Source organism: Cinclus cinclus, chromosome 11 (genome assembly GCF_963662255.1).
Source record: "Cinclus cinclus chromosome 11, bCinCin1.1, whole genome shotgun sequence".
Classification (NCBI taxonomy): Eukaryota; Metazoa; Chordata; class Aves; order Passeriformes; family Cinclidae; genus Cinclus; species Cinclus cinclus.
Genome location: NC_085056.1, coordinates 13,264,016 through 13,324,963, shown reverse-complemented (window position 1 = coordinate 13,324,963; position 60,948 = coordinate 13,264,016). Strand labels below are relative to the sequence as shown.

Here is a 60,948-nt window from a genome sequence, read left to right as displayed (position 1 = left end):
TGTCCTCTTAGTATCATTTGGCTTGGAAAGGATGACTGGAGATTCCACTCAGACCTCAGGCTGAGGCTATTCTTAAGAAATACAGTTTTGTCAATAATTTTCCTGCAAATCGTTCAGCAGAGCTGAAACACCTCAAAAAAGACCTGAGCTACAATTCCTTTATAAAAAGACTAAAGCAAAAATCATACCCATGTCTGAAGAAAGCAGCTACAGTAATCCAAAAGAAAAATTTACTCACCATTCTCACACCGTAAGTGTCACATTTGACATGATGAAATCAGCCACCACTTACAAGACCCTACCCAAGAATTTCTAGGTCTCTGTAAGTAATTAAAAGTAAAAAGCAAAGCAATGTTGCAGTTTGCAATATAGAACCCAGCAAAGACCTGTGAACTAACAAGAAAAACTAAAAATAAAGGCCTTTATTGTTTTGGTTTCTAGGATTCCTTAGATTTATAACATTAAAACTGATGAAGTTCACAATCAGCACAAATCTCCCTTTCTCCTTTCAATCAGATTGCACAACAGAAATGATTGAGCAACCTATCCTAGATATCATCTTTAAGATTCCTTCAATTATCCTAATCATAGCTCAATGTGGACTTTATTATAAACAACTAGATAACCAAATGCAAAGATAAAAAATGATGACATTAATGATAAATTAAAAGCAGTAATATTACATGTGATACACAAGGCACAAGCCAACTTCAAGAACTGTCATTTCTGAGTATCTACAATGCAAACCAGCTCTGGGTAAGCACTTTTTTCCCCTTCACAATTAATTTTCCTATTAAATTAATAATCATTAGTCAGAGAATCATGATCTTGCCCTGGGCACACAGAGAATTCACTTTACTTTGCAATTTTATTAAGTTGACTACTCTCATTTTTCCCCAGTTGCTTAACACCCAGCTGTTTTGTTTTGAGACGTTAAAATTCCCCCTGAAAGACCATTTTGACCATACATGTTCCCATAGTGTTCTAAAGTCTCTTTTAACACTGGTAAAATTAAGTAATGCATGATGGAGCTTAGCAAAGTAAGGCCTTTTCAGTCATCACCTTGACCCTCACATTGTTTTCTAATTAGTGCCTGTTTGAACCTGTGCCAAACAACACACCCTTAGCTAAGCATCCGTTGAAACAGTAAATTACTCAGGTTGTGCAATCCCTTTTAACTCTGTCAAGCCAAATAAATATTGCCTGGACATTATGGAGACACTTCGGGAAACCAAACTGAAAAGTGCTCATAATATATAACCTGAGCTGTTTTCAATTAATAATAAAAACTTCTGGCAGAAGAGTAGTGCTCCAAAAGCACTTGTTTTCCTTTGACATCAATGGGAAGGAGCCAGTTAGGCACTTCTGAAAATTCCATTAGGTATATATCTGAATATTCAGTTACCAGAAATATATTTATAGCCAGAATTTTCAATGAGCTAGAGTGGTCTGGATAAATTGCACATTTACAATCCATGTGGTAGCTAATGCTGTGGATTATACTTTTAAGAAGAGACACACATCTTCTGAAGCAAAGGATACCCAGATGTATTCTCTGCATGACGTTAAAGAAGTCAGTAGAGATTGTCCTAGTGTAACACACAAATTACTCATGTTTTTGGTAAAAAGGATTGTATTCCCAGAAAACAAAAGGACATTCGGGCAGGTGTGTATACAGATACAGCACAGTCAGGCCACATCAGACGTAAGGAACCTGTGGATCTTATTTTTAATCTGCAATATGACTTTCAACCTAATTATCTCCACAAGCTCAGCTACATAGGCTGAGTTTATTTTCCATCCAGGCACTTTCAGTGAAAGGAAAGAAGTTTCAGCTGCATCTACTTACAGCCAGGATTTGTTTAATGCTGACAGTCCAGGTCAACTCCCCAAGGATTAGTTATTTATTATTAAATAGATACTAATAAATTATTGCAAATACAGTTTTTTTAAGCTTAAGTATGTTTCCAATGAACTCTGGCAGTGATTAAGAAGCAATTTGAATTAGGTAGATTAATCATAGTTATAAACTCCTAAGAGCAGATAGCAGGTAGAATTTGTGAGAGAACACTGTGTGCTTGTCACCAGCTACTACTTATTTTGTAGCAATTTTTGCTAATCTTCACACCCTGACAGTGTCAGTTTTCCATTGAGTTATAAACATTAGACCACCTACAAATAAATTTGTGTAATTCATAGGGGACAATACCAGTGGTTAAGGCAACTGTATTTTATTCTGCATCTCATTTATTACATGTACAAATATATATATATAACACATATTCCTTTTGGAATAGGGACAATATTATTAAATACTAAGAAAAGGACTAAAAGCAGGCTGACAATAGATTTTAAACATAACTCCCAACACATCCAGGTTACTAGGTGCTCCCTTCTTGGATCATGCCATTTATACTCATCTAGGCAATCTAAAGAGTTGTGCAAAATCTTTACTGTCAATAACTTCATAAGATGGCAAGTTCCAATAATGAAGTTAAACACATGATTTGATGGTCATATTGAATATTCATAACACTGACTGCATTATAAGATATTTAGGAAGGAAGAAGGAAACACACAAAAATGTGTGGTTAAGACAGAAGCCATCCTGCAAAGCAGCAAGTCACAGGAAGACCTGAGGGTCAATACAACTAACACAGTTCAGCTCTTTGTGCAGCCTTGGAATACAAAGGGTCTGCAATACCCACATTAATAATTGTATTACTTCAGCAGTTCTTTACAATGGATTCTTGCATATTTGTAAACAGGAATATCAAGTAGAAGCAACACTCAACATCTGCAAATATTTGGAAAGCCTCTCTTCAACTATAAAAATATTTTGGAAAGCTTATAGCACAACAGTGAAACAGCAGGGGAAGGTTACTAAACCTCAGTTTTGTCAAACAAAATTTTGATAGGTGACAATTTCTAAACATAGGTATTTACGTATTAGGAAAAGTGCTTTTCAGTTCTGCTGAAAAACAGAAATGGATGCAAGAAAAAGTCAGTACTTCCTACCAGTGGAGTTCCACTGTTTTTGATAAACATTTCTATCAGCATGGGTGGCAGAAGGATCCCTCACTTAGCCACTTACTCATCATTAGATGGGTCATCATCGCGTCTTCTAATTCTCTATCTGCAGCATTTAATCTCCCAGGATGCAAAAAGCTGAACCTTAGGACAACCATCTAGATTATTAGGTGAACGACAATTGCCTGTCATCTACATATCAGGCTATGCAATCTACTGGCTGCTTGGCTATAAACTATGAAAGTGCAGTATAATTCTATTTATTAACTATATGAAATCATGAGACTAATTATGAACATGGAAGAATGCTCACAGCTTCTGCAGGAGCAGGCACAGAGATTCCTTGAATAGCAAAAATTAAGTATTTAAAAATGTTTTACTGATTTACAATTAAGTACATGTAATGAAGAAGCCAGAGAAAAAAGTAAGTCAGAAATTTGCATGGGATTCAATAATAACTATTAAGTTGCTATATCAAGACATTTTTTTGCCTCAGGATATATGTGAAATGATAGTACTTCTACATACAATAGAAATATACACCCTAAAGCAACTTAAACATATGGACCCAACGAATATAAATACTGTATCCTTTCCTTCCCCATATTCATTAAGAATGTAACAGTATGTCCATGACTTTGGCAAGAAAATCTGCATTTAGTGGTAAAAATATACATTGAATAAGGGTCTAATAAATGAACACAAATATCTCTACCAGATTCAAACAGAATTCACCAAGAAGCTGTGAAATTAATTATTTGCAGTTTTTCTTTCACTTGCAGTTTCAAAGCTGCAAAATTCAAGCCCGTTCATGCTTTCAGTGGGTTTATTTAAATTTCTTAACATGATCTACATAGAAAGGCTTGTGTAATCAAGATTATGCTGTAAAATTTAATGTTTTGCATAATGAAATGCATGGCATACCATTTCCCATAAATCTCAAACATGGAGAACTATAGATAAAATATGTTAAGAGATGTTGATGTCATCTGCACAATAAGGATATTTCCATGATATATTCGCCTTAAATTCTCTTTGTTTTGACCAACAGTAGCACATTCAAGCACAATTTTTTAATAAAGCAACTCATTATATTATTAAACTGCCAGACCAGACTTTAAGCAGATGGAGTTAATTAACAAATGTGGTGCACTTCAACAGGCAAAGAACATCTAAAAAGTCGGAGTTAAAAGCAAAATGGTAATACATGGAACATTGATCAATTCCATACCATTTGCTAATTGTGTTAGTGTTAAGAGATCTTGTCTTGCCCAGATTTACCTTGATGACTAAACAAGTGTGTAATCTGTGAAATTTATACGCACTGTGCTAAGAAGCCCCAGTGGCTTTCTGCTGGAAACCTTTTCATGGCCTATTTCCTGTTGACATGTTCTGCTTAGGTATTGAGCTAGTTTTCCTTGGCAGGATTTTCTGCTGCCAAAAGACTGGAATGTTGAGGCTCTTACACTGACACGCAGGCTTTCTACGTGTGTGATCTCCCCATTTTACACGTCCTGGCTGTTGTGAAAATGCCAATGAAATTGAAATGCTGCAGAGGAAGATTATTTCCTTCACAGAAAATATATGAGAGATGTTTCATGTCTGCAACTCTGTGTACCAACTAACATACACAAAGAAAAGCAACATGCAAAGATGATCCTACCAAAACCCACTGTGGTTTAATTGTTCCTCCACAGAAACATGTCATACTTCTCAACCCAAATTTTGCTCCACTAACTTTAACTTCCTTAAAGAGTTTCAGAAAGCATTTCTGCAATCATATCCAAACATGCACTTCCATAAACTAAAATCATAATGAGAAAGCTCTTCAGTATTTTCAAATTTATTATAAGCTTGGCTTTAAAAATTTCAGCTTGGTCCCTCCCGACAAATTTGGAGTTTGGTTGGTGTGACTAAACTGGGTGAAGCCACTAAGAGACTTGAATGCATCCAGAGGGATTTAAGACAGGCTGGTGGCTTGAGTCAGCACAAAACTTCTGAAATTCAACAAGGACAAGGGCAGGGTCCTACATTTGGGATGGAACAACCCTGTGGAGAACACAAAGTGAGGAGTGTCTGGCTGTGAGCAGCTGTGCAGGGAAGGAGCTGGATCCTGGTTCCCAGCAAGGCAAACACAAACCCACAGTGTGCTCCAGCAGCTGGGATGGCCCCAGTATACTGAGCTGTGCTGGTAGGAACCGATCCAGGGAGGGGATTGTCCTCCAGCACCCCAGAAACAGGCTGCAGATCCAGGGAGGGGATTGTCCTCCAGCACCCCAGAAACAGGCTGCAGATCCAGGGAGGGGATTGTCCTCCAGCACCCCAGAAACAGGCTGCAGATCCAGGGAGGGGATTGTCCTCCAGCACCCCAGAAACAGGCTGCAGATCCAGGGAGGGGATTGTCCTCCAGCACCCCAGAAACAGGCTGCAGATCCAGGGAGGGGATTGTCCTCCAGCACCCCAGAAACAGGCTGCAGATCCAGGGAGGGGATTGTCCTCCAGCACCCCAGAAACAGGCTGCAGATCCAGGGAGGGGATTGTCCTCCAGCACCCCAGAAACAGGCTGCAGATCCAGGGAGGGGATTGTCCTCCAGCACCCCAGAAACAGGCTGCAGATCCAGGGAGGGGATTGTCCTCCAGCACCCCAGAAACAGGCTGCAGATCCAGGGAGGGGATTGTCCTCCAGCACCCCAGAAACAGGCTGCAGATCCAGGGAGGGGATTGTCCTCCAGCACCCCAGAAACAGGCTGCAGATCCAGGGAGGGGATTGTCCTCCAGCACCCCAGAAACAGGCTGCAGATCCAGGGAGGGGATTGTCCTCCAGCACCCCAGAAACAGGCTGCAGATCCAGGGAGGGGATTGTCCTCCAGCACCCCAGAAACAGGCTGCAGATCCAGGGAGGGGATTGTCCTCCAGCACCCCAGAAACAGGCTGCAGATCCAGGGAGGGGATTGTCCTCCAGCACCCCAGAAACAGGCTGCAGATCCAGGGAGGGGATTGTCCTCCAGCACCCCAGAAACAGGCTGCAGATCCAGGGAGGGGATTGTCCTCCAGCACCCCAGAAACAGGCTGCAGATCCAGGGAGGGGATTATCCTCCAGCACCCCAGAAACAGGCTGCAGATCCAGGGAGGGGATTGTCCTCCAGCACCCCAGAAACAGGCTGCAGATCCAGGGAGGGGATTATCCTCCAGCACCCCAGAAACAGGCTGCAGATCCAGGGAGGGGATTGTCCTCCAGCACCCCAGAAACAGGCTGCAGATCCAGGGAGGGGTTTGTCCTCCAGCACCCCAGAAACAGGCTGCAGATCCAGGGAGGGGATTGTCCTCCCTGGACCTGGCACTTGTTAAAGACAGAGCAAAGAGCCCTGACACAGCTGGGAGCAGCAAGGCCTTTGGGGAGACTGGGAAGCAGTTCCCCAGCACCTACAGGGAGCTGATGAAGGAGAAGGAGCAGGCTCCTCACAGCAAGGTGTGGTCAAAGGATGAGACATAAAAGACAAATTGAATTGAGAGAGAGGCAGATTGATTTGAGGACAGAAATCTTTGGGACATGAGCACACCTCAGCAGTGGAACAAGGTGCCTCATCTCAGTGCTTGGAGGTTTCAAAGACAGCTCAATAAGGCTCTGAGCAAACTGATCTTGTAGCTGACCCTGCTTTCAGTAAGAGCATAGACTAGTAATGTCCTGAGGTCCTTTCTGACTCAAATTGAACTGGGATTATATTGCTTTAGTAAGCAAAATTGGGCCCTATATTGCACTAGTTTTTAACCAAATATAACAGCAGGGACAATAAAAGACATATAATATCTTTTATTAAACATGCTTAGAATTCCCAAAAAGATTCATTGCAGAGCATGTAAGGAACACAAGTACTGATAATGCCAAAGAAAAATGGAAAAAAAGCCCCACACTAATTTTCCTTTTTATTTTATTTTATTTTCTTCCCCAAACAGAAGGAATAAAGGAATAAGCATACTAAGTGTTGACTCTGCTACTTGGAAAAGGGGAGCATTTAGATACGATACTGTGGTATTCATGGAAACAAGAATTTGCATATCAAAATTATCATATCTACACACAAGGAATTCCTTTTCTTCTATACCTCTTACCAAAAGGGTGTTCTAGGAAATTATCTTGGGGTCTGCCACACAAGCTTGGAGTCTTACTTTTGCTTCAATAACAGTAGATTTTCACATTTACTGTGTTTATGGGGAATCTTGAATCCTAACTTGCATATACTCAGCTATAAAATCTACAAGTGCTGAAGGATCTCTAAGGCCACACTGCATTTTGTTTACACAGATACATCACTAATCAATCAGCATAATATAAGCAAATATAAACATTTGAAGTAAAGAGATGTAAGTTACTGTAGATGGGCTAAAAAAATATCCAAGTATTTTATTTTTATGCTTAGAACTTTATAAGCACTGAAAAACCATGGATCTTTAGATGGCTGCCTTGATTCTACAATTGAAATTCTATTCTATTTTCTAATTCAAAACCTTATGTTTGCCACTGAGTAGGCAAACAATAGGCCAAACAGAACTAATGTACAGAATCACAGCAACCATCAGCAGCCTCTTCAATAATACATTTAGTAGAAAAAGTTCAGCCATGGAGACAATTTTCTCCAAACTTTAAAAAACCAACAAGCATGTAATTCTGTTAAGGTCAGCTGAATTACATCTGTGGAACTGGAAAGATGGTGTATGATATTTAAGAATAATTTTAGAGTATTTAATAGACATAGTTAATGAAATTCATAAGGCTATAAGCTTCCTAAATAGCAATTTCACTGTCATATGGACGATTTCCAAAGATGGTCTTTGTGCCAAGATTTTTCTTTAATTCCTGAGCTATTTTTTGAGGGAAAACAGTTCCAGTAAATACAATGGGAACTGAGCATCCTGGGTCAAATAATGAAAGCTGATACTGCCTCCCCAGGTAATGTGCTGTTTTCCCCAGTGAACACTTCAGTTTACCCCATGGACAAACCAGCTGGGGAAGTTCTGGGGCACGACAATGAATTATTTCTTCCAGACCATATGCTCCTTGCAAGACCATATGCCCTTTATGACAGTCCCAGATTAACCCACTTTGTGTGAACTCAAACCCCACACATGGCACTTTTGCAGGCAATAGGAATAACTAAGAGTCCCCTTCTCTCTCAAAGAACCCACCCCCATGATAACAAATAAACCCCTGAAAAGACCCCAAACTTACCCCCTCCAAAATGCACCCGCCACCAAAAAATAAGACATGCCCACCCAAAAAGTAAGGTCACACAAAACCTTTTTTTTAATGTATAACACACTTTCATTGCAAAGAAAAAGGAAGAGATTTACTTTTTTTTTTTTTTGTCCAGGTGAAACAAAGTCAAGAATGGATTTGCTAGAAGGATTTGCTTCATTAAACTAGTAAAAACATAACCCCCCATATTAGGATATTTACAAATTAAGCCCAAGCTGTAGGCCAGTTATGATGCCTCTAGAATTCAGAGAAACATGCCTAACTGCAAGTATTTTCATCTTCTGATCCATAAGCAATTTTGTTCCATGAATGAAATAAGTGGTATGTTCAATATTCCATTTGTGAGTGCATTGGCTCTTGCAAATTAATTAAATGCCTCACTAACTTCACACATCCAAGCATTTCTGCATGGCTGCCTCATATAAAAGAATTCACAAGGAACAGAAAATATCACAAAACATTTCTGTAATCAGATATGGCATTGTACTATAAATTATTCTTGTGTTATAGAATCTGTGCTAATAAATACAGAAGCAGCTGGTAGAGAAGCCCTTATGGCTAAACGGACCATCATCTCTTTATCACTGGTTAAGCAGAGGGAATTCCTAAGGAGACAAACACTTGTAAGAAGCTTACCTCCCAACTGCCAGGCCAGGCAGATTAACAGCATTGTCAGTCACACCAAATCACCATGGCTGTTCCCTCACTTTTATGCAAGCATTCTGTTGCTTACTGGTTTTGCATTTTAAACCCACAACAGCTTATTCTAATGGAAGGAGTTCCCATCCATGGCATGGGGCTGGAAGTGGATGATCTTTGTGGCCCTTCCAACATTAACCATTCTATGATATATTAATAAACAAACAAACAAAAAACCCAACAGAAACAACAACAAAACCCCAAACAAAACAAAAAACAAGCCCCAAACCAGAAACTCCAAAAAATAATGACAAAAAATCCCACCAAAAAAACTGCTTGTGTACCAGTGCTTCAAGTAAGCAACATAAACATTTATGCTAGCTTTTGTATTGAACAGCAGGTGCACCAGTTACGGTGGAGGATGAACTATGAGCCTGGAAATCACCAGCAAAAGAAAAAAATCATGAGGGAGAGTGAGACAGAGCATCTTGACAAGCTCCCTTTCAGGCCAAGAGGATTCTGAGTTCACATTAATGTGAGATCAAAACATCAATACATTTAATATGCCAAGGACATTCGGAATGGCTCTGGCATACTTCAGATGGATGGAAATGCTCTTTCTGCTCTGGAAAAGTAACATCCTGGGCAGGTTTGAACAAAACCAGACATTCTGATGCACACTGAAGTTCCTATGAAAGTATTTCAAGGTTGGTCTCTGCAACAAGATCCTGAACTAACTGCCTTTAATGCCAGCAAGTGACAACTACTGGTCCTGATGCTCAGTATCTTAGGCCTCACAGCTTTCTCAGGTACTCATTCAAGCACCAAGCACAGGATGGACACTCTAAACACAAACTCTGCCTGCACCAACAATTGTAATGAAACCAGTGCAGCCTTTCCCTCACACTCCGAAATTCCAACTGCTCATTCCCATGCAGCTGCTTCACATTTATCCCTCTAGCTTTGAGGCTCTCTCCTGAGATGCTTTCCATCTTCATGGAAGCAATGATCAGAAGTGGAGCTGCACCCAGCTTAGCAAGTCCACAGTTTCACTGGAGTTTCCCCCCTCTCAGAGTTCCATGGATCTTCAAACAAACTGTAGCCACTTTTGGGGCAGTTTACATGGAAATGCTGCACAGCCACATGGCTGCAGTTGTGCATTTCCTGTGGCATATGACACACTGTTCCAGATGGTGCTAATTGCATGGGACCTAAAATACATTTACCCCCCTTGCAAATCTACATCTGATTTCCTTTCTGGGGGTATCACATTTTAGCGATATTCTATGAAGACAAAAGAAGAGCTTTTAAAAAATAAAAATGCTTAGGTGCTAAAGTCACACTGTACCTGAAGCACTGTGGTGCTTCAGAAGTATTTATGTACCTATACATTTCTGAAAATGCCAGAGTTCTATTCTCTATCTTTAGGCCCCTAAGTGCCATGAGCTGTGAGTACCTTCTCGAACTAAACCTGCCCTGTTAAAACAAGAAAACCCCCCAAAACATGACTCTCTTTTACTGTGGATTTGCAGATCATGTGGCATAGAAGAACCTTAATTCAGAAAGGTCTGTCAGCTGTTTCCATTATATCAGTTCCCCATCATTCCAGTATATATTCTGTTCACCTGGGAACTAATTACCTTGTCTGCAGAGCCTTACTTTGGGTGGGAGTCCAGGGGGACTGAGGTATCACAGATGTCTCCAATATGGTGTTTGCTGAGAGCTTCAGGGAGCAACCTGGTTGAAAGGGAACACAGAAGGCTGCAGCCACTACAGTGTGTGCCCTATAAACACACACAAAGACAGATACACATATATACATAGACCTTATTTCTCCCAAGATACACATAATAGAAAATGTGCACCTATTGTTCAGTAGCCTAGAGTGTCAAATCACTTAGTAGAACACAGAACTCACAGAAAGGCTCTTAACTCAGATCAAATGTTGGGAAGTGTAAAATTTTATGCCTGTTGAACTTGTACTTTACAGTAGGATATGACTCAATACCCAGCCCTTTCCACAATTACAGTCTGCACAGAGAGACAGTAACACTGCCTGTGGTACTTTAATAACTTGCTATAACTCACAGAGTATTTTCTGAAATATAAACACAGTTTTCAAATAGACTGTCAGATTTTTACTCGTGGTACAGAACTTGCTCCCTACACCCACCCAGTGTGTTTCAGAGGCTCTGAATGTTGCTGATCATATTCCCCACCCTTCTGCGCACTGATATCTGATCGGCCCTCCTGCATTCACTAACCATGAGATAGTCTGAAACAAGATTCTAATGGACAGATTTTGTGCTTGTTTCACCCAGCAAGAAACTGGAAACCAATGCTCATAGCTTCAGTTTTTCATAGCTAGGAAAAAACCCACTTTCATGGCAGGGTGTAGGACTATTGACTTTATTGTGTCACAACATCACACAGCCTCTGTTTGTTTGATACCAAACAAGGCTCCTCCTTGCCCACCAGCCTGCCTTCTTTAGTTTAGCTGAATTCATCTTGCTTGTGCTTCTGTATATTTACAGCATTAAGAGATATCATGCTAATGAAACTTTTTCAAAGTACACCTGCCCCTTATTTTATAGGAGTAAGAGAATATGTGCCTGCAGCACTAGTATTTAATCCATAACCACCACAGCTGAACAGCAGTCCTAGTAACAAGAAGGTGTCACATCTACCTTAGATTAGGGAAAAAAGAATCAGACTATTTCTGTCTCTGCCCCTGCAGCACTGACTAAACACTGGGCAAATAATTTAAGGCAGACTCTCATAAAATCCTTTTCACTATGCATCACTCACCATTGGTGCATTAAGAGACAAATAAAACACAAGCAAGAGCCCATCAGTGAGGAAAGAAAGAAAGGGCTATAATACTTTTACAGAAACATTACAAACTTATATAAGCTGCTTTATTATTAGTTTATAATTAAATATTCTATTAAAAGAAATCATAACCTCTCTTCCCAAATAGCTCCTCAAGCAGCAATTACATTCACCTCCTACCAGAAACATTTGAATAATGTCCCTGAAAGGCCCTGAGACTAAATCCACCAGATGGGATAGATGAGATATCCTGGGCTTTTGCATGAATTATTTCAATCCATCATCATTTGGAAGACTCATATCTGCTGTAATATTGGAAAGCTTAATTTGATTTCCATTTACAAAGTGGGGCTTTGATGGATGCTGTAAAACAAAGGATAACAATCTAGCTACTATATCTTCTCTGCATTTTTGTTGACAGTAGAGAACTGAGGGCTCAGACTCATGACCTACAAGAGTTTAAACCACTGTGCCAGCTGTGAGAACAGATAAACCAGCACACAGCACCCAGCAAGGGCAGCTGCAGTGAATCTCCTGCAATCACCCCCACTACCATTTTAGGCCACTACATCTACTGCTTATGAATCAGAGCCCAAAATAATTTCTAGTAAAAATTAATGCATTGAGTAGTTTTATACAAAAATAATCATGTGCACACACTGAGTTGATAGAGATTCTGCAAATTAATTCCATGATTACCCCAGCCTTGTCTTAAACGATTTCATTTCCAGTGCTATCTTTTTATTCATCTACTCAAAATTCTGTTTCTGACTCAAGTCTGGAAGGGAAACAAGTTTGGACATTGGGAAGCTGTGCGTTGATGTTATATGTTTCACAATAAGTTATATTCAGCCCAGGAAATTTCTTTTTAGATTAGGTGTGAGCAGCTGATAGGAACATAGGCCAACAGAATAAAAATTTGGTTAAAAGTTAAAATATGGCAAGTTCTGTTTTCCTAATTAGAGAAGCTACGACTGTGACAGAAAACATTAATTTATTCCCAATGAATGACAGATATTACTATTTCAAAGGCCCTTCACTTCACAATGTCAAAAATGCCCTTATCCATATTCTTGGTGTTCTGCCAGTAGATCTGGCAAAAGACTCCTATGTGCCTCTTTTAATTCAAAGCGCTCTGCTGTGAAGATCTCCCACATGAAGTACTTATAAACCACACTGTACCTCCCTCCTTGTCCTCCCAGAAAATATCCCCAGACGTTCCCGCTCTGCCTTTTCGATATCCCAGTTTCCTTCTCCGCACAAAGCCGGGCACGTTCAGACTGGGGATGCGGCTCACAGGACGCTCTGTGCACCCCGCTGCCCTCACACGCTGTCTGTCAGGCCCTCTCTGATTTTTCATGCAATACGTCTGAATCTCGGATTTTTTTTTTTTTTTTTGGAATATAATTTCTCACACGCCGGTATCTTAACCACGGGCAATCAGAATTGCTCAAACAGCAAACTTCCGGCCGGCAGTTCCCGAATTCGAGGAACTCACATCAAAGGTAAATATATTACCAGCAATTTCACGTGCTTATCAAACACACGAAACTGTCGGCCAAGCGGAGCACGGTGCCAGAGCCGCGAAGAGATGGGAGGCTTACACCCGCGATACCGGCAGGGGAGCCCCGGCAGGGGAGCCCCGGCAGGCCCTCAGGCAGGGGAGCCCCGGCAGGCCCTCAGGACCGGCAGGGGAGCACCGGCAGGGGAGCACCGGCAGGGGAGCCCCGGCAGGCCCTCAGGCAGGGGAGCACCGGCAGGGGAGCCCCGGCAGGCCCTCAGGACCGGCAGGGGAGCACCGGCAGGGGAGCCCCGGCAGGCCCTCAGGCAGGGGAGCCCCGGCAGGCCCTCAGGCAGGGGAGCCCCGGCAGGCCCTCAGGCAGGGGAGCACCGGCAGGGGAGCACCGGCAGGGGTGCACCGGCAGGGGAGCCCCGGCAGGCCCTCAGGCAGGGCCGGCCTTCCCGGGTGGGGCCGCGCGGGGCGCGGGCCGGCAGCGCCCCCTGCCGGCACCGCGGGGACAGCGCCCCCTGCCGGTACCGCGGGGACAGCGCCCCCTGCCGGCACCGAGGGGACAGCGCACCCCGGGGACCCCAACAGCCCGGCTTGCCTCCACCTTCACCGTGACATAGCGAGAAGGGAGAGGGAGTGTGTGTGTGTGTGTGTGTGTGTGTGTGTGTGTGTGTGTGTGCGTGTTTGTGTGTCTTTGTGTACTAAACACACACAACCCAGCCTTTTATTTTTGATTAATAGACTCTTAATACTTTGCTCAGAAAAGTTTTATCTTGAAATTAACACTACTAAGACTCAATACTTTGATTGTCGTATGCTCATTCAACAACCAGGGAGAAAAATTATACTTGACTTTGGATTTGAATCACAATTAGCCCTTTACTTAGTGAAAAATTATAATGAAATAACACTTAATTGATATATTTCAGCAGAATTCTCATGTCTTTGGACTGTTTAATTAAAAAGATGCAACATTTTAGTTCTCTTATGTACACTTAAAATATCACCCCTGAAGCAATTAAAAATACTCAAGTGGAGACTGAAAAGGGAACGCAATGCATTCAAACCCAGTTTCTTCTTAAAAATGCTTCTTTTGAATTAGCCATTTAAAATTATATAACACAATCTGACAGAACTTAGCGAGCCACAAGGCAAACAGCAAAAACTTGGGATTGTCATACACAGCTCAGCAGAGTTTGAACAGTACAATGGAACCACATTCTAAAGATAAATGCATACAATACACAGGTGAAAAAAGTAAAAATTTAAAATACATCTGTCTTTTAAAAGTTATTGTCTACACCTTCTACTTGAGCACTGCATCTACTTGAGTATTTCCACTGTATGCACAGTTAAATACCAACAAATACAAAACTGGTAGATTTATGTACAAAATTGAGCACAAACAGTAGCAGCCAGGAAGGCTAGGAATAGTCTGAACACCACGAGTTACACCATTGTAAGGCACTTGGGTTTCCATTCTGTGATAAAAAAGAGAAACTGAACACATCAGAGAAACATCTACTTATATAACCAGACTCCTCCAAATACCAGACAGCAGATTCCGTCTTGGAATCTGCAAAGTCATTATTATTCAAAACTGTATTTATGAAAATAACAGGTCTTATACATGAATTATAGCAGAGCTACAACCTTTCCAATAAAATAGAGCCATCCAGAACATAAACCAGGCCCAGTTCTAAAAAGAGCATTTAGTGCAGCTACACAAAATTCTAGCAAAAAAGGCATTTATATCAAACACAGCCTGCAAGCTTGCAAAACAGAAGGAATTCTGCCAGTATTAGAAAGACACTGTGTGAGTCACTGTTTGCCATGGAACTTTCACAGGCACTCTCTCTCTGGTTCTCTGGAAATGCTCTTCCAAAACACGAGCTACCCTAATATGGCACTAAAACAGGAAGGAAAACAGCAGCACTAGCACCAACTACTGGGACTCATCTAAGCTTTGCTTGTTTACAACTGCAATAAACTTGTTTACATTACATGCTCTTAAAATTTAAGAGAAAACACTCCTTTTAACAGTAAGCTGTTGTATTTGTCACAGAAATCCTGCACTTGGCCTCACACCAGGAATGAATCTCAGGACTTTACCCCTTTAAAAGGAGGGAGAGGGAAATGCTGAATCACTCACATGAAAGGGAAAGTCCCTGTTATTTTCCACTCAAAACACTGCTTCTAGTGGTGTTTTTGTAGCAACCAAAGGCTGAATAGCATGAGGCATGCTTCAGAAATAAACTTTGAAGATACAGGGAAAGAAGAGTGGCAATCTTTGCTCTTGTGACAGGACTGGAGGCTTGAAGCTGAGTTGGGGGAATCTAGGTTAGATGAGGAAAAAGCCCTTCATCCAGAGGGTGGCTGGGCACTGAACAGCCTCCCCAGGGAAGTGGGCACAGCCCCAAGCCTGACAGAACTCACAAACTGTTTGGACAATGCTCTCAGGCACACGGTGGGATTGTTGAATTATCCTGTGCAGGGCCAGGAGTTGGACTGGATGATCCCTTCCAACTCAGGTTATTCTGTGACTGTATGAAATAAATTCTGCATTACATTATATTTATATCCACACACCAGCACCTAAAAAGTGAAAACAACATATGCAACCAAGGATATACCTAATGAAAAGAAGACAAGTTCCTCAAGGAGCATGTTCACACATGCACACAGGACCCCCAGGCAGTGCAAGGGAGCTGGTGAATTAAATTATTTATTAAAATGATACCAACTGCAGTCAGTGATAATAGGCTTTAGGAACCGGCCTAAGCTTTTATGGGCTTAGAACATGGAGATTACATAACCCTTCATAGGTAAGAACTACTTCTTGGCAAACCTGTGCTGGTCAGAAAGACTCTGCCCACCTGGATAGCAGATCTCCCACTCATACAGAATAAAGAATAATCAAGATAAGGCTGTTTGGATATAGAAAGATTAAAGGTCTTTCTTCATAATCACTTTTATTTTTTAAAAGCTGTTAACTACTGTTCCTCAAACCTTTTTGTTCTTGCTGCAATTCTCTTTCAGGTTGCTTGTGTTAAGGGAAGAACAAGACTGCCTTCTGTTTCTGACTTGACAAAACGTGAAAGAGCCATGCAAAAAGCGAGTCTTTCAAAACCCCCACTTCCTCAAATATCTTTCATCTCTTTCACATATAAGCAAAGAGTGATTTCAGACTCCACAGAACTGGAGAGAAAGCCACTAATGCTCTAGGATAAGCTCAGTACATCAGAAGGTGAACATAGGTTCTGGAGCCCACATTTTCTTTACAGTCCAATTTGATTTTACTCATGTGAACACTTGGCTGGCACCAGAGACTGGTTAAAAGGAACGAGTAACAGACTTGTGTGTGTACAGATACACTGACAGTCTTAACTTTGCTCTGCTCTTGAAAGTAGCTCTACTGGTCAGCTTTCATAAATGATCTTCCTTTTTCTCCCTTACTTTTGGGATAGATCCCAGAACAGATCTAAAGGAGTGGACCTCACCGCAGCTGTAGCTCTACACAAAAAGCCATTTCCGTACAGACAGCATCAGGTTCTGTTAACACCACACCACTCACACTGAGAAAGGCAAGGCAAAGACAAACAGGTGTCAGTGCAATTGTTAGATATTAAAACTATTCTGAAAGAATATTGATGATCAACATAATTCCCAATTTAAAAACCAGTATAGAGGTTTTAGATATTTTAAAGCATTCAAAACACCTTTTGTCAAAGAGAGCAGTGAATTTATACTTTCTCTTCTAACTAGCCCACACAGCATTTGCAGCCTGAAAGAACAAATGGATTTTCTTGGCTTTTGATGCCCTTCCAGTGGATCCTCAGGGGCCCATGGCCGCCACCAGCTGGCTGCTGCTTCCACACACGGGTCTCCAACTGACAGGAATTCTCCCTTCCAGGAAAAGGGTTTTGTAAAAAGTACTAACACACTGCTCAAAAGGGAGTACTGCCACTGCTTTAATAAGCAATTCAAATGAAGCAGAAGATTTTTTTTCATAGAAAATATTACAAATCTGTAGTAGCAGCACTTTTTAATAAAACCTGGCATCTATTAGCAAAAGAACATTGACAAAAATATCTTTGTTTATACAAATAAAGTTAGGTTTTTAATATTCACAAGGTAACATAAAAGAGCAACATTTTTCTTCACATTGATAATCGTTAGTTAGAGCAGTTGTGATATAAAAACTGGGTAAGCATTCAGTCAAGCACCATGGCAGACAGTGCATTGAGATCTCTCATAAATGGATGATTAGCTAGTATTTGATCAATCTTCTGCCTTTGATCATAGCCAGGAAAAATTTTGATCAAGGCTTCTCTTAGCTGGCCTGTTTCTGAGGCAGATCTCTGTGGTGGAATTGCTGGACAAGGCTCTGTGTTTTCTTCCTGTGGAAGCCATGGGGATGAATGATCATCATGCACTCTGCCTCCAGGCTGTCGACTGCTACTGCTCACTTTGGGGAAGAAAAAAGGTGTCTCAGAAGAATATTGTCCACTGCTCTGTAAAGCCATCTGTGTTGACCAAGAATCTCTATGGAACAAAATAAAAATTTTTAAGGACATGCTAGCAGTAGCTCTTTCCACACATGAGAGAGAAAAGAGATGTGTATAACTTAAGCTTCCCTGCCACTCAGCCAGGTACTGACTGGAATCAAATGACAAGCATCCTTTCAAAGTGAAACAAAACAGGAGGTGTAACAGTTCTCAATGCAAATCTGGCACAACTAACATTAATATCACCCAGGAATAGCCTCAATATGCTGTGAGTCCTTCACTTGGCAGATTACAGCAACAGTCAAAGACTATTTTCTGAAGGTATAGATAAAAAGATACATTGAACACATGTACACTGACATGGAATACATGAAAATGCTGACAGACCAAAGAGGCTTCCAAGACTGCTTCATGAGACTATTCCTCATGTACTTGTGCTCTTGACTGAGCTGTGCTCATATTTAGATCAGGGCCTTGTTTCCCCCTGTATGGTATCCTTAACAGGGCAATGAAATTGCTTTAGCAATCTCAGGATTTGAATACTCTTCCTTAATTATTGAGATTCCATTTCAGACTTTAAAAAGTTTTGCTACTATATACACTGCTAGCAGTACAAAATATAAAGTTCAGTCTGCTTCAGATGCCAGCAGATATCGGAGAACTGTGAAGTGGAACTCGTGTTACAGTCTAGTTTCCTACCACCACGGGAAACAGTATCTAAATTATAGAGCTCTATTTTAGGAGCATTTGGGTTATGACACCTTTTGTAACTCAGCATGGAAAGGCTTTCTAATTGCTGAAGATGCTTCCAGTTTCTCATATTGTTCCTGGTGCCATTTATGCTTTCTGTATCATTTAACTCATGCAGAAAAGTCACAGGGAAGGAAAAAATTAACTCTGCACTGGCAACTTTTCTCTGTTCTTCCTGTCCCGGCCCCCAACCAAAAACCCAACCCCAAACCAAACATCAAAGCCTAATTCCAGTTCCAAGTTTACAGATAAAAAAACAAGTTTTTCTGTGGTCTTCTCAAAAGACTCTCTCCATTTCTACAATCATCACACTCACCTACCTCAGAACACTGTTTTAATTTTATTTCTCTCAGACACAGGCAGGTAAAACAGTGTTCCAAATAACATCTCATAAGTTTTGTACTAGAACTTGAATACTTAGCATTTCCTTCCAGAGTTCTAGCACTGCACTTGTTTTTTTAATGTCAATACACTTATTTTCAAATCAGCTTGCAATCTATAGTATAAAAATGTTCCACTTTCCTCGAATGTTTACTATAGATGAGATTCTTGCTTGTTCTTTGTATTAATCCTTAAGCATAGCTTGCCTTTTCTACTGCAAATTTTCAAGTTACCTCACTTGTTTTTAAAAGCCCTCTCAATACTCCTCAGAATTTCTAATTCTTAAACGAGTGAAAATACAGTACATTACTATCTTGTGCAAAAGAGCAAACTAATTCTCAAATCTTGGCAGTTCATGAAAAGCAAATTAATATTTTGAATATGTGCACATTTAAAAATTACAATCTTAAATTAACATTGTATGTTCATTACTATTTATAATTATTACTCAAAACCAGATTTAATAACAATGCCTCAAAAATTGTTTTGACAACAGTAAGGTACCCTCAACCATAAGGTGAAGTACCTCCCCTGTGACAGAAAAGCCTGAAGGCAGAGTGTTTGTAGCACCTATTGTATCACTATGAAGTGACCAATCAAGGTGTCTCAGATAACATCAGTGTAATTAATAACACATACCCCCATCTCTGGCACCTCTGGGTGCTGTTAACACACCCGTGCATGAAAGACACCACAGCCAAATCTCAGAAGAAGCTTTTGTCATACTTATCTTAGTTCCCAGAGAGATCTCGATTAGAGGCAAATGTCATCAGCAGTTTCTGAACCAACTGAAGTAACAGGAAATTTTTTTCTGTTGTTGTTGTTAAACTGCTACATGCTACAGTGTTGCTGCTTAACTTTACTGTGCTTTACAGGTGTGTGAGTGAACCAGGGGGACAATTTATTTCAAATGTGAAATAACTGTGTCAAACAAAAGTGAAAATAGTGTTTTATACCTAGAATAGCCTTCACTTCGTAGGAAGTCATCTAATCTGGGTCCATTTCTTCCCAAAGGATCATCAGGAACCATAAATATGTCACCAGCAAAAGTGTACTGGAGCAACCTGCAAGAGAGCTCTTTTAAATAACAAGGTATTACACCCTTGTTGTCCTTCACCTTTGAAGCACAGGATGAATTTCCTTAGAGTAGACACCACATCAGGAATCCCTGAAAATTAATTAGTAAACCTAACCAAGACACAACCAGCGTTCCCTGTCAAAATAATTCCATGGGAGCTGTGAACTCTCCCTATTACTCTGCAGAACAGAGAGCTTTGTTTTAACGACAGAAAATTTGCAACAAGGCCATGGTGGAATTTTCTAGGTGATTAGGGATTTTTTTGGTTGTTCTAACTCCCCTTCCTCACAAGGATCTTCAGTCATGTAGCTGAAATGCCTGTGTTAGCAGAAAGCCACATAAGTAGCAAATACATCATTAAATGTTTACAGTTAAGACACAAAGCTTTTTTTCTGGAATCACTTTGAGACAGGTAGAAATCTGCATTAAAAAAAACCAAAAAAGAATTCAACTGAAATTTGTCTGCAAGGAGATTTGCTACAGTGGAATTTCCCCAGAAGTAAAACTAACAGCAGATGTTAACACAAGCTCTTAAAAAACCCCACAGACTTGAGATATCACGCCAAATATTCTTGCTAAAGTGCTACTCAAGTCAGGTTCTGGTCTCCCACAGAATTCACTCAAAGGATTTAAACCCTAAATGACTAGCCAGCCATGGTCTTGCAGCTGTATTGTGAGAATACAGGGCAAGCTTTTAGTTACTTCTCTCATTAGAGCTATATTGACCCCAGCCTCTGTAACAGATGTACCCTTAGAAGATTTCAGGGACACTGAGGAATCAGTGGAAAATTTCACTAGCAGAAGATCACACCTTAACACTAAAATAACCCAATTTAAGTGAAACAGGAAAAAAAATCCCAAACACCCAAACCCAACAAACTAACAAAGAAACAAGCAGAAACAAAGTCTACAAAATGAAGCAGGGATATTTGATAACTAAGTGAACTCATAGAAACCCAAAGAACAATATTGCAGGGAAATGGCTACATGGGTATGCTACAAGTGTTCATTTTGTTTAGCAGTGCCAATCTGTCCCACTTGAGTAAAGAGGGATTGATTCTGAACAACTAGAAGTGACACTGTACATCCCCACCAGCTATCATGTTTCCATGAAAAAAATGAGCTTTCAGACAAGAGAGGCTGTGACAGTGGACTGCTCAAACAAGATCTAACACCAGCTTTCAGTAGTGACACACGTGTGCTGCTACACCTAGCTCCTGATTATATGAGCAATTAATAAACATACATGACAGAATAACAGGGAATAACAGGGATATTAGACTACTCAACACATGACTGTAAGGCCCTGAATCGTCATAGTGAATCACAGAGTACTTTATTTGGATCTATCAGAATTGAATGACAGATTAATTAAAGGTAGCAAAAATCCCACATATAAGTAGATTGCCTACAACTGCAAGGACAGGCATCCTTTTAAGATTTCACAGAAATTCAATAATTACCTTTTTTGAATAATTTCTCTCCAGGCAAATGATTCTGTCACAAATTCTCTGAAGTTATCATTAGTCACAATAACACCTCCAGTTTTAGCAGCAAGGTGTAATAAAAACCTGTAAAATTAATTTCAAAGATCACTAAGACAGTTTGTTTTGCTGAAAACAATCCAAAGATCTAGAAAACGAAACATTTCATCACCCAAAAGTAATCTATTTGCATGAAAACAAACACAAAATTTCCTTGATTACCAGGAAATTACTCTGGTTTTACCCACCTTAAACTTACAACAATGTTTTGGGTAGCATGCATTTATTTAGTGCAGCAGAGTCTTCATGGGAGGTTTTCTTCCCCATTAAAAAACCCAAACAAACAAACCCACACAAGCAAAAGCCCCCAAACCCCATGATCTAAATACTTGTACAGGTAAATGGGTTGCTTTATGGAACAGTACAGTATTTATTACACCATCCAACACAAACTCATTTCCATACACTTCTTTGCTTAGCATTAATGTCTGTGTTCTGCAAGTCAGTGCTCTGCATGTTAGCTGTTTGCTGTCAACACTTCTTAAAAACCCTTCTGCTAAATAAATTATGACAAAACATAACTACTGATTTATGAAGAAAAAAGCATATTTGAGTTCTTTTATAATGTCTCTGAAAACATATTTTTGCCACAAGATAATGGATGGTTTCCTTTTAAAGGAAAGTGCATGCTTATAATAACATTTTCACTTTTGTTAAAACACTTATTTCACAGCAATCTCGACTGCACTGCCAGAGCATTTCTTATGAAAGCCTGGGTGTATATAAAACATTGTGAAGTATTAGGGAACTCCCACAATGCAGACTCCTAAAGCTTACTGTATCTTCCTCACTGACTGAGGATCCCCACATTTTGAAGTTCATCTTTGGTGGTCAAATTAACTTGGAAGCTCACTGGCTTAAATGCACTGATCCAAACACACAGCAAGGTCTGTGGGCCAACAAGGCATCAAGAAGAAAATGGAGCTAAGTAGTAGCTGACTTATGCCCCAAACATAAAAGGCAATTCAGGAACAGAGTGATGATCAGGAAAGCATAAACACATTCCTGGAAGATTAATTCTTCGGACTGCCTTATTTTTCCCTTTTTAATTGCCATGAAAATTTGTAGTTCTCCATGACTTTCTGAATACATCGTAGTGATTCCTACAACAGTGAAGTAATGTAACAGATGTAGAACTCAGTCGTAAGTTGGATGCATAGCTCTGTCTAGAGAGGTTGCAGAACTACCTCATAAAACTGCTCATGAAATATTAAGCTTTTACAACCATTAGTCAGATGTTTAAAAAGACTTCAAAACTGTGTATATTCTGTACCTGTCATCATGAGCAGCAATTCTTGCTCCTAAAACCATCCTTGCAGGGGTTAAAGACAATATTCCAACATCCTCCAGCTGTGTTAAGAAATTCTGCTCTGTTAAAACATGATTTGACAATTAGTCTGAGATATAATTAGCAGGGAGAAGATGGGCTATCTTTGTACCCATTAAGCTATAGAAATGACATTGATAGCTGAAGAATTGCTCACACTGAAAAAAAACAGGGAAGAAGAGGTCAAAACTAGAAATTAAAGAGCAAACAAAAACCAACCAAACCAAAAAGGCCTCTGCTGATGGCACACCTGTTAGTCTAAACAGCATTTCAGGGTCTTTTGGAAATTTGGAAACCAAATTACTGATGCAGAGCAGCCAGACTACTCCTGCTCAACATTTGATAAAAAATTCCTTCTCCATTTATTCTTCACAGAAGTACCCGAAGATATAGTTACAGTCTGATTTAATTAAGGAAACATTAGGCAATGTCCCTCACCTGTAATGGAAGGGTCACGTCTTGTTCTCCACTGTGGAACAAACACAGTAATATTTCTGTGGCCACGTTTCCAGAAGTAGTCAACAGCTATTGCAATTCCTCGACAGGAGAAGAATTTCCTTAGACCATGACTGAAGGTGAAACAAAAACAAGGGAGATTGAATTCACTGGGGTTTTACTACTAGAAAAACAAAGCAAATAGAACAAAACCTTGCAAACTCAAGCTGAAAGTCCCACATAGAGCCTCAGATAAAGAAAAGGCAGACAGGTGTTATAGGTGAGGAATCTTCTAAATGGAAAGAGCTCTTCAGCAAAAGAAGACAACAGATAGATCACTTTGCAACTTTATAGCTCAGCCTCCTTTCAGTTTCCTGGGTACAACAACAATGGAGTAATCAGAAGCAGGTTTAGCTTTAATAAAGAGGCCCATAGTGATGGTTTATGAACTCCATCGAGTACAGATTAAAACTATAATAATCCAATATTGTAGTAGTTCCAAATACACTCCTACTACACAATAGAACACCTTTGGTTCAACTGATTACCAAAGATTACATCTGAACAGCTCTCTGATAATTATTAGGGCCTCCTCCCCCTTCCTTTCAATGGTGCAAACAATTGTCCTGAAGCAACATAATGAAATTTCTTTGAAGAAATATTTTCCAAACATTGTATTTTGGCATTAACCTTTTTTCCTCCATTTAAAAATATAAGATGTTCATTATCTGTTTTTACAACTCTCTTATGTGACTTTCCAGAAAAAACAGCAACTGCCTAAAAGGAAGGGACACCAAGATTTGAACTAATGACCTTGTGGGCCCTTCCCAATTGGAATTATCCCAGTGACCCTACCTGCATATTTAGCACATGGCACAATTAACTGTCTAACCAGCATTTTCATAGAGGCTATACTCAGACAAAACAAAGATAGGATTCCCTAGAAAAGAGACACTTTGACTGAACACTGATGGCATGAACAGCCAAAGCATTTCTTGCAAAATAGTGAATAATCTATGTTTTGAATTAGATGTCAAATCACTACAAAGTACTTCTAACAATAAGCAAGCAAGTGGTATTCCTTTTTAAAACCAGTCTCCAAATAACAGGCAAGTGCATATTATTTTCCCTAATAGTAAGCCCTGTTAGTTTTGAGAAGAATCTTTAAACCCTAGTTTAAAAGATTTCCATGGAAATACTTTACAGTGAAACTCAGCCTTTAGTAGCATTCATTTATCCTTTTCCAGTTCTGCAAATTCTGTGAAAAATAGGTTTATCAAAATTTAAATCTATTAGGGAATCCCTGAATTTGGAGAGGAATTCTTTATGCAGAAATGCACAAAAATGAATAAGCCATATCTGAAATATAAAAGGCAAAAAAAGTGATTTATTAACAGAATTTCCAGAGGGGAAAAAAATACTATGCCACACTTGCCCTTAATAAAATTAAGCATTCTTGGTGTCAAGAACCATCAAATAAAGGAAGGCAATTTTCATAGAAGAGTTACTCTTTGTAAACCTTCTGAGACAAACTTTAAATGCAATGATCATGCCACTAATTTAAGTTAAGCATCCTATTCATTAAATTGGAAAACTGTGAAATATTTTCATTGAATTAATGATTCTTAACTGGACTTCAATAAATGCAGAGGTCTCGATAGTCCTGACAAAATTTATGCCTTCTGTGCTTGTTCATCCTCCTGTTTCAGCACTCTAAGCTGGCTGAACTACAGTGTACTGTTTTTTAAAGTGTTTTGAAGCTTAGAAAAGCAGCTCCTGATTTGTCTTGACTGATCACAAATTCTTCCTCTGCTACAACTTAAAAAAAAACATGCAAAGAGAAGCAACTTTATCAAATAACATGTAGAATTAATGTAATCTATAGTATAAAAAAGTCACCACTAAAGTAAATTAAATATGAAATGCTTTTAACTGAGTTAGATGAACACCTGAAGGGCAGCAAATCACAGCAAGATGGTCTTTTCAAGATATCCATCTTAAAAACTGCATCTTTTCTCTAAATGCCATTGCAAATACCTGTCCCAGTTCTTTAAAATCCTGTGAAGATCTTACAAAGGTATTTCCTAAATTAAACAAAATATGATCATAAGCAGCAGGAAGTAGCAAAGAGCAGGTTGCCTTCTAGGACATGTAACATTTTCCCTTTGGATTGCAATTAAAGTAAATACTGTCGCAAATGAGTGGCTTGGATGCTTAAAGAAACACTGCGAAAGGTACTGCCGAAGGCAGGGTTTAATATGAATTTGTGAAAATATGGCTTCACGGAGTTTGGTGGCAACATTCACTCTTGTGAACTTGAAGAGTAAACTCATTATTTGCTACACAGATTAAAGCATACAACGACCAAAGTAGAATCAGTTTGGACTGACTTACACAGAAGCCAGGAATGCAGAAGGGGGTGAGGGTGCAAAGCATATGGATGCAAAGATAAGGGTGCAAAAGGGTTTAGCAGCACTTAATAAGCGAGTACTTTAACAATTGCAAAGCAATTCCATAGGGCTCCTACAGCTGTAACAACGACTGAATTGCAGATTTGAGGCAGTAGCATTCATACCACGATCAATTCACACGCACTGATATACAACGTTAACACCTAATTCTCTGCGCCTAAAGGTTCTCAACAAAGAATTTCACTGAGGGTCAGTGAAGTGCTCACACCAAGCCCCTCTGCATTTCCCAGCAGGCAAGGGTCACACCTCAGCGAGCATGGAGAGGCTGTGGGAGCCAGGAACGGTCCTCTGAGTATCACAAAGGTGAGGATTTGTGAGCTCTGAGCAGTGCCCCACTCGAGGGAGAAGCTGGCACAGCTGCTGAGCCCCAGAAGAACTCAAAGGGCTCCCTCAGGACCCTGGCTACAGGGCCAGAGGATGACTGACTTTGGCCAGCAGTAAGCTTCCCCCCAGCCACAACCCAGCTCCTGGGCTTTCTTCCCCAAAGGGTAGGAACAATGGTGCCCCTCCGCTTGGGCTATGATTCAGGTAAATAGTTGACCAATGCTTCGAAGGATAATACTGCTTATCCTTTGTTTCCCACCTTGTTTGGGCACCTGATGTTTCTGATTGGATGCACCACCATAAGTATGTATTATTTACAGACTATTCTAGGAAGATATAATTCCATTCATTTATTATTTCATTCTAAGTTTCTCCCATTTTAATAAAATTTAAATTACCCAACAACTGGATGTTGCAATCTCCCATCAAAATGCCTGTTTTCTGCATACAAAACCAGGTAATTTAAAATAATACTTGTTAGCAGCCAGGGGAAACTCTGGGCATTCTGTCATTCCACAAGCATCCTGAGACAATGTGATACCAGATCAACATGCTGCACATGTCAAAAGAAAAAATTCTGCATATTTTGCAATTTTCTAGACTTACGACACAAGGCAAGCAATGATTCAGAAACCCATCTAGCATTGGTCTAAGCATGTGGGGACAAATGAATACCCACAGCCCCATCAGAAAATGGGACCAAAAGAACCCTGAATCAGCATAGGCATAGAAGCAGTTCTCAAGGAGAGGTAAAGTGGACAACAATACAAAGCAATTTTGCAAACAACTCTTCACTTTATGAAATTCAAGAAACTAATGAGGCTTTATTTAGCCAGAGGGAAGCCGCAGAATACCTACATAAAACCAACTGGCCTCCAAGCACTCATTATTTAGTAGGACATTCAAATATCTTGATGGTTCTGCTATTTTGAGGCAGCTCTGTCGTTTACACTTCATAACCAGTTTTCATTTGGTTGGGTAGAAGGCAGGTGTTATATAATATTTTTGAGGACTGTATGTCAATAGCACCCAGCTACTATGCCCTACTCCAATGTGGGGTGTGCACAGCTGCTTTGCAGGGCAATTCAATGGGGTGCATGAAGGAGATATTGGAACCTCAGTAATGAACATTTATAGTTGGAAAATATATGTTTGCAAAAAACAACGGGATCCAAGTACTAATATGCAATGCTGATAGAGGAGAAATATGTCACTACTAGATCAGAACCTCCACGTTAAAACTACAAGATGTTAAGAGCACAAAAAAATCCCCCAAACACAAACCACTTGACAGCAATTTAACCTTGTTCTTATGCACTGGCAAAGCAAATTAAACTTCATGCATAATACTGATTGCAACAGAGCAAAGCTTGCCCTGAGATTACTTCTGACTGAAGTGTTACATTGGGCTGAACACTGATGATTCAAATCAAGTTACTCTGAAACGGCACAACTGTGTGTACATGCACACCAAAAACCTAGCTAACAAAATCTTAACACATGCCACTGCAATCTCTTAGCCCCCATTTCATCTGAAAGCTCACTGAACTGTTAATAAAGGGATAGCCGAAAAGAACAATACTTACGAAATTGCAACATTGCTTCCATCAATAATTATATGTTTTAAATATGGTTTTCCAGGTTCATTTATCAACTCCAGTTTGTATGGCTTCTTCAGAGAGTCCAAAAACCTTTGAACTCCAGTAACTGAATGATCTGGATGTGGTCCCACTGTGTCTCTGTCTGGATTTGAAGGGTGTTTTTGTGAAGACAGTAACCAGTCTGGGACAGGACTGTCACAATGTGAGGTTTGGGAAAGGCGCTGGTGGAGGGGCCTCGCTTGAGAAGAGCTGCAATGTCCCAGCTTATCCTCAGAACCAAGGTGGCTGTTCTGGACAGTTGAGGGCCCTGCAGAGTTTTGCTGAAATGCAGTTTTACTCTTACTTGAGATATGCTGCACATCTGGGCTGCCTCTGGCTATAAAGCCAACATCTTTTGGAGCTCCATCCTGCACAGTGCTGAAAGCTTCCCCACCATCAGTTTCTATATTGCTTGACCTTGAGTTGTGATTCTTACCAGGGCCATAAACATCTCCCTGTTTATAGCACAGAACTGAATTTTTGCTGGGAGGGGAAGAAGATTCGCATACCAATCTATGCATTTTATCTTCTGCACCAACTTGCATGTCTGAAGCACCTCTTCTTACTTTGTGATACTCATTTTTTGTCTCCTTTGCCGTATGACTGGATTTAAGTGGACTTTTATTCCCAGAAATGCCTTTGTCTTCTAGCTTTTGAGAATTATTTATATCATTTCCTAAAGGAACAATGACAGTTCTAGGATTCTGTGATGACTGTTCATGCTCTTTTTTAAATTTTAAATTCTCCTTTTCAATTTCTTCTAGCAATATTAATGGTTCCACAGATTGTCCTAGGATACCAATAACTTTTTCTACAATATTTTGGGAATATCCCATTGTTCTGAAAAAGTTCACAAGAATCTTATATTCCATTTCCTCAGTGAGAGCATCACCTTCTTTAAGGCAGCAAGTAGGACCATCTGATTCATTGCAGCTATTCAAAACCAGATCAATAACTGCATCAGGGTCTGAAGGATTCTTGTGCAAAGCAGATTTCACTTGCTGATCATTTTCCAAAGAAAAATGCTTTTTAGGGAGCCTTTCCTCCCCATCAGAAGACCTCCTTTTACATGACTGCCTCTCTTTAAAGGCCACTGCCTCTATCAGAGGGTCCTTTATGGGAACAAACCTTGCTTCAGGAGCGTCAGAAAAAACAGTGTCCATTTGCTTTGTAAGCTCAGTTACAGGTGTGCCAGCATTGCTTCTTGCTTCTTCCCCACCCGCCCTTCCATCTCTGTTTGCAACAATGACTTTGGAGGTGCTGTTCTGTCCAAGCTGCTGTGGGCTTTCAGAGCCTGTGAGATCTATGATAACAGTCTCTCCTCCAGAAACAACAGTTTGGGTGAGAGTTAGGAGTTCTCTTTTTAGAGCACTGGGCAAAATCAGTAAATCCATTGTATACTTATCTGCATGTGCTTCCACGAATTGTCTGAACTGCTTTTTAATCTCCGATTCATTGTCACTAAATAAGCTTTCATTATTCTCAAAAAGCTTTACAAACTGCTGCACATGACTTTGAGCCATAACAACAGCTTCTGCACCCCCCTTAATACTGAGCAACCCCATTTCCAGCACAGCTACATCAGCACAGGTATCCTTAATAAGGCTGTTGAGAAACAGGCTCTGCGCACCAACGAAGATGCAGTGCATATCCTTTGGGTAGTACTCCTTTTCTTCCAGCTCAGGTTCACACAGTCCCTTGATGTACTCCTAAGAAGAGAGAGAGAGAACAGAGTGAATAGTTGCAAAAACCTACTATAACTAAGTAAACACAGCCAATAAACAGGACAACAGAAGTAAAACACCAATATCTAAAATGATGTTTAAATAAATGTCATAGAAGGCTCTCTTTAATATTCTCTTGTTTATACCTGATAGTAACAGGTAACTTAATTAGTAGATCAAACGATTTAGAAGACTGTCAGAAGAGATTTATTTTACCATCCCCATTCTTTGGTCAAAGAGAACTCTTCATGAACAAATGCCTTTCACTAGCGTTCTACCTAGTCCATAAACCTGAATTTCCAAAAAGTTTCAAAGTACATTTACTAAGGTTTATCAGGCCAGCAGCCACCCTATATTTTTGTTACAGACTTAGAAAACTCCAGGGTCCAGATACTTCTGTGTTCCTGGGGGGGGGGGGGGGGGGAATCCCAACACTATTTCTGCCACCTGTAATCTACTACAAGTAAATTCACTATTCTACCTCATATTAAATGTGTCAGGAGTTCAAAGCTCTGGCAATACAGTATACTGTTTATTCTTTCAGATAGCATTATTTTTCCCAAACTGCTTCTTTGTGTGCTTAAAATTCTTTGATATAGTGCAACCAGCTTCTAAGATGCAGTCACTGTATTTGCAGAATCCCAAATATACCATGTTTTATAATCTATATTTACTTTCAAACATTAATTCTTTTAAATGGAACTGAGAACCAGCGCATGGTAATGATTAATGTAACACCATTTCCTATCAGGTCGAGTTACATCATCACAGGTATCAAGGCAAGCTGCCTCAGGAGCCTATCAGCACAAACTGCTTCAGCAGCAAAACCCACAGGGTTACTCTCCACGCCTTACTCATCACATGACTGCTTTTGCAGAGCAACAAGATAACAACTGGTGAAAAGGATACTCTAAACCTAGGAACTTTTTTTTAACTAAGCAGCAGTGGAGAACGTATACATTACATGTGACTGTTGAATTAAAATATAAATTGCTATCACCAAACCTTTCAACAGAAGACAAGCAATTGTTTGTACATACTAGCCAATAATTCCTCCAGACAGCGCCTAAAAACTGTTCTACCGATAAGAGAAATCAAATTTCTTATAGCCAATAAGGTATTAAGATTAGAAAACTTTTTTTTTTTTTATCTTGGTCAGAAAGGCAGCAATTAGAAAACTGAAATCTTGTGTTATTTATTTCTTGTGCTTTAATTTCCTGAAAAATAGGGAAGTTTCACTGCAGATGCCTGAGAAGTTACCTGTAACAGTGGATTCTCTCAGCCCAGGCAAATTGGTTTAAAGTAAATTTCAGAGTCAAATAATTCAAACCCCTATATATTCATAGTATTTTTCTTACAACTCATTGTAAGGAAGTGCATTACAAGTTGAAGAACACGTGCATGACACAGATTTAAGGAATCAAGCTTTTGAAAGCGGGCTGCCAAGTCTGGAATCAGTCACCACACGCTCCGAATCGCCACTTACATCCAAGCATAGTTAAAGGAAACAGAGCGACCAACGCCCATATATCGAGATTTTGGGTTTGAACGGGTCCTTCAGCCTAGCTACTCCTCACCAAAATTCTCATCACATGATTCAAACAGCTGTACTTGCCAGGTTCATTATGAGTAATATCAATTTCGGCATTACTGCTGAGAAACTCCCCCCAAAAGGTTATTCAAGATATTTAACAACGTGTGAAGACACTTCACAGCAACTGTTGCCCCTGAAATTCCACCTGCATAGACGGCTCTCTTAACGCGTTAGAGCTGGGTTAAAAACAGAACTATCTGCTCCAAGACTGGTGAAGCTGTTCAGCTCTGACACCTTTTACGTGGAGGAAATATTAGCTGCGTTAAGCTTTATCAAGATCTTTGCTAACGAGCTACTAAACGCCACAGAATAAACGAAGTCTGTCTGTAATGCAAAACATGGCAACGCCCAAAGAACTCCAAGGAATTCTCGACTTCGGGAGGAAGAAGGAAAGCGAAACATCTCAATCTCGCTTTAAAACAAAACTCGGCCCATCCTCAGCTGCGGGTCGGACTATTTCATAACGCACTGCCCATGAACTTCGCACTTTCCAGCTGAGTTGTTTTGCTTTATTCCCTACGTTTATGTCAACACGGCCGGAGACTCCCTGGCACCGGGCACACACCCACCTGCCAAAGCAGCTCCGTTTCTGTTTCCTCCTGGGGCACTGGGCTTTTCCCCACCCTTTCTTCCTCCAACCCGCGCCCCGCGGCCCCAGCCGTGCCGGTCCGGCGGGGCCTGTCCGCACCCAAAACCCGCCTGCCCTCGGGCCCCGCTCCCCGCCCCGCACCTTGGCGCTGCTCACGGCCTTCGTGCAGCCCTCCAGCTGCACCCAGATCCTGGCACTGGCGTTGGGCGGCTGCAGCGCGGGTCGCCAGTCCCCCTGCGACCCCAGCATGGCCAGCCGCACCTCGAACAAGCCCTCGATGCGGCCCCGGCTGCGCTCCAGGAGGCGGCTCTTCTCGGCGGGTACGGTGAACTCATCCACTCTGGGCCCCGGCGAGGAGCCGTGCGGCGTCCGATGGGCCGCCATCAGCGCGGGGCGCGCAACCCTATCGCACCGGGAACAGCGACACCGGGAAACGCCGCACCGACCGCTGGCGTCATCGGCCCGCGACGGCGCGGAGCGGCACCCGCCCGCGGCCGCGCCGCCATGCTTAGCACCGGCGGCCCCGCCCCGCCCCTCCGCAGTGTGGGCGGGGCCGCCCCGCTCCCTGAGGGCCCAGGGCGGGGACGCCTCGGGCCAGCAGCGCCGGCCCTGCCCGAGCTGGGCCGTCCGGAGCGCCCGGCACGGCATTGCGCCCGGGCAGGCCTGGGGTAACTGCACGCTGTACGCGCTTTCTGCGCACCGTTCCAGCGCGCAGTCACTGCGCAGGAAAGAAATTCTTCCTCATATTCAGATGGAACTTCCTACGCATCAGTTTCACCACCCAGCAGAGCGTGGTCCATCCTCTTGGCACCTCCTCTTTAGATATTTATACACATTAACGAGGATCCCCTCTCAGTCGTCTCTTCCCGAGGCTGAACAGTCCCAGCTCCCTCAGCTTTTCCTCGAAAGAGAGATGCTCCAGTCCCTTGATCAGCTTTGTCACCCGGTACGAGACCCATTTCAGGACCGACATTGCCCACGAGCTCCCGGCCCCTGCGCTGAGGAACCCGGAACTGCCGCGGAGCGCTCCAGGCCCGGCCTCCCGCCCCTCCTCCCGGCCGCTCTGTCCCCGCCTCCCGGTCGTTCCGGGCCCGGGGCTCCTCTCATCCCCGTCTATGCGTCCCGGGAGAACGCGAGTGCTCCCCGCAGCCCCTGTCGCCCTTATTCCCCGGCACAGCCCCACGGAGGGCTCGCTGCCGGCCCCGCGGCCACAGCCGGAGGCTCCCGCCTGCCTGGCGGGGAAACCTCGGTGTAACACGCTCTTGATACAGCCAGCTCTGGTATTGTCTACTCGGATTTCATTTAAAAAGAAGTGTAAGCTTTATCCCTTCTGATGGCAGGGGACAGAAGTGTAGCTCCCATCCACAAATCTTTACCTCTGATAGCTCAAAAAATATAGAGGGCATATATTTATTTAGCCCCCCACCCTCACCCCCGAACTGTTAAATTGACGTGAAGGAGAAGATTAGGTCTTAAAAGGTATCTCTGGGACTGCTGTTGACTTCTGAGTGCCTGGAGCTGATGATACGGACCAGATGTTGTACAAAGGAGTAAATGTCTCCTTTCATACTATCACAGACACAGGTTAGTATCTTCCAAGTTCCCCGTGGAGCTATTTGATTCCAGCTTGTTTTGGCCATCTCTTTAGCGTCACTGTGAAGTTAGGTTTTAGCAGGTGTTCATTAAATACAGTCTCCAAAAGGAGGACAAATATTTTACTGTGCATTTAAATGTACAAATTTTGTTTTAATCTACTTGTATGTTAAACCAGGAAAGGCTTAATACAGAAATACGAAACATTATTTTTATAAAGCCACTTGTATCCCTAGTAGAGCCTTTTAAGCAAATGACAGTTTGCAGTTCTTAGCCCATAGGAAAATCTTGCTAAAAGCTTACGTTCAGGTATTGCTATATACACTTTCCAATCTGAATTTGAAGTGATTCTTTGAGCCAAATAAAATATTTGTCTGTGACAGTGGTAAAGTGGAAAAAAATACATCTCTGTACCTGCTGCTATTTACACACAAACACTCATTCGGCTCAGGACAGGGTTTTGACAGGGAGTGTCATATTTAAGAAAGATGCTTCCCTGAAGTATTTTCCTGAAGACAATTTTTTTTGCTGTTTTTATTGTTTAGACATTTGCATTTTGCCTTCCCGTTGAATTATGCTACAAGGGTCACACGTAAGAGTGTAATTTAACATTTAGGAAGGAAATTTCTGAAGAGATTGGTGCCATCCACTGTTTTAACGCAGATACTGCAGCCAATGTTGCTTTTAGCTATTATTACTTAACAACGACATTGTAAGCAAGGAACTTTATAATAAAAACGAAATTACCAGCATTTTTGGACACATAATGTCATTCAAAAGTGGAAAGAAAACTGATTTCTACCACATCAGCACAACGTTTTGGAATATCTCATATAAAAGAAGGCTTACTGACTTCTAAATAATGTGGGTAATGCTTGGTGCTGTGACATGTTCTTGTTTGTTTTGCCATGCTGCATGTTATAAAACATGCTTTCATTGCTGAATTTGTTGTATGTGTACAATTCTAGATATATTCTTGATAAATCTGTATTCAAATGCATTATATTGGTTTGAGGCTACTCTCGGGGAGGTTGCTGTGAGTGTGAGCAGTTGTGTGGTTCTGTGACCCAGCCTGCTGAGATTAGGTAGTACCCGACATTGTAACGTTCAAGAGAAACTAAAGCCCTTCTGAAATGGAAAAAAGGATGCTGTTGAGAAGGTTTGCTAATGATTATATACACGGGACAATTATTAAAACAAGTTGGAAGTTTCTCCCTGCATTGTTGTGATGCAGACTAGAAATACTATTGTATTTTTACCATTTGTTGTTGTTTTGGAACTGCAGCCTCAACTTAATCTTCCTTATACTTAGGAGAAATTTCAAGCCTCTTGCCATAAACACAAATGCAGGTATACAAACCCCAAATGTGAGCTAGGTTGAGAGCACTGGAAGTTCTCTGACAACTTACAATAGGCTGCTTACAAAGTGGATTTGTCAAGGAAGAATAATTTTTTTTTCCTCCCGTGGGAGGAATTTTTTTTCAGTAAAATATCCAAAATGACAAGCTCTATTTTGTTGGAGGGGAAATTTCACTTTCCTGGATCTTTGATTGTATCTTGTAAATTTATTTTAGAGATGGAAAAGTGCAATATTTTGCTGGTAGCGGTTGAAGGAATTTGATGCACGTAATGCCTGGTCTTGCTTTTCAGCTTGGCACACCTGTGGGATATATTAGAGATTTTCCTAAATGTGAGTTGATTGCCAAGTTCACTATTTGTACTACTGTTGAGGAAACACTGTAATGGTAATGTGTAAATAGGTGTGGGGCTTTCCCCCCCCTGTTTTGCAAGAGCCTGCTTCAGCTGCCTGGTGCAATTTCTTGCTCTTTATTAGAATTTCTGCTATTGAAAATTGGTTTTGTGAACAATTTTATGAAACTGGGTCTGCCTGAGTAGTTTGAGATTGGGCTGCATACTTGAAATAAGAGCTGTACTGGTTGAAACGATGAGGAAACCAAATTTCCAAACTGTCCTTCAGACTTGTGCTGGGTAAGTGAGCTATGGAGTCTATGCATTTTACAGATGGTGCTCTGATCCTCAGTATAAGGTGGTTTATTTGCACGCATCAATTTAAATATTTGATTGTTTGCAGGATGTGGACTTAAAATACTAGAGTATAGGAAGTATCCTGCATGAATATGAATACCAAAAACTTTATTTTGCAGTCATAACACAAATAGTAGCATACTCTAAGAGTGATACCTCAAATTCTATAAATTTCACAAGGAAATATATATAAGTGACAAAAGCCCTCAAGTTTTGTGTGTAATACAGTCCTAAAACTTAAGGCAACCCCAAATTCTCATTAGGAAATGTTGGTATATTTTTTAACTAAAATTTTTTTTGTTGTTTTTGTTGTTTACAGAACTACAGAGAAAAAAAAGCCAAAAATGGTTTGAAATGAAATAATTTAAAATGCTTCATGGAGACAATTTTCTACAACATGTTCAAGTCCCTGGTTATGGTGTGACAGACATGTACACATGCTTTAAGGTCACTAAGAAGGTCATTAAGAAGGTTTCCCTTTTGGAGAATTTGTTGCAATGCTGCCATCTTAATGAACCTACAGATCATCAAGTTTAGTGTCAAGAGGCAAACTTTTTCAAAATGATCCAAGGTATACATTCTGTAGTCAGTAATTTCTGTAACTAAAACTTATTCTATCCCTTAGTTTTAGAATTAATTACTTCTCTTGATTTCAATTTCCTTTCAAAATAACCTGTTGTAAATAATTGAGTCTTTTAAAAGGAAGAAAAGACGAAAGTACTGCAATTGCACATCCATCAATTGTTGAGAGTGGGTAATATTTTTTTTTCATGTAATGGACTCTGCATTTGGATTTTTTTGAGGCTTTTTGAGTGTGTTGGCTCAAGTTTCTTAATTAGTTACAAAAAGCTGCAGGTGTATTGGCAAAGACTGTTATTTAGCCTGGGAAATTTTCCAGGAAACAGTTTTGTGGAGCTTTTTTCTAATGTAAATATTTAGCTATATTATTACCAGTAATTTTAAAGGTTTCACACTGTGTGACTACTGTGTATTTAAACATTGCAGCTTCACTTGGATATCTGAGAAAACAAATGATAACCTAAGAGTACAGTGTTTATTATGAGAGGGGATTGAACACTACTGAATTACTTGCAGAATTGACAAGTAGTATCTGAAGGGGTGTTAGCACCATGCAGCTGGCTCTGAGCAATGCAGAAATGCTGCAAAAAAATGAGCCATGCTCAAGTGCCACTCTAAGTTAGTTTAAAATAGAGTACTTTGTCAAAGTTTCTGCAGCTACGAAATTAAAGCACTATTCTTGCTACTCTTGCTAAAATCTAGGGTTTCATAAAGCTCTTTCAAATAATTTTTATAGGTTATGAAAAGTGAGACTCTTGAGTGTCAGCATTTTATTACTCTTGCAGCCAAGTGTTGTTGTTGTTTTTTTTTGTTTTTTTTTTTTTTTTTAAATTTCATAAACATTTTGCTACTACTCTGACTATTGGATTTTTTTTTTCTGTAAAGCACTAGGTATGGTTAATTGCTGAGCAATGTCCTTGGATGTGCTGTACCTGTTAGGTAGCTGACTGCTAACAGAATAATAGGACCTAACAGCTGATTTCTGGCTGTTCTTGAAGATTCAGTTCAGTTTCAGAGTGGGTGGGAAGTTGCACCAATAGTTGAAATGGGTGCAATGAGCTGTGAAGATGTGCTTACAATGGCTTTTTAAGGCTTCTAAAAGATGCAGCCTGTAGTAAACCTTACTGTGGGTGATTGGATTTTTGTTTTTCTCTTTATATTTGTACAAAGCAGGATGAGAATAGGTATAGAAACTTCTATGTCTGAATAATGTCGGTTTGCAGATAACTTGCACAAAATCTAACTATTGTAAGTTTAAGACCAAGATAAATGAATATTCATCTAAATGTGTGGTCCTGTTGACTTCAGTTTGACTGCTGAGCAGACTGAAAGCTGATTTACTTCAGTAAGGTTTTTCCAGAATGTGCTCCTAAATTTTAGTATTATTTTAGTGTCTGAAACACTATTTTCTGATACAGAACAATATTTTTTCTTCAATTACAATTGAGAATTCCCTCCAAGTACAGCAAGTTTTTTAACTTTTGTGTATGGAGAGGAAGCTGGGCCAGACTTTCTGTCCATACAGTGATTTATTTCTACATTGTCAAAGTGTGTGAAGATGTTTCTGATATATTTACACTGTAGCTGATCTTCTCATGAGGGGTATTATGTAAATACTGCAGTCAAAAATTGGTCTCACAGATCTTTTGTGAGGATAAGGCTTAATATAATAACTACTAAAAACAGTGGAATTATCAACCATCTGATGTAAATCAGAATCTTTCCAACAATTTCAATAAATTTTTAGTTACAACAACTGGGCATGCTAGGCTTGTTTATTTGTGGTGAAAAAAGCAAATTAATCTGATTTTCTTTACATAAAGCACAATGATGCATTTACATTTGATTCCAGTGTATTTTATTGCATGTCTCAGAGCAAAGGCAGTTCAGTTAAATATCAGTGGAAGGCTTTTTCTAGACAGAGACCTCTGGAAATTGCTTCAACCCTTTCACATTAAGAAAGCATATTTAGAGAAATGGGATGCCTCCACTTATGTGCTTGGTTTCACAGTGGTAGAAAAACAGTAAAATGTTTTCAGAAAGATACCATCCTGTTTCAGCTTATTCCATTACAAGTAATAGTATTTTATTGGAGATTCCTACATCAATATGTAGGAAAAATAAGTTGAAGGCAATTTACTTTATATGACTGATAAAATTTTTCAAACTTCTGTCAGTCATGTTGTCCAGTTTTTCATACTGCTGTTCTGTAAACAGGCTACTAAATCCTTAAACAACACACTTCCATTGTGCATGCAGAAATATCTATAAATCAGGACTATCCTCAACTCAGTACATTTGAGCTGTATTTTAGCACAGTTAAATGCAATTTTGCTTTGGGAATAAGATGAAATTATTAGCATTTCCTCCCTGCACAATGCCTAGTCTTGACTGGTTTAAAATCATCTCCTCTGACCCTAGAACATTATATATTTAAATCTACTCCTAAGTCCAGTCAATCCATGGAGATTTATATTAGGTGAGGATTAGGAGAGCATAGCTGTGCTGCAAACTTGCACCAGTGTTACTCAAGCAGTACTGTGGGGGCCAAACTTACTGCTAGAAACCATCAACAGGAGAAAAAAAAATCTGGGATACAATGTGATTTCTGAACTTATTTGAAGATACACTCTTGGGAAACCATGATATATATGTTTATGACATACAGTCTTACGAGTCTGAATACAATTTATGATTTGCTAAAGCTCATCATTGAGCCTGTCTTGGGTCCAGTTCATTTTGAAACACTAAACCATCATGAACATTTTTTTCCTCTTATTGATGAGTTGTAAAGTTACTATAAATGAGCAGAAATGGTTCTAACCAAATGTTTCCCAATATACAGGTGCTGCAATTTCGATTTTGTATGTTTTGAAAATGAATGAGACAATTTTTTCATTTCTCACACTTTAATGCAGAAGCATCCTCATAAGAATCAGGTAACAGTGTTCTTCTTACATCAGTGTTTCATTGTGCTTTGAGCTGAAAATGACCAGTGCATGGTCACAGTAGTATTGTCTAAATAAATCACACATGGTAAGGTTTGTGATAATATAGGACTTAGTAATAAAAAAGCATGCCTGTTCATTTCAGCTCATTAATTGTGCTTACTGATTTAATTTTGGTTGTTTTTGTAGCATAAGACCTTGTGAACTGCAGGCATTTAACCCTGCAACCCTGGAACAAAGGTAGGTGATGAAAGTTTTAAGATTTGATACCTTTAAGAATAGTCACAAGGGTGCTGAAGGTCAGATCAAAGGCAACAATGTACCAAATAATATTTATGTAGTTTGCTTTGAAATAGAGAAGTTCAGTGTGTCCAATATCTGTAAGAATCTGGAGGTTATTTTTCACTTACAGTGGTGGAAATCAAGACTTAACAGTATTGATGTCATTGGATCTACTGTGGCTTAAAAGCAGAACAAATGAGACAAAGCTCTTCAGTATTTGAGCTCCCTTTCCCTGAAAAGTACTTCAAACAATAACCTTGTTGCTTTACCTGCCCATCAGAAATCCATTATAACAGTGTCTGTGATACCAGAACCACAAAACTGGGTTAGGAGTTGTGCTGTGGTCTTCCACAGCTCCAAGGTAAGGTATGGGCTTTGTTAGCTTTTAATGAATTGTGTCAAATTGCTACCAGGCATCAAACACTGTCCTATCAACTTTGCTGTTTGAAAAATATCACTGCTACATAAAAGTTATTTGAAGTTTGATGTAATCAGAAATGCATGTTGACAAAAAAATTGAATTGATTCTTCATACTTTCTTCACCAAAACGTGTAACTCTGAGAAACTTAGATTCTATATCCTCTCTAGCTGTTTGTGTTCCTGAGAGTTTCCTCTACAAGGAAAGACCCTTCATATATTTTAATTAAAGTCCAAAGAAGAAATAAATTGTCCTTGGCATATGTCATGCTAATGAGTCCTAGTTATTTTGAGAATACATGTTCATTGGTTTTACATGATAATTCCCTTTGAACCAAAATAATGTATTTATGCAGAAACATTTTCTGGGATCAGTAGGGGGCATCATTTCCCTTTTGTAATTCTTCAGAGACATTAAACTCGTGCATTATGTGTGCAAACGGAATTCTCGTTTTGTTTATGGCATTAATCCTGGGGTTAAGGTTGGCCTATGGTGAGCAATAATAAGTTTAACCTTTGACTTTGTGCAATAAGATGTAATTTATTATTTTTAGACTCTTCGTAAGTGCCACTGCCCTCACTTCTGCTTAAAATAAATTGAGACAAGTGAGCATTTGATATCAGTGATCTTTGCATGCAAGACATACATCTAATTTACTTAATGTCTGAGCTTAGTTCTTTAGCCTCTGATTATGTTTTTTAAACAGTGCAAACATTTTTTGTTTGATTGATTTATTAGTTGATTTTTGTAATTAATAAAATCTTTGGTCCTTCACATAGATTTCAAACCAGTAAACATAAATCCTGGAATGTCTAAATGCATAGAAACTTTATGAAATGAGGAAACAAAGCAAGCAAGCTACTTGTGTGCATAATATTTACTTGCAGAGTAACTGAGATCAGGAAAGCATTTAAAATTTAGTTTTCAAAGGCAATTTAAAGATGATTAAACATCTAGAAGCATGTAAATAAATTGTTTCTGTATCTGTTGCCTTGACTTATAATGTAGATGTTATTTATAATTTTTTAAAATTGTAAGTGAAAGATTTTTTTAAACTTTTTTCTTTCTTTGAAAAACACTGCTCTTTAATTTGCATTGGATGTTTGAGTTGCCTTTTGGTTTGTAAGTGAAGAACAAATTTATAGCAAGTTTACTACTCTCCATGCTTTTTTAAGCAAGAAACCCCCCCACACTTTTTAACTGTGTACTGTGAGTACTTCCTCTTTTTGTCCATGTGGAGAAGGTGGTGACTCATCGAGGATTTTTGGGTGGGGTATGAGATATATGCTGATTTCATAAATGATTAGGTTTAGGATTATTCAGGTAGAATGATTCAGGCTCATGGTAAGACCAGAACACTGAATCTCTCCCCCATCTCAGGCTTTATATTTTGAAATTGGGACCTGTGTTTATTGTGTCAATAATAATATAAAATATTTTTTGGTATATGTGAAGCATGTGCAAGTTAAAGGGCAGAAAAGCTTGAATAGAAATAAAAGTCATGTAATGCTACTTTGGAAGAGTACTGATGTTTGGAAGGATTCTAAGATAGGTTTTTCAGCCTGGATTTAATATTTTTGCATGAAAAAAGGAAGTTAAACCACATAGATGAAGAAGCTCAAACCATTTATACGCTCTTCCCATGAAAGCTTACCTAGAAAATATGTGTGTAATTGCATCATTTGCATGGAAGGACTGCCCATGATCACTTTATTTCATCTTGTAGCACCAAGGGTTAGTTTGATGGTAGTTTCAATCCTGCTTCTAAATTTAAATGTATGACAACTGAAGAGACTGCTAGTGTCTGTAATATGTGCTGGTATTTGAATTTTCTCCAATTTGTTTGATGTAAGTTGTCTTTTGGCTGAGCTTGCTCACAATAAAAGAACACTCAGTGGATGAGCTCAGCCCCTGCTGGCTTGATACAGGTAAGAGATGTGCAGAATATTACAAATGCAACAGTAGCAGCTGTATCTCATGACACCATAGGCAGTGATGGATTGTCAGAGTAATTAGACTCCTTACAATCGTAGAAGAGTAATTTTGAAAATCTTCCTGCAGCTTGACTTTCACAGATATACTTTGTAATTTCCCTTAAGTTTTAATTGTTTTAGATAATGAACATGTAATAGTAAGAATTGAAGACACCATCATTTATGCTAGTTTCACACACTGCAGCTGTGTTGTGTAGAACGTGTTTAAATGTGAGTTGAGGAAGAAGAAATTATTCTAGTGACACAAAAAAAGGAAAGAAGAAAGGAAGTGCTCTTTATTTTTTTTTCCAAATGTCACACATACGACATTAAAAAAAGGCAATTTATTTTTTAATAGCTGGGCTGTTGTATTTGAGAACACAAAAGCTGAAGGGTGTGCTCCTTGTTGGTGAGCCAATAAAATGTATTGCACTAAGCTGTTATTCATACCGTAGCACACTGTATCAAATATTTGCAACAGGTACTAAATTCTAAGATTGCTAATCCTCCTCACAGCATCAAGGAATGGTAACTTCCACTTGCAGCAAAAGTGTGTTTTTCAGCTAGTGATAATACACTGTCACTTTGGATGGTGATCAGTTGTTAATGAGGATCTCTTTTTGTGCAGCAACTATTCCCCCCAGAATTAAGAATATCTGATGTTGTTATCAGAACTGTTGTGTTTGGAAATTCCAATCTGGAAGTTGAAAATCTCCCATGAAGGATAGAAAAAATAAGGATACTACATGTCACTTAAATGTGTTAGCCTGCCCCTGGAAGTGGTACAGATAAGAGGTATATACTTCAAAATGTCATAGTCCCCAATTTGCAGCCATCCTCAGGATAAGTGAAGAAGCCTTTTTCTCTGTCCTATTTGCAGTTATTAATATTTAATGTGCAGTTATGATAAAACCATATAGGACTAAATCCTGGGCCTGTTCCCAAGACAGATATTTTTTCTGTCTGCCATGAGCAGATCATCCTGAGTGCCATCACCTGGCCTGTGCAGGACACCAGGGGATTGTGCCCAGTCACCCTGGGTTTATGAAAGGCAGTTCCTGTTTGAGTAACTTGATCTCCTTCTGTGACAAGGTGACCTACTTAGTGGGTGAGGGTAAGGCTGTGGATCTTGTCTACCTGGACTTCAGCAAAGCATTTGACACAATTTCCCACAGCATTTCCCTGGAGGAACTGGCTGCTCATGGCTTGGATAGGTGCCCTGTTTGCAGGTAAAAAACTGACTGCAGTGTTGATATCCTGTTTAATATCTCTATCAATGGGCTGGACAAGGGGTTCAAGTGCACCTTCAGTCCCCTTGCAGGTGACACCAATTTGGGTGGCATTTCAGTGTTGATGTGCTGGAGGGGCAGTGGGACAGGCTGGATCAGTGGACCAAGGCCAGTGGTCTGAGGTTCAAAAAGGCCAAGTTCTGCATCTTGCACTTGGGCCGCAACACCCTATCCAGGGATCCAGGCTGGGGCAGAGTGGCTGGAAAGTGCCAGGCAGGAAAGGACCAGGAGGTGCTGGTTCACAACAGCTGAACATGAGCCAGGTGTGCCTGGGTGGCCAAGAAGGCCAAGGGTACCTGGCCTGTATCAGCAATAATGTGCTCAGCGGGACCAGGGAAGTGATTTTTCCCCTGTATTGGCCCCTGGTGAGGTCACACCTCAAATCCTGTGCTCACTTTTGGGTCCCTCACTGAAGGAAGGACACTGAGGTAATGGAGCATGTCCAGAGAAGGGTAACAAAGCTGGTGAAGGGTCTGAAGGGTCAGTTATATGAGGAATAGCTGAGGGAGCCAGGGGCTCAGCCTGGAGAAGAGGAGGTTCAGGGAAGAACTTTCTCACTTCCCACAACTCCCTTCCGGGCAGGTGGAACCAGGTAGGGGGTTGGCCTTTTCTCTCAATTGACAGGTGATGAGGCAAGAGGAATCAGCCTCAAGTTAAGCCAGGAGAGGTTTAGGCTGAATATTAGGAAAGATTTCTTCACCAAAAGGGTTGTCAGGCATTGGAACAGGGTGCCCAGAGAAGTGGTGGAGACTGCCCCCGAGGTATCTAAAAGACATGGCACTTGGAGATATGGTTTAGTTACAGATGTGGCAGTGCTGGATTAATGGTTTGACTCACTGGTCTTAGAGGTCTTTTCTAAACTAAAATATTTTATGATTTCATCTGCTTGAAATTGTCCTTGTGGACCTAACAGCAATGATTCTAATGTTGCTACTTCTCTGCTGTCAGTGTATCTTTGCCAGGTTGATTCAGAAAGTCATGTTGGTAGTAGGAGGGAAGCAAATGGAAAGAGAAATCCTTGTCTGAAGGTGTTAGTCCTACATTTGCATTGCTGGACTTCCATCTCTCCTGTTCTTTCTCAGAATGGATTGTAACAAATGGTATGTACCTAAAAAGACTTAGTTCAAAGCCTCTTTCTTAATTAAAATATTTTTTCATTTGATCAAATGAAAAAAGCTGAGACAACAATGAGCAAGCTGCATGACATATGACATCTACTGTGCAGGACAGACATATATGTAATACATGCATACATATATAATATAAATAAATTTTAAATATACAATATATCAATATATAGCATATATTATTATAAGAATAGATAATACGTATGCAATAGATAATATACCATATGCATATAATATATCTTTTTATATAATATATATAGAATATAAAGCAACAAATTAGCAATCTATCAGTAGCTACTTAAAAGCTAAGGTCAAGTGAAATGTAGCTCTGAGCTCTGAACATGCAACCTAATTTTTCTTGTGTGCTCCTTTGTGCCATTTCATATAGAAGTTGAATGACAGAATACTTAGAAATGTTTGCTACCAGCATGGGAAAAAACAAGCTTCCTTACTTGTCAGAGGCAGCAGGTATTAAGGTCTACCATGAGGCTCTCTATTTTACTAAGTAGAAATATCTTTCCACTGGATGGTTAATAATTCTTATAGCTCTTCAAGGTTCACATAAGTAATGCAAGTTTTTTCTTTTTGAAAATAAACCCAACAGTGCTCAACAGTATTGGGATCTTCATTCTATCTTCCTTTCCTAGTGAGTTTCTCCTTACTTATAGCAGGGTTTTTAGGTCAGAAGAATGGTTAGCCTTTAAAAATCGAGGGTTAAAGTTTGGGGAAAGAGAAACTTGTGGCTCATGTGGAGAAGAGCAGCACTTTGGTAGCTGAAGATGAATTAAAGTCTCACAGCAGGGAGCTGCTGCTGACCTGTTACCTCTAATCATTCCAGAGCTTTTCTGGGGTGGACATTTGCTCCAGCTGCAGCTGACTCATTGGTGTACCTGAATTGAAACAGCTTCTGGTACAGGTACTTTGCAAGAGTGAAATGATTCAAAAAAGAATAAATTCTGGTGCAATTAGAATACTTGCTTGTCCACACAAGAAATATGTGTTGGTACAGTTGCTATCAGTGACTTTTCATTGAGGCATATTCCCTTTTATAGACAAGGGCTTAAATGATGAAGAAACTCAGTGGGAAACTATAAAGTGAGTGAAAATTTGCTCTCATATGAAAGTGAAACACTGAGGACTGTTTCAGAATTATCTTGTGCAGGAGATGCTATATAATTGTGGTGGTTTATTCCCCCCTCTGAAATCTGCACTGCTTTGGCCAGTGGCCAGTAGAAGAATTGCATTCTTCTACAGTTTTGACAGTTTTGCCTTTTTATAATTCTATCAAATACTCTTAACTACCCAATTAAGGCATTTTCTCTTCCACTAACATGCTTTTTCCCCTTGTATTTTCCATCAAGACTTTTTTTTGCCTGAGTTTAAATACTTGAATTACTGCTTCAAAACGACAGTTGAACATTTTTAGGTATGCTGAGATCACTTCAGGTGATTTTTTTCTGATAGGTTGTTATGACTTAAGGGCTCTACAGATCCTAAGAAGTGGCATCTGAACGAAGTTTCAGTGCATGTGGAGTCTGGCCGTGGGTTTCAATGTGTTGTCTTTTCTCTCTATTCTTTTTGTAACAAAAAAAAATATTTCTGGGAATTTTCAAGGAGTACAGTACACTTAATTTTTAGTTGTCAAGATAGTTGACAGTTTATTACAGTACTGTGAATAAATTATTTCAAGGTTCACACTTAAAACAAGGCAGAAAGACTTTCTTTTTTTAAATTTTTTTTTTTTTGAAGCTGACATTTTGAATTTATATTAAGCATAATATCACCTGGATATACACTGCATGAAAATGTAGACTATTCATAATGAATTATTAACCCAAAGCTTTTACCCTTTCTTAGATGCACTGGAGATGCTCCACAGGATACTACAGAGATATGAATGTGGGAGAGAATAGGGGTTTTCTAAAAAGAGGTATAGCAGGCTACAGTATCAGTGAATGTCATTGTTCAGCAGCTATTTTCCATAAGAGAAAGTTTTTTATTGCTGAATGTTGTGCAGAGACCTCTGAATATATCATTAGAAGCACAGTAATTTATAGATTTACTTTGGGTAACCTACTCATGTCTAGGTTAACTGCATAGTCAATATGGTAGTTAAATGTAGTCAGTGAAACTCTAATCCAATTAGCAACTGCATTTAGTGCACATTTATAATAATGAGATTTAAAATGTCTAGGTTTTGTCTTGTTTCGGTTCTGTTCAAAGAGTTGACAGTTTCCATGTACCTCTGCAAAGCTTTTTGGAACAGTCAGCTGTTTATTCAAAATGAAATAATCAACTGAAGGTAAGATTCTTCAGCTTCAGGTTTGGTGAACATAGTGGTAAGGTGGCTTGAAAATAGAAAAAGAGTACAGGCAGAACTTTTCCAAATAAAAATTGCAAAGTCTGTCTCGTGTTCTTTGATTCACTTGTGTTAGATGAATAACTTCAGAGTATCAAGACAAACCTTACAACTGGAGGAAGGCTGCTATTGATTTTGTGGACTTTGAATCACATTCTCAGGATCATATTACTGATTGTCAGAAAGTGTAGGATATTATGGGCTTGAGCCTTTTTTCCCCACTGTAGTTCTAGAATATGAAAATGCATGGAGTTATATAATCAGCAAGCTCCATAAAAGGACCTTGACCTGAATGTTATGAGAAGAGTTTCATGTCTTTTCAACTCCTTTAATGTACTTGTTTTAATGCCAAGACCTTACCAAAAAAAAAAAAATGTAAAAAAGGGTGAAAATTAACTAAGTAAGTAACTGAGGAAAAATGAGTTAATCCTTAGGGAGTTCATATACAAGACTCAAACCCCCCTACTTAGTTGGCATACAGGATTGGAGAAAATGAAGTTTAGCAAGGGCTAAAATATGAAAAAAATTGCTGGTGACTTTTGCTCTACCTTTAATAATTTTCACAATTACTTTAGACTTCCAAAGCATCTTACCTGGTTGCTACTCAGTAACTTTCTTAGCCAGTGGAGAGCTGGAGTCTTCTCAATATATGCCTACCTGATAACTGTTGCATTTTAAAATTTTATTTAGGATGTGAAATGATGTGGTCCCTCTGACTTTCACCACTTCTGTGGAGATTCAACTTTGAATTTTTAAATAATCACTCCAATGTTTCTTCCTTTAGCTTCTTTCATTTTTGGCTGACATTTTCAACCTTGGATTTTTTAGTTTTCTGTCTTTAAATTTTATTAAATTGTAGTACTTAGGAGCAGCAGTTTCTGAGTGGCATTACTATCTGACCTGTATTTCCTTAAGATCAGGCCTAAGTCCAGCATACAGCATTAAAATAGGGATAGAAGCATAGGGCTAATGCTGCATAGTAGTATAAAGAGGTGCAACAAGGGCAGATATTTCTTAAAAAATCCTACCACAAATAACTAAATTATTTTCCTCTTTCAAGCAAAATCTTTCCATTTTTGAAAAAGGAAGTTTGAAGTTTTCATTAAACTACTCTTTGCTTAGCACTGAGCACTACATTAAGCACAGAAAAATCTGTTTTGGTCTCCTCTAGTCCAGAATGTTTGAAGAGTGACCAGAGAATCACTCTCTCAACATTCTCTGAGGTTGTCATGCTTTTTAACAAACAGCACCGTTTGAAGGGTTCTGGATTTCACAGATTCTTCTTCTGTACTTTTATGACATTATGAAGGTCTGTTTTATTTTTCTTTCTAGCTGCAAGATATTGAAATTGATATTTAGGAATTATTTTACTTGTCGAGGTAGCTGGGATGAATTTGACCGCTAGTTTGACAGACTTCATTTGGCTAAAATATGGGGTATGCTTATGGTTCTTCAGTTGGAGTAAAAAATGTCATAGGAAGGTCCATAGCTGCATTGAAGAATTTCAATAAATGTGAAAATGAGTTTGAAAATGAAACATGAAAAAATTAGAGCAGTGCCCATTCTCGGCTTTGAACTGTAGCGCTCTGCACAGAAGCTTGAATTTCTGCAGACCAGAAGAATTAACAGCTCTTTTTATTTTGTAATTATAATGTAACCAGCCAGGAGATAGCTGAAAACCTGGGTGCATCTTGTGTTTACAGACCTGTGTTTCCTGATTTCCATGGATATTCTTAATTTTTAAGAAAACATATATATATAACATATTTTTTAAAAAATCAGCAGGAATTTCTCCCTGTGAAAACCCAAAACAGACTTTCTACTGACTTGAGTGAAGGGAAATTAATTTCCCTTTGTTAACAGAACCACCATCACTGTTATTGTGCAGAAGACTGTAATTAAAATATAGTGAATATAAGTCACCCTCATTTTGAAGCTGCTCAGTTTGCAGCCCAGAAATAAGCCAAGCAATCAAGTTTGGTTGGATCACTGAAGGGAAGATACATCTTACTAGCTGAAAACCCAAAATGGTTTGCGCAGTACTGGCATAGCAGAAGACTCCCATGGGTTCCCAGAGCACTGTTTGTGGCCCTTAGTGGATGCACTGCTTTAAGTGACATTCATTTCATTAAACAGAAGAGTGGAGTGTTTTAGATGTCAAAGCACTGTCACTCTCCAGGATGTCTCATCCTACAAGTTCTGTGTCTCTGCATTCAAGAACCTGGTAGTTGAGGTGCCTCTGGTTGCAAAAACACCCAACTTGTTGCAAGATCAGGCAGTAAAAAGGAGTCACTTCAGGTGAATAAAAGCAGCAGTTTGAGTGATCTGTGGATGGACTAGACTGGGAATGGAAGACAGAGGAATATGAGTAGATAGGGTAAAGCTGGCCTTGGAAATGACCGCTTCTGTGGTAAAACGAGTACATGATCCTAATTCCACAGGAAGTTGCAGGAAATACCCATCTCTGAGGCTTAAATTTTGTGGAACTTGATATTAACAGGGAAGATAAAAACATGACAAAAGCATTCATACTTTCAAAATTCTGCAGACATATTTGTCTCCTCAAGGACTGCAAGAGTTTGACTGGACATTTCCAGTGTGACTGTCAGTGTCGATCCTGTTAGTTCAGTTCTGCCTGTACATTCCAGTGTGTCCTGTAGCATAGCTATGATGTAGCCTGTGGTAGAAATATCTGTATATATACATAAGTGTATTGATTGGCAGAAATTCCTCATTTGCTGACTGTTGCAAATTAAACTGATTCTGCTCTGAGAATTATCATCCCTAACAACATCAGCAGGGTTATATATTGGGGATTTTTTCAGAGTCCAGAAGACATCATACCAGAACAGTGTAGATTACTAGTTTTCTTCAGAATCCCTATATTTTAGTATTATTTCCACCACAGTTTTGTTTAGCCTTCCATTTTCAATATTCTTTTAGGTGGTGTGAAACCCCGTGTGTTCTAACTGAAACCAGTTAGGACATGTGATGTGAAGAATCTAAGAGGATGCTTATCTTGTTGAAGAAAAACCTCTTTTCTTTCTGGTGAAAAAGAACAGAAATAAACTCTGGCTTCCTGGACAACAAGTCTTCTCAATAAAAGAACTTCTATTGCCTGTGAATACATCTGAGGTCTTGCAGGCAGCATTCTGGCTGCCACATTTTTCTGTACTCAATGTGCTGTCAGTAAGATACTTTTTAACAAAGTTCTTTGGGACACTCTGTCCTTAAAGAAGTATGATACAGAACCAAATTCTGTTTTATTTGTGTTATATAGAAAAGAAACATATCCATGTGTTCACCATGATTTCATATTTATTTATTTTTTAATCTATTTTTTGGACAATTAGCTGTGTCAAGATTGATAAATTCAAAACTGAAAGAATGGTTGCATGGAGCAGGGGAGGGACAAGCTTGTCTGCCAGGTTTTCAGTGAATTATAGCCTCAGACTGTTTGTACCAGTGTAAATTGTGATGATAAAAAAATTAATAGTATAAAGAAGAAAATTCATGTCAAGTTATACAATTTAGGTGCAAATTTGCTTTACTGGAATTTAGCTCCATGCTAAATAATGGCTGCTATCTCTATTTCTCTGGGGAGTGACCTAAATAATTCTTCCAAACCTGAATCAGACTCTAGCTGTACTCAGAGTGAAAGTTATAGAATGATAGGATATGTCTGTTACAAACTTAGCACATCTGCTGGGTTTTTTGAGCTTTTCAAAGGAACTTGAACTCATGTTACTTTGTCTATTACACTTTGAAACTCCTAAAGCATAGACTGGGGAGTGTGTGTGTTTTCATAACATATGCTTTTCTTGTGACTGGCATTACTATTTTGCAAAACAATTCCCACCCCCAAAATTCTCCAGTAAATTCATGAAACTATGAATTCACTGTTTTGTTTTTAATATCTCTGTGCAGCATCAGTGAAAGCTGAATGGATGTTCTGTGGTATGCAAAGCACAGAGAACTGGTGCTGCAAATGCTTTTGTTCCTTGGGCATTCTGCAAAGTGGGAAGCCACATAAGGAATACTCAATCAAGGCATAAGGTTACCTAAAAAATATTTTCTCAATAGCAGAGCTTTAACTTACGAAAAACGTTTAGAATATCCGCAGGGAAAATCTTTGGTTCTGCAGTTTCATATTTAGATTACCGTAGCTGGAAGTTAATTAGCCCTGCCAGCCTTTTTCTTTTGGGCTAATTAGTAAGAAAACTGGATATTAAAAGTCAAAGTCATTTTGAGAGAAGGAACTTCAACATTTTGTACAGAGCAGTCCCTTTGGAGGATATTATCTCCATAATGACCATAGAATGCTCTCCGTTCTGACAGAATGTAGTTGTACAGTCTCTGGACTCATTTAGACGACATCTTAGTCATTAATGATTTCAGGCCTAGCTGCTTGCAATTGCCAGATGAAACCACATGACATGTTGTTTAATTATGCAATGATCAGCAGCCTTTACATTTTAATTAGGGAGCCACTGTAATGAAGCCGTCCCACTTTACATATGGCTTCTTGGGCTGAAAGGTTGTCTTTACTAATTGGTTGTTTGGAAATGTAATTTTGACACAGCAATACAGGTGGACTTGTCTTCACTTCTAATGTATTTCCTGATCTCTTTTTTTTGATTTGGCTAATTAGTGCTAATAGTTTAGAAGCTGCATAGCATTCCAAAACTCCTGCTGTTTATGATATGTATGGTAGTTTTGTCAACAGATCTTAGTATTGTTATACATGGTGACATACAGCTGGTTCCTACTCACAATTTTCTTTGCTTTTGTAAGATCACAGGGACTTTACCATCATGCTATTATTTCAGTTAGCTGTGTGGGAAACAGATTCCTGATGCAAGGAGTTTAAAGAACTATAATTTAATAACCATTTTCAGTACTCTTTAGAGACTACTTGCATTGGAAAATGCATGATCTTTTGAGTTTTTCAATGATTAATTCATGAATATATCTGCAAGAATGCCAAGGTCTCCAAAATGATGAAAGCTTATCCTTTCACTGCTGTTTGTTTTCATTTGAAATCAAAGCTGTCTTGTTTGTTTGTTTACTTTAAAAAATAATGGTCTGTTCTTTCCACTGAGATTTTGATATAATTTTGACAAGTAAAAAAATTAATTTACATTAAAGAATCAAATAGGTAAAGTTTCCACCTCCTCCTGCATTATGTTGTGTGATATGATAAGCAGAAACATTCCCAACCTGCTCCACCAATGCAGCCCACATGCTATGTCTTTTTTTCTATTTGGTGCTTCATTTTATTTATAACAATAAAGTAGACAGAGTTCATCTTAGTTCCTCTCAGGGATGGCTGTTTATGAGGATCCTAGCTCAAAAATATTTGTCTCTGTGTCCTTTCTCCCTTAAAGCTATTTTTGCGTATATCCAGTTGGACAAAATACAAGTTGCTTCAGTTAGTCAAGGGACTCGGCAGGAGTGTTTCAGGCAAACATTACTGCTGTTCACTTGTTAGAGCTCTCTTCTGGTCAGACTAACATTGATTAAATCCAGGGTTACTTTCACATGACACTTCCAAACCTTTTACCATCCTTCCCAAAGCACTCCTTTAGGTTTTCTATTCAGCAGCTTCTGACAACCACACAGGCTTTAGATCCATATGAGTTCTCTAAAAATACTGTTTCATTTCAAAGATTTCCTGTGCATTTCAGAAAATCAATCCCATAGTTCTCATTTGTTACTAATGTAAAGATGTTAGAGTAGGGACATATTGTGTTGTGTATTTTTATTTTTATTTTGCCTAGCAAAACACAGACTTGAGAATGATGAAATAATTTTGCAGCACTGATAAAAATCAGTAACAATCTCTCAGCTGTTAGAAAGCTAACAAGAACTTGTGCCACCTGCTATCTGGCAGTCAAATAATTTTGTCTTCTGTGTCACAGGTATTTATGTGCATCACTATTGTGTCTTCAGCCAAGCCATCCAGATTCTTTACTTGAAGTGAATAATGTTTGTAGGACGTAGAAGGTTATCTTGATAATTAGTTCCTCTGCTTAATACTTTTGTTGTATAACTTTTGGTTTTTTTGTATTGGTAACTTGGCTTGGCATACACCGGTAGGGTACTAGAACTCTATGGGCGTTGTTAGAATAAGACAATATAAATAAATCCTTCTGAAAAAATACAAATTATTTACTAATTACTAGATAAGGTACATTAGAATGATGTTTGAGCAAGTTTACTTTTTTCCATGATCGCTATCAATTTTTTTATAGTTTCCTACAAAAACTTGCTCTAGCATAAAGAATTGTAGATAATCTTACATATTCAAAACTATTCTTCATTTTCTTCAGAGTAAATACCGGATTTTAATCATTACACTGGAGTTAGCATGAAAAATTTTACTGAAATTAATGTTAACTGGGATTTCTGGAATATACTGATCATCAGGACAGGTGTCCTGTAGTTGTCTAGTAAACACATCTATCAGAATGTATTTGGCCCTTGTCTCCTGCCAAAACTTTGGCTTTCAGCCAATTTTTTTTTTGTTGTGTTTATATAAAATGGACACAGGGCACAAAAAATAACAAGATGCAAAAATCTGAAGTGATTTTTATCAAAATATGAAACATATGAGGTGGTAAGGAGAATTTTGTGGTGCGTCTACTGCATGTTTCTGAAATTCTTTTTTTGTATCATTTCTAAACCTAAAATTTCTACTCAAGCAATTGGATTTGACTATGTATGGTTTTCTGGTTGCTTCTTTATATCCAGCAATTGGGATGTGATCTTTCATGATGCTGAGTGGTTTTGCCTTTATTTCCCATAGCAAGTGAGTCAGTGTTTCATCTTTACCCTGGTAGCAGTGTCTAATTTTATTGAGTACTTCTGTAGGCTAAGTTAGAACAACTTCAGAATAGCCAGCAGGACCATCTACATGCCAAGGACTTGTATATGCTCAAGAAAACTCTAATGGGACAATAAAGCACTTGCTTCTGATCCAAATGGTGTCGTTAAAAGGAAATTGCTTTTGCAACTTTGAACTTACTCACAACTTCTCATTTGGAATGCACTACATACAGACATGTCTTGTTACCTGCCTCCTGCCAGGGGACTCCTGTGACACACTGACACATTTACACATTGATGTGAGGGAAAAGAAAAACTTCATGTCATTTCAATAAACCAATACAATTCAGCTCATGCTAACATGAAATCTATTGTACTTCTTGTTTTATAGGTTGAAAATTTTTCTAATGAGAAAAAAAATCTCTGTAAAATTTGTTTCTGTTGATCATAAATACTTTTGAAAAATGCCCTCTTGATCATCAATGTTCACTTTATGTTGCATTTTTCACATTCTTTAAACATTTATTTGGAATTTAGAGAGATGCATTTAATGGGCTGGTCTTTTTAAAATGTAGTTATGACAGGGTATAGAAAAGAGGATAGCAATGTGAATAACTATGGCCACTTTATTTTCTCAAACATGTCAATATGTTTGATAAAAGCCTACACTTATTTACCCTGGTAAATTTAGGACTCTTTTTTCAGCCAACTTTGCAGCTTGATGTTTCAAAAACATTTAAAATGAGAGGCCCAAAGATGAAGATCATCAAATTTGTTTGGAAAATTGAATATCAAACAGAAGTAATAGCTGGATTTTTCAGTAATGTGAAGGTCTTGGAAGACTGATCATACAAAGAACAATCTTTGCAAAAGAGCCCTAAGTGATAAGCAGTCTCTGGAATGATAAAAACCATCCCCTTGCATTATGGAGACATGAGCATTTGATCAGCATGTTTTCAATGTCACGCTGGCACTATAGGTTTTGATAACAAAATCTATAGTGTAGTACTTTCTTGGGCTTTCTGGTCTTTGAATATGTAATTTAGAGTTTTCCAGAATGTATTTGACATTTTTTTTAGCTTTATAGTCACTGCTAATGTACTGTTTACTAATATAGAAGTATTACTTATTTTATGAAGTTAACAATGCCAAAACAGGGCCTTTTAAAAGCTTAAATGGCCAGAACTCTTGTTTCATGTAGCATCTTTGTGAGAGAAATTAAGAGTTTAGTATTTATGTGATATATGCAGTTATATTTAAGATTTAGGATGAGTTCAGTGGAACTGCCCAGGAGATGTACTTGGCTTTACTTATCATATTGCATAAACCCAGGACATGGATTTTTATCTCTTCGGAGGAAAGGATGGTGCAGACACAGCTCTGACTTCTGACATGAAGGATTCTTGTGTTGTCAGTAAAATTATATGCAGTGGTTAAGAGTGGAAAAGAATAGATCAGCATTCGGGCAGTTTCTTTTCATTCTGCATTATGGCAGATTACTTACTGCATTGTCTGATAAGTAGGTATCACATAACCTGTATACTGATACCAGATTTTTATTGTAAATACTTGGAAAGAGAGAAGAAAAACTCTACAATTAAAAGCAGGCAAGTACACATCAGGTATTTAGATGAAGTAGATAAAGTACTCAAATCATTAGCTGGTGATTTGCTGATAATTATGTCTGCATTTCAGGTTTGTAACTCTATTTGCCAGAGTAGATTTAAATTAGATACTTTTGAATTCAGAGTAACTATCTAAATTAAAAATATGTTGCCAAAATTTTAATGGTTGCATTAGGATTTTTATGATCCTGAATTTTAATAGTGCTATATCAGCATAGCTGGTGAAATACCTGAGAAGCATGAACAGGATTATTGTTCCCTATGGTTAGCTCAAAATATTAAGTATTCAGCCTATATCTTATTTGTGCATTGCACAGCACTATATGGCATCAGAACAAAATGTGATTTATTTGTAACCCAAGTGAGGGATGGGGATACCTCCTACAAATGCTTAGCAAAGGATTAAACTAAAGTCTGCCAGCACCAGTGGGAACAATTCTGTAGATTTGAGATTGGAACCAGGGCACAACTACACCCAGGTGTTAACAGGGAATCCAGGTCTGTGCCTACAACCAGATTAACTGAGGAATGCCACTCACACAGCAGAACAGGAGCCAGAACTGCTTGCCTCATGTAGAAGTGCAGGTTCCATACCCCACATCCCTCTGACAGGATGTGTCCATCGTGTCTGGCAGAACACTTGCTGCTCAGCAAGGCTGGGATGCTGCCTGTGAGAACGAGAGGTTCCCATGGCTGCAAGCAACTGGTCAAGCAGCTGAGTAGAGATAACAATAAAGCCTGACATTGACTTGGGACTGCAAGAGGTTCTTGGTCATGCTACTCCTCTTTCTCCAATCTGTTTCTCTCCTTTTTACCAGATAAAGCAGAATATTTGATAGCATACAAGTTGTTTGTCCCAGAGTATTAAATATATGTGACACAGCAGATAAAGCATTAGTATGATAAAACAACCAGAGTGGTATGTCTTGCTAACTACTGAATTTTAGTTTTAAAAACAAAAAATAGATTTTAAATGAATTGAAGGTAATTTATCTTTAACTGGTTAAAGTGATTATCACCTACTATGCATCCTTGAATACATGTATGATATGACTTCTCTCTTATGTAGGGAACCTGAATAGTAAATATTAAGATTCAAACTAAATGTTGAAAAGAAGTGAGAACAATCATAACAATATGAGCCCAAGGTATCCCACAGCAGTTCAGTGAGTCATGGCTTATCATTACTTGGTTGGATTAAACCTGTAATGGAATTCCCCATCTAATTTCTGCAGGATTTCTAAATATCTCACACTAAGTTCCATCTTTCTTTTAAAAACGGTTTTCAAATTTTTTTTACTGCAGTACACATCCAAAAGGCCTCTTGGTTGCTATATTGTGTTAGTGTGAGCTGGTGCACTGAAGTAATGAATAGTGATTTTCATACATCCTGGATTACCTACATTCTTATTAATCTACCAAGACAACATTCTTCCCCATAATATGAATACGAGTTTTTGCTGTATCACTGTTTTACACATAGAGAGGAGAAATGCAGACTCATGAAGTGTGTCTCTGCAGAGAGAAGCATTGCAGAGCAGAGTCCTGTGCTGACACCCCTAAGCCTGTGCCAGAGCCCAGGGCAGTAGGAAACTACAGGCAGGGTTTACTGGCTTCAGTGGCTACTGCTTCACTCTTTCCTCTTAGATCCTTGTGCATTTCTGTGCTGGTGCAAGGCAGCAACAGCACATCGACCCCACCTCATTAAGTCCTTGCTACACATTCACAGTGACATCTAAGTCACATGTATTCTTTTGTAACAGAAAACATGGCACAAAGTTTGCATCCACGTCATGTAAATTGGTGCCTGGATCGGTTGTTTCTTTCCTTAGAAATGCCTGAAAGTTATGGATATTCACCATGGTGTCCAAATATTCTTCAGAACCAGCAGTGAGCCCTGCAGATCTATCTGCTGAATGCTTGTGGGAGATCAGCTTTCAGTTCTATCTTACATGCTCATCCCCAAAAATATTTGGAAATCGGGGATTAAATCTCTGACAGGTGGTTAAATTCTGCCTTTTGTTGTTTTACAGAATTGAGTCTGACAACAAATAGCTATGGAAATATATATTTATTGTATAAAGAGAGTGGTATATGAATTAGCACCAGAGCTACCTTGAGAGTTATAGAGACACCTTGAATACTTTCAGTTTGTACCAAGAAAGATGCTTCTCATTACAGAACTGATCTTGTTATATCTCCAAATGAACACGGTGGGGGCCATTTAATACCGAGAAAGATTTGGCCATAAGGATAAAAACATAGTAATAAAAAACCCCTCCTAACAGATCAGGATACTCTGTTGGAGAGTCCTTGTACTGCAAGATCTTGCGTGTGGTGTCCTGAAAATTAAAATTCCAGTGTGTTACTTATAGGAAGAATCTGCTGCTGGTAAAAAGAGCTCTGCTTTTTGTTTCTTCATATGAATTACTGAATGTTGACTACAATTCTCATTATCTCGCTCCCTTTTTTAAACTCTTGTGCATAACAGCTTGTATTAAATTGTCTTTTTTACTCACTGGGTGTGGTGAAATGCAGGGGCTAACAAATGTGGTCACTAAAGATAGTTTTTATTCTTTGAAGCTGTTAGTTACATAGTTAATTACATCTCAGCTAATTAGGACAGTTGACTTCATGTTAATCCAATTAAATATTTTAAGCGCTGACTTTATTGAAATAACATTTTTCTTCCAGCACAGCTGCCCATGAGTTTGACAAAATAATTTTACTGCGTGATGAACTTTGCTGGTACAGAGAGTAGCTGGACCAGTTAGTTTCAGAAAATTAAGTATTTATTTTAAGAAATTTGGGTTCGTGTTAATATTTTACTTTGTCTGCTTTATATTCTCCTAATTTTATGTGTGATTTATAACAGCTAATATGTCCTTACTGCTACATTGTAACAAGACAATATAGTAGCTGATTAAAAAGAAAACAAATAATTTTAACACCTGTAAACACATGAAACATTTATATTACTTATTATTCAGCTACTATATTGCTGAAATTTATTGCAAAAAAGGTATTTTGTAGAGATACAGCAAATTGTGAAACTGGCCCTTTAAGCTCTGAGGATGGCAATGACTCTTCCAGCAGGACAGAGCAGTTTTCTCTTCGTGCCCTTTGAAAACCACTAATGCTGATCAAAATACAGTGAACTAAAGGTTCATTGTAGCACAGGAAAGGGGCAAAAGCTAAACCTTGCTTTTTTTTCACAAGCTTTATGTTACAAATGATTGTTGTTAGAGTAAGGAAAAAATTAAACTTGAAATTTAGTCTTACTTCTTGGAAGTGAGTTTTCAATAGGAACTTCTCCACAGGACAAGTTTAGTAGGAGTTCCTAGGTTTATTTCTTATGCAAACATAGACTTTTCTTGCCTGGCAAAATATATTTTTTCACCTGTGTGTCACTGCAGGTTATTTAAATAAATTATCTAATTTACATATGCAAAAATATTAAATTAAAAAGTCCCTTATAGTGACAAGTACAGGTGAGTTACAGTGACCTTTAAAAGTAGCATATTTTTACAACATAGGTGAAATTTTTATAACTCAAGTCCATGTTAAAGAAAAGATAGGTTCTGCAGATTGGTTCAAGTAGAGAACTCAGGGAATTTATATATTCTTACATTTTATATACACTTTGAAAAGAAGAGCAGCAGACCAACCTTTGGTTTGACCTGATCTTAGAGATCTTTTCTAGCCTTAACAATTCTGTCATTCTATGGCTATCTAAAGTAAAATACAGTAATTAGAACTATCACTAGAAAAATGCCACAGCTCATCCCCCTCTGTTAAAGAAGCTATTAAAGTCAAAGTTTGAAATGCACTGGACTGTCTTTTAAAATCAATATTTTGAATTCTGGTTCAGTGAATAATTTGAGCACGTGCTTTTTTTAAAGTAAATTCTTAAACTTAATTAGATTCCTCAAAAGTGTTGCTGAATGGGAAGGACCCAACAAGTATACTATTACTGTTTGTTTGTTTGTTTGTCCTATCTCATTGTTCTTTTAATTGGTGTTGCTTTCTCAATGTAATACTTTTCCATTTTCATGGAAAATTAGCATGGGAAGCATCAGCAAAACCCATATTGTTTCAGCATTTCTCAAAGAATTTTGGAGCTATTTGATGAATAGTATTTTAAAGAAAATGGTCATTTTTCTAACGCACACTTCTTGTGGTTCTTCAGTTCTTCAGAGAACTGCTTTGCTGGGTTAGTTGACTTTAAGGTTTAACACGTCGCTAGCAATAAGCAACCATGTTGGACATGTTGTTTGATGAACTTCAAAGATTTAAGCACTCAGCTTTAATTACTGATGGTTTTAGCAACAGCACAATAACGATGGGCTCCTGCTTCACTAAATCAAAGAAATGTGACTGAGGAACTTCTGATCCAATTGCTCTCATTTAGTTCAGCTCTCACAAACATGGCTGTAAAATATCACTGTGGCTTGAGTTGACATGAAACACCATTGACATCAATCAAATAAAAAAAAGTGGGAATCAATAAATAACACAAACCTAGTACTTCCAGTCGCTTAATCATCTGCACATATTTGTGTTTTGTTTCCCTCCTGCCACTTTTTCTCTCCAACTTCTACTTTATTTTTTTAAGCATTTGTTATCTGCAACCTAATAAAGTTTAGCAGCTGTTGAGACGAAAGGATCAATACTTCTCAATCAGGATGATCTGAAAGACGCTACTAATATATGGCATTCAAGTGCTAATGTTACTGAGTAAAGCTCTGTACCTTTTAGTTGTTCAGTGATAATAACAATCTTTTTTCTGCCTGCTGATACAATTATGCACACTATATTGAATAGTTATGATTGTGGGGCTTGTCATCATTCCAAAGTTTTGCCAGAGACCCGGCTCTATGAACTCATTCAGAGCAGCAGGACAGGTTTAATGGGCAAGTTGGATGAAGCATGAAGCCAGCTGGTGTCAGCTGCCTCTTAACAGTTGTAATATGTATCAATCACTCAGCATGGATTTTTTTTTATTGGTATATTTTTGATCTTTGTGGTCTTATACTTATAAAATATAATTACTGGGATTTAAAGGGACAACATTATTTAGAAGGAGGAGATATTCCTTGAATGGATAATCTTCAGCATTGCCACATCTGTTGATAGGAAGATAATTCAAAGGAAACTGGTGGAACCAAAAAGATGTTCTTGTCATTGGGTTCTGCAGAGTGAAAATCAAGTGCATGGTTTCTGTAAGGACTGGGGGGTTTAAAAGGATGTACTTGTTTTTTTTAAAGCCATGTAACTTCAGGTTAGAAAACTGGTTTAAAATACCCAAATCCCCAACAGATTATCTTGGAATTATCAGATTACCAGATCTCTAAGAGTATTGGTTAATACTGTTTTATTTTTCTGTACAATAAATCTGATATCAATATTGTATGTCGGATATGGATAGCCTAACAAAACATTTTTGTTTAATGTGAGATTGTACAAAAGGTGAAGCAACATCCTAATGAAGCTGAACTGATTATTGTTCTACCATTACTTGTATTGACTACGTTGTAATCTGTCAAACAAATGTCAGCCATGTCGAAAACAAAAAATCCTTCCTGAAATCTTGTCTGAACTGCCTTCATCAAAAATCAGCCACAACCTACCCCATGTGCTGTAAAAGGTAAGATGTCCAGGCAAGGTGTTCAGTTTTTGCATGGCTGTGTTGGAGGCAAAGAAGAGGAGGAGACAAAAATGTTGTAGCCAATTAGCTAAAATGGTACAATTGGTGCATTCCAAGCTTGATGGGCTCATTAAGCATTAAAACTCCTCGACATTTCCCTGTTGTGCTGATAAATAGGAATGAACAGTTTGCATTTTATACTTTACCAAATTGTATGTCTTTTTGGCTGCTTCGTCTGTCATGTTTTACATGTTTAATTTTGCATCTATTTAATTTAAGAATTCAGCACTACAGATTCTTTGCTCTTCTAATTATCTTCCTTTGAAAAACTCCTAGTTTTGTATCAATGATATTTTCTGATTCTAATGTGTAATAGTTAATGCTCATTGTTAAATTGCCAGAAGGATATAGACTAATATGTCATGGCTGCTTGGTGAAAATGCCATCATTAGTGATCCATGAGTTGCAAAGAAAAATAGAAAAGGAAGAAGGCCAACAGTCTCCTAAACACCCCAAATGATTTTTAGAAGTCCATTTTTATTAAAAGAACTTTGACAGGAACCCTCCTTGATGTCATTAAATACATTGAAACATCAACTTTAA

General features: G+C 38.9%; 1 protein-coding gene across 3 annotated transcripts; it reads right to left on the bottom strand.

Moving 5' to 3' along the window:
* Positions 1-14,184: 14,184 nt before the first annotated feature.
* N4BP1 (NEDD4 binding protein 1) lies at positions 14,185-32,111 on the bottom strand. 3 transcript variants are annotated; one of them, XM_062499658.1, is made up of 7 exons: positions 31,772-32,111; positions 27,670-29,432; positions 23,292-23,422; positions 22,800-22,896; positions 21,446-21,553; positions 19,861-19,968; positions 14,185-17,810 (listed from the first exon to the last, which is right to left on the bottom strand). In XM_062499658.1, the coding sequence occupies exons 1-7, from the start codon at positions 32,012-32,014 to the stop codon at positions 17,480-17,482; spliced, it is 2,781 nt and encodes a 926-aa protein (XP_062355642.1). In that variant the 5' UTR covers positions 32,015-32,111; the 3' UTR covers positions 14,185-17,479. The 3 variants fall into 3 exon arrangements, with proteins under 3 accessions (XP_062355642.1, XP_062355643.1, XP_062355644.1); XM_062499660.1 differs by having other exon boundaries at positions 17,600-17,733; XM_062499659.1 differs by lacking the exon at positions 19,861-19,968.
* Positions 32,112-60,948: the final 28,837 nt, after the last annotated feature.

Bases quoted from the DNA above. Each gene is read 5' to 3' on its own strand.
- N4BP1 (XM_062499658.1), bottom strand. From the start codon at position 32,014: ATGGCGGCCCATCGGACGCCGCACGGCTCCTCGCCGGGGCCCAGAGTG. The intron at 29,433-31,771 runs GTGCGGGGCGGG...CTCTCTTCTTAG, and splicing joins AGGCCGTGAGCAGCGCCAAG to GAGTACATCAAGGGACTGTG. The intron at 22,897-23,291 runs GTGAGGGACATT...ATGTTTTAACAG, and splicing joins ACGTGACCCTTCCATTACAG to AGCAGAATTTCTTAACACAG.